Raw genomic sequence first — 72,089 nt, 5'->3', positions numbered from 1 at the left:
TCAGCAGTGCATGTTTTATTGTGCATTACAGTTTAAAAAAAGACAACATATTTACAAAATAACGTCTGTCAAGTTGGATTGCAGTGGGCGGATGTAAGAGGAGGAAATTTGGTTTGGGGTTGGAACATAAACTGCACCAAAGAGATGAAAGCAGTCAAAGTCAGCCAAGTTTTGAGTGAATGGGTTGTAGTGTGGGTGGTTCCTCCTTCCTCCTTCTGTCATAAGACTGCTGCATTCATTTCCACTTATCTTCATCAGGTGACTGTCAAGTCATGTGCTGTGAAATGTGCACGCAGCACACAGCGCAGGCTCTCAGCTTTACCAAAGGAGGCCAGGGAGAGGGACTATAAACAGCTTGCAGAGTTTGATGTGAAAGGGGAATTGCTACAGATTCTGTATGCTAATGTATTTTTTCCCACTTCTTTTTCCCATAATGAACTGTTACTATGACTGAACTTTGTTAGACATAAACTAGATTTCAAAAACCATATATTGTTAAATATTAGAACATTTTATTATTTCTACTACCTCTTTAATTGTTTTTTATTAGTCTCGTGCTCTTAATGGTTTATGAATTATTTAAAAACATATAGTAAAACAGCTAGTTTTTTATGAACAGATTTTTTTTTCATTTAAAACTTAAAACTAATATTGTTTAGGGATAAACACAAACAAAATTGTACATGTGACTAATTTTTCTTACTAGAAACTTCGACTTTAAAATGTATGCATGATACAGTTGAGTGACCAATTTAAAATGAGTGTGTGAAATAGTTGCTTTAATATACTTTGGGGCGAGTAACTGTAGTTCACTGTGTACAGTTTTTTAGTTGCCAACTATTTAATTAATTGACAACTGACTTGATAATTGATTGATTTCAAAATTCTGTGGTTACAGATTCTCAGATGTGAATATTGTCTGTTTTTTTAGTCCTCTGTGACAGTAATAATAATAATAGTAATTATAATTATAATGATAATGATGTCTGGTTTCTTTAGTCCTCCATGACGGTAAACTGAATATATTTGTGTTGTAGATTAAACAAGACATTTGTGGACGATGTCATCTTGTGCTTTTGGAAACAACCAATGGACATTGTTCACTATTTTCTCATATTTTATGAGCAAAACAACTAATGGATTAATTAAGAAAATATAAAAATCGGATTAATTGATAATAAAATAATTGTTAGTTGTAGCCCGAATGTGTACACATGCATAACTATCCTACTTAACACATGCTCTACATTAAATTGTGATATTTTCAGCCATCACAAGTCACAGAATTTTCTAAGAAATGACTTTAAAAGTGTGCTTATGTTTTTCCTTTCAGTCTGGGCATTTCAGTGAAGACATGATCCCTACAGTTGGGTTCAATATGAGGAAGGTCACCAAAGGAAACGTCACCATCAAGGTAGATATTTGAGTCTTCCTGTTCACTTTTTTCAAAACATAACTGCAATTAGTCTGGACAGTTAGTGAAATGTTGACAGCGCACTGGTTTTTATAAGGAGGTAGTACTGTAAATGAAATGTTAATGACATTTGAAACCAGAATATCATGTGATAATGTGCCCTTCATTCTGTAGATCTGGGATATAGGAGGGCAGCCAAGGTTCAGGAGCATGTGGGAGCGGTACTGTCGGGGAGTTAATGCAATCGTGTGAGTGAGCAAGTTCTGGCGTTTTAAGCTTGCCAGATAAATAAATGAAACTATCACTTGCTGCTGGTGTTGGACTGGACATACTGTAAATGTATTTTAAATGCATCCTACTAACTGTTTCAGTTTTACTCATTTTCAGGTACATGGTTGATGCAGCAGATCGAGAAAAGGTGGAGGCGTCTAGAAATGAGCTTCATAATTTATTAGACAAACCACAGTTGCAAGGAATTCCTGTAAGTGTTCTCCCGAAACTAGATTTAACATTGGACAGAGTTTTGTACCAGACATGCAAAATTATGCGTGGTTTTGTGTCAGTGACTACTTGTTGCACTTCCATATAAGAGTCACTGCTTTGTCACATTTCATGTATTGTTTGTATCGTATCTTTTTTTTAGATTTTGGTACTCGGTAACAAAAGGGATCTCCCCAGTGCTTTAGATGAAAAGCAGCTCATTGAGAAAATGTAAGTATGAGAAGAAGAATACATACAGCATGAAGATTATGAAATCAAAGTCATGAAAATGGTCTGATTCATTCTTGCATAGAGTTGTACTGGAGGAATAATTTGGGATTTAATAATTTGAATATTATTATTATTGTTCCTCAACTTTATTACTTTTTAATTCTACTTTTACCTGATGTAGTTTTTTTTTATTCTACATCAGTTGAACCACTTTTATGCTAATGACATGTTCAGAAAATTGGGACCATTTCTCCTTCATTTCCTATTTTTGTGAAAACTGGAGCTGTGTTAAGTTGTAGCATATTGTGAAGAACTGGCTCCCCCTGCTGTCAAGTGGATAAATGTGCTGAGAGTGACAGTCATCCTCTAAACTGTATCCCACTCTTTCACACCAGCAGGATGCTTTTTTTTGTATTTATTTGTTCATTATTAATCTTTTCCTTCGCAGGAATCTGGCAGCTATTCAGGACAGAGAGATATGCTGCTACTCCATTTCTTGCAAAGAGAAAGACAACATTGGTGAGTTGCAGTTAATGACTGCGATATAGTTTTTGTGTTAACTCAAGGGTGTAATTTCCAGTTTTTCAATTTTTAAAATCTTTCCACAACCAACCACACTCATACTATTATTGCTTGAGTGGAGATTTACTCAGATGAGAGAAGAGATGATCTGATAAAAATGTTGATTTGTTCCTCTGAATTTCCGAGTGACCCCTGAGCTTTGCTTCTCAAGCTACATACAGCTGGATTGGTGTGTGCCCTGACAACAAGACTGCAGGAAATAGCTGAAGCTGAAAAAGAACTTCCGTTTCTATTGCATATTTTTTAAATGTATTCATATTTTAATTTACTACTTTTAGGAAAGCACAATAACTTTTTTAATCTTTTTTTTGTTGAACACCTTCTGAAACCAAACCTGCACCATTGTGTGAACCTTCTGTATAAGTGAAGGGAATAATTATGGTATTTTATTGGGTTTTATGTAGCTAAATCTTATCCAACATTGTGTGCCATCATGTTGCTGTGTTGCTACTGAGTTTAAAAAAATGCCTCAGTGATTAACCAATTGTCTAACTGATCCCGGGTTTTTCGTGATTCCAGATATTACACTTCAGTGGCTCATCCAGCACTCAAAATCACGGAGGAGCTGAAAATGCAGAAGTTGTTTCTCAGCTGTGTTTGCCATGTTACCGTCATGCCACACCCTCATCGCTCTGCGATGATGTACAGTCATATCGTCAACTCACATGCTGCACTGTTCTGCTCGTCTCACACTATTTTCTCTCCCCTCCTTTTTTTCTACTATGTGATAGTTTCACAAATCCTTTGAATGCACTACCAAAAACTTCTGATACCAAATTTAAGGAATGTAATTGGCATTATTCTTGATGTAAAGTTGTACTTCAAAATGGAGTTAGAACCTAATTTGGGTTCTACCTTTTTACCCTCAAGGCATTACTCAGTTGAACATACCCAGTGATTTATAACACTAATCTCGGGTATTCAGCAACATCCTGTGGAAGGAAGCTTTATTCGGTCAAACAGGCCTCACATTACAACAGATGTTCTCCACACAGTCAGATATGATGCCAGGAGATGGCTGATGTGGACATACAGGTTTTCCTATTTCTGTCAAGCTCTACTCTGATTGTTTTTTGAGGACTGTCACCTTTTGCTTGATCAGGTTTTCCTCTTTCAAAGACATGTCTGTTGTTTTAGAAAATTGTATTGTAATGCATTTAAGCAAGTCAGTTAAAGCAGGTCTGTACAAATATCAAGCTAGTATGATTTTTACTGATGTGAGATATGAGTGTATGAATATAAGATTCTATTTAAAGTCTGAATGTACTTAAAGTAAAGCTGTACAGGGTTGTGTCGTGCATATTGGCCTCTGTTTGTAAGTCGCCTCAGTGGAATGATGTCCTTTGTGCTGCCTTGAAGCTGAGAGAGTGGCAGAATTTAAAGTGCCTTGTGCAATGTCTCATCTCTTGAAGCAAAGCGGCATGCAAGGTGTGCCTACCTGGGTAGAGGAAATACCACCACTTCAATATATTCAAGAAATAAAAAGGCATGCTTTTTAATTTAGACATTGTCCTGTTATGTTTTTTATTTTATTTCGCAGAACTTTTGAGATGTGATGACTACTGGTTGAATCTTTGTAGGACTAAAATTAATTTAGAGCTGGTTAACACAAAGTGAAGAGTTTGTAGTAAGGGTAAAGATTTGGTTTAAATACTCTTGTCCGGAAGTAAGACAACCCGGTCTCCTAAAGAGTTCTTCACTTTGGGTTAACCAGCTCATTAATTCCTTGACAGTAAGAGTCAACAATGGGAAAAAACATTAAAATACCACAGTGTAAAGTTTTACTTGCCTTGCTGATCAGGTTGATGTTGGGTATAGCTATCCTGGGAATTAGGTCACCAAAGTCCATGTACAAACAGGTGCAACAAAACCTACGGGACAGTCAGTGTGTACACATCCACACACTCCTGAGAAGAGGGATAATCACGCAAAGTGACAACACCTGAGTGGGTGTAACATGGCTCTTTTTTAATGCACTTTAAAAACAAACAAAAGCTCAGTTTCTAAGTGTTCTTTATAGCAATATTTCGATTTTGCAGGTGATTCAAAGGCATCACTCATTTAGGTTTTGCATTTGAAATCGTAATCTTCAAAATAATTAGTAACACACAAGTTAGAAATTATCACTATAAATTCCTGAGTTTACACCATGAGATTCTTTATGGAGGTGCGAACACACCCACATGACATGTTGTCTTGTGGTCGACCAAAACAATAATCATGGAATTTGCTGTGAAACAGCACCTCTTGTCTCAGAGGTTACTGTCCATGAAAGTGTTTGAAATTCTGTGCTGTGGTGCCCCTTCTTTGCTGTAAATCTCTGGGAAAACCTGAATTCTGTCAAAACTCTTAGAAAATGTACACGTGTAAATGAAGTGTTTTACTTTTCAGCTCAGTGTGCGGCCACACTGAGCTGACACTAAAATGTCAGTTATGTTCTAATGAGGGCAGCCTGTCATAGTTAAGTGGTAGTGGCTTCAGTAATTACCCTGAGAACAGTTAAATATACTTTATAGATTATTAATAAGAACAAATGTTGGGTAGCTATGTTGTGAAAAATCCCTTTGGCTCATGTTTATCTTGTAGTTTGCGATAATGCAGTGATATTTCTGTTTATAAAAATGTTAATCTAGTATTATTTTACTGTCCAACCACAATCAAGCCTCAATTCATAAATGTTATTGAGAAAATAATAAAGGTGTTTTTTGTTTACATAATCAGGTCTGCCAGTATACAATTGAATTATAATAGATAATAGTCTATATTCCTTTATTAGTCCCACAGTGGGGAAACTTACATTATTGCAGGAGCAAGTGGATAGCACAATTTTAAGAGCATCAGTAGAAAGAATAAACAACAATAAAGAAATAAGGAAGTGCACGAACAATAAAACAAACAAACAATAGTAGTGAAACAAACCATTGCACCATGCACGGAGTTGTGGAAGTTGTGGATTTTGGTCCAGATCCTCTGCAGCCGTACTCCAGATGTTAAGTGCAACCAGTCAGTTTTGTTATTAATGACTTTTAGAGGATATACAAAGCTTTAGTATAGACTATGATTTATTAACTATCACCAAATCAGGCATTAAAAACCTTGGAGTCTTATTAGAAAGTGGCACCAATATTTATAATAATGCCGAGTAAATATATTCTGAGTCACTCCATTTTTCTTGACATTTGTCTTTAGAGATTTCTCTAACTTTTTTATGCAATGTAAATTATGAAGGTTTCACTCTTGTGGCTGTTTTCTATTGGCGCACAAGTTCATCTAAGACACGTCAGGGATGCCACGAGACGCAGCCGGGAGATTGACAGCTTTTCGACCAATCGCTGCAGGAGCCCGCTCCACTGTTCGATGACGAAAAAGCGGGGGAACCAATCACACGTCAGGATCTGGGAGGGGCCGGTTTGTTGACAGGAAGCGTGTGAGGCGAAATCGCTACAACCCTTCTCTCCCTCTCTCTCTCCCTGTGTTTGTAGTTAGCCTGACAGACAGAAATTCACATTCGTTCAATCATTTTGGAGGTGTGAGTACTTCAAAATTATGCGCTTTAAGATCGAGCCGGGGCAAAGATGCAATGGAGGTCACTAGTAGTTGGTCTGGTAGTACTGAGACTGTCGCTCGGCTGTGTGCTGTGGCTAGCCTTCGGACTGGGACCTAGCTGGGGGTTCAACTTCCCCCTCGGTTTCAATTTGCACAAACTAGACTTATTATTCAGGGAGGAGAAAGTTGAAGAGTCCGGGGGTAACTCGTGGTCTCGGCGTATACACAACCACAAATATGAAGAGGCGGCGACGACCTGTGAAAAGGCTGGAGAGGAGTCACCTACCAGGTCCTACCTGAACCTGTACGATGGCAACAAGGACGAGTACGTGAGGAGGTACAGATCCTTCCCAGACACGCTGAAGGCGAAGATGAAGGGCATGGCCAAAGAAATGTTCTACTTCGGATATGACAATTATATGAAACATGCTTTTCCCGAGGACGAGCTGAACCCCATTGACTGTGAAGGGAGGGGACCAGACGTACTTAACCCGTGAGTCATTCAAAGCTGTCCTGTCTATCAGAGCTGACATACACCTGCTGGCAGCCAGCTACAATTCAGCGGTCCTCTGCAGACCGAGCTATTTGCATGCAGTTTGTAATCAAATTAACTATCAGTTAAGTAAACATGCTGCTCTCACTGCTGCCCGGGTCAGTGACGAATAAGGGTTGGCAAGATGAGCAATACAAAAATATCTTAAACAATTGTCTTAAAAGCATGCATAAGGTTTGTTTTTGTTTTTAACCAAAAGTACCTGAAAATGTCAAATGGTGTAACCACCAAAAAAGATAAATATTTGATTCACCTACAGTGTATTTAAGTGCAATGATACAAACAATTTCTTCATTTAAAAAAATGAAATGGTTCCGGATTTACGATTGCCTAGATTAAATTTAATATTTAGATCAATTGTATTCTATTATCTTCTTCTATTGTCTCACCCATTAACCTACATAAGGGGGGCAAACTTTTGGGAACACTTTTCAATATAATGCACTCCAGTACACCACCAGCACCCACTATAACCTCAATAATGAACATTAAATAGAATCATCACCTTTTCTAATACTGTTAACGTAAGCTGAAAATGTATAAATTTATTTAATGGCAGAGCTTTTGCATGGGATTGAATTAAGTTGCACAGGTGTTCCTAATTAGTTGGCCAGGTAGTGTATATGATTAATATATAATGATTTTATCACTTAATTTGTTTGGAATTAGGACATAAAGGAAACATGTAATCAAATGAAGGTAGGAAAATACATTAGGGCAGTATTGCCAATGAATCTTATTATTTAATCAATTAACTATTCGATCTATTAAAATGACAGACAGTGGGGAAAATGCCCATCATATTTTCCAAACCCTGAAGTGACATCTTCATATAACAGGTTGTCTTAAGATCAATAGTCATTCACATTTTTTGTTTTCAGAGCATACTTAAAAAATCAACAAAATATTATTAAATACAAGCTGGAAGTGGCGTTAAACTACTAAAAAAATGACCTGAATAAGGCCTCGACATAGTAGTCTTTTCATTTTCACTTATTCCGTCGATTATTTTCTCAATTAATCGATTAGTTGTTCGGTCTATAAAATGTCAGAAAATGGTGAAAAATGTCAAATCACTGTTTCTGAAAGGCAAAGCTGATGTCTAAAAGTGTTTTATTTTGTCTTCCAACAGTCCACAACTATATTGTGATGATAAAGAAAACTAAGAAATGAGAAAAAATCCACATGTTCAGAGGCTACAATCAGATAATTTGGATTTAAGAAAATATAAAAATCAAATGACTCCAAACGATTAATTGATTATCAAAATAGTTGGCGATTAATTTAACAATTGACAACTAATTGATTAGTCAACACATTGTTGCAGCTCTACTTTAAAATGCCAGAAAATGGTGAAAAATGTCCATCACCATTTCACAAAGCTTAAGATGCAACCTAAAATGTCCCGACGACAGTCCACGACCCAAAAATGTTGAGTCTACTATCAAAAAAGACTAAAGAAACCAGAAAATTTAAGAAGCTGTAACCAGAGAAATTTAGAATATTCTTTCTTTTAAAAGTTGCTCAAATGATTAATTGATTTAGAAAACAGTTGCCAGTTGATTTTCTGTGCAATTGATAGATCAACTAATTTTAGCATCTCTAGACTTGATTGATTCATTTAACAACCAACATTTTCTGCTGATCAACCAATTGATGAATTGACTAATTGTTTCAGATTAAACAAACCAACAAACACTCAACCAAAGAAAAAACAGAGAGGAGATGTGAGAAATGATACTTGAAAATTATACAAGAAGAGATCAAACACACAAACAGTAAATAAAATGATCAGACTGCATTTCAGCTTTGCTTTTTTCAGTGTGCAGTGATATAGTTAAAGTGTCGGTGCAGTTTTATTCCTCCTCAAACTGTTTTTTAATTGATTTGAACACATTACACTTTGAAAACAACTTTCAGGGTCAATTGTTGTCAATTTTTTGCAAAGTCATACTATTAATAATGCAGTCATTGTATGAAAAGACACCTGATATTGATATGTCAAATATTAGATTCATAACGGAAACAAATTTGCCATGTCATCTAAAAACAGGTCTTTGTGTTTTAAGAGGTCAGTTCACTCAAATTACAGGAGGCTATGTCTTTTACTCTGCCATGGCGGTATCTATTCATGCAGGTAGTTTTTTTTTATGTGACAGGTTTTGAAATCTCTGCTGCTACACAAATATAATGGGAGAGATTGGATTTCTTTTGTGGTGCTAAAAGCATTGAAAAATAACACTGAACATACTTTTTAATGAAGAAAGAGGCACCATAAAATCACATTTTATTTTCAGGCAGGTTATTCTAAAGCTTTGGTGGTCTGGTGGCAAATACCCTGTCATCAGTCATGTCTTACAACCAAACTGCTTTTAGATGCAACACAGAAAGAGGTTTGGGTTTCCCAGGCAAACATTTCAATTAAATGTGTCTGTTGTCCAATGTCTGACAAATATCTTTCTTCTACACCTGCAGCTGTTGAGTCAACAGAGCTATCCATCAACATTCCTTTCAATCACACAGTGGAAATAGCACTTTTGAAATGTGTAACAGGTTTTTGTCTTCGCTTTAAAAAATGTTTTCCCTACATAAACACTTGGAGTTATGTAAATGTATGAATGTGCTTTCTGATGTGCTGTATGTTTCTGCCACAAGTGAATTAGTGAGCACATTCTGAGTTTGTTTCACTTCTTGTATTTCAGGTCAAACATCAACATAAATGATGTTTTGGGGAATTACTCCCTAACACTCATTGACACATTAGATACCCTACTGGTAAGTTGTTTCATACTCTGTTTCTATGCTCTTTTTATATCACATTGATTCTTGTCTCGCAGATCTTATAGACACAAAATTGCAAATACAAAAGCAGAATTGACTGTGCACAGGTGTTTTACCTACTTATTAGTTTTGCACCTAACTGTATGAGAGCATGAGAACATGAGATTGGTATCACCCGCTTTGCTGAAAGCAGTGTTGTACAATACATTCAGTGGCACAGTTTTTGCCACTTCCTGTGAGTTGTGGGTTCCCTCCAACTCACCAAGTATCTTCTGGCATGGTGTCAGGTGGAGCAGAGTTTCTATATTTCCCTTCAGTATGAATGTGAGTGTTATGTTGACAGTCAAGGGTATCTCCTTAGAAAGGTCAAAGGTAATCTGTAAATTAGATGCCTTCTTGGAGATGGTTTCCTTTTTGTTGTTTGTAATTTATGTCGTACTTGTTGCAGGGTATTTTTTGCTCTTTTATGTTTGGTCTTGAGACAAAATCTGCATTTGAACCTGATAAGTCAACAAAATAATTTTTGTGCACAAACAAATGACAGTTATTTATTTCACCAGAATCTTTTATTTAGGACATGTAAGTGGATGGCTCAGATTATTAAACAGAGCTTATTTACAGTAGCCGTCTTATACTTTATAAAGATCAAACAGCATTTTACAGGAAGCCATACTGTAGTTATTACATAATGTGGTGTTTCTCTGCAGGTGCTTGGCAATGTGACAGAGTTCAAGAGAGCTGTCAAGCTGGTTATAGATACAGTATCTTTTGACAAGGACTCAACTGTGCAAGTTTTTGAAGCAAACATCAGGTACCAATGTTGTTACTTATTTTTAGAGTCGTGCTCAAGTTGAAACTGAAGTTAATATTGAGATGGATACCAGCTGCCGTTAAAGATTCATAGTTTGATGGAGTGATGCTTCATAGGTAATACATTTCAGTAAACAAAATTCTTTGTACTTTGACCATTTTAAATGACAGATGATCACATTCATAAACTTCTACAATAAATGCACACACACCACACATATTTATATTGGGTGTGCGAGGCAAGTGGGGCACCATCAATTTTGCGCCTGATCAAATTTAATTGTGAAAGCCAAATCTTGACTGTGATCATTATTCATCTGTAGCTCTAATTATGACACACTCTTTTGTTTCTGAATTAGCAAATATGTTGTAAAGTCAGATTTAAAATGATTTTTGAATTAATTGAGCATGCCTTCCATAAATGTTTAAAGTCGAAAAAATTAAAAACTATTTGAGCCATGATATTCCATACATACAGATATGATATTAAAATCATGATCCGTGTCTGGTTTGAACCTCAGTTTTATGCTTTTCTTTTCTCCAAAGGATCTTGGGAAGCCTTATCTCAGCTCACATTCTGCTGACGGACCCAAAACACCCATTTGGAAAGGTGGGCTATGAAGGTTACGATAATGAGTTGCTTCACTTGGCTCATGACTTGGCAGTCCGCTTACTGCCGGCCTTTGAGAACACCAGCACAGGCATTCCCTACCCCAGGGTGAGTGAGACTGTGTCCACAGATTAGAGGTTAATTATTTGCGCACATTGTATTCAAGCAGCCTTTGCACTAACTAGTTATCATGCCAATGAAATTGTATGCCTTCCAACAAGCTATACTTTGTTTATTTCTTAAATGCAGGTGAACCTGAAGACAGGAGTCCCTCCTGACAGCATCAATGAGACTTGTACTGCAGGAGCTGGCTCCCTGCTGGTGGAGTTTGGGATTTTGAGCCGCTTGATTGGAGATTCCACTTTTGAGTGGGTAGCAAGACGAGCTGTCAGAGCTTTGTGGAATCTGAGGAGCAACGAAACTGGTTTGTTAGGTAAGTACACTTGTGTAGTGACGTGAAAAGACTTTTCTCTTTCTTCCTTGATTTATTTTTTGTTTTGATTCTGTTGTTACCAACATGGTAAAGTCTACAACAAGTTAATATGATGCCAGTGGTCTCAAAAAATATGAAGAAACATTCTGTATTTTCTGTGTTTAGGGAATGTAGTTAATATCCAAACAGGCCAGTGGGTTAGCAAGCAGAGTGGTCTTGGAGCTGGTATGGACTCCTTCTATGAGTATTTGCTCAAATCATACATCCTTTTTGGTGAGAAAGAGGACTACAGGATGTTCCAAGCTGCTTATGAGAGCATACAGAGCCACCTGAGGAGAGGGTGAGTCCCGCACGGACAGAGTGTGATATAAAAGATTGTGTGCAATTTGGGTACAAACAACTGGGTGTGTTGGCTGCATGAGGCCGGTTCACATGAGCTTGTGCCCCACCTGAAACTATCGCAGCTATGTAAAGGAATCTCTGTCGAACAAAGATGAATTGTCAGTGTTACTTTTTGTGCTGAAGAATGTGAAATAGAAAGCAGAATTTAGAGGCTTGCAGCTGTCTTGAGATGTCTGATGGGCCACCTACATTAAGTCAGACACAGAGAAGTTTCTTTTCCATCAGCAACCACTGATATGTTGCCTCTGAGCAAAGCACACAACCTCCCAACTATTCAAGCAAATGTGTAATTAAGATAGGAAGTTAGTGGAAAAAAAACAAGCATATTTGATTTTACCTGCTACAACAAAATTGTTTGTATACACACCAAATCGTATGACATATTGTAAAGCCCGTCCTGCCTGTGTTTGTTTTTCAGGAGGGAGTCCTGTAATGAAGGAGAGGGTGACCCACCTCTCTATGTTAATGTGAACATGTTCAGTGGTGAGATAATGAACACTTGGATAGACTCGCTTCAGGCCTTCTTTCCTGGGCTGCAGGTTAGATTATGTCCTTTCAGCTATATGAAAGTGTAAAAATATGCTGTTATCTTATAATAAAGTTTGCCTCTATGACTAGGTGCTAAATGGCGATGTAGACAATGCCATTTGCCTGCATGCCTTCTACTATGCCATCTGGAAGCGTTTTGGGGCTTTGCCAGAGAGATACAACTGGCAACTACAGGCTCCTGATGTGCTCTTCTACCCCTTGAGACCAGAGCTGGTGGAGTCAACCTATCTGCTGTACCAGGTAACAATACTCATCTGTTGTAACACAAAGATGGTGGTGGTGGTGGTTTTTGGTGACTGTTACCTTTTACGCCATTTTTCTTCTCCTTCACTTTCAACAGGCGACCAAAAATCCTTTCTATTTGCATGTTGGAATGGATATTCTTCAGAGCCTTGAGAAAAATGCCAAAGTCAGGTAGGCATCAATGTCATGAGCACTTTTTGGGGAATTTTACAGTGCTTTAATGTGTCTACTGTGAGCTGAGCCCAGCTGTGTTATTTGCAGATGTGGGTACGCCACTCTCCACCACGTTGTGGACAAATCCAAAGAAGATCGCATGGAGAGCTTCTTCCTCAGTGAGACCTGCAAATACCTGTACCTGGTATGTCACAGCCGAAGCTTGTGTTTACTATACATGTAATATAGATATGAGATTATAATATTTAATTATAGCTCAAATATTAAAGACCCCATTTCATATATTTTTGTTAAAATGATTGCTGTCTGTCTATAAAATGTTAGACAATAGTGAAAAATGTACATCACACTTTCCCAGAGCTCAAGGAAGCATCCTCATACAGCTTGTTTTGTGTGAATTAAGAGTTGCAAACCCATAAATAAAATTTACAATGACATAAAAAAAGGGTAACTAGCAAATCCCAATATTTGACAGCTTGTAAACAACCAATATTTGGCATTTTTGCTTGTTTAATAACTTGAACAATTAACTGAGTACTATGTTTTAGAGGCCCTGTCAGTAATTGCAATCTACATGTTGTCACAATTTCAGTTTCAATGTATTTATCATCCTAATTGATTTTTGCTAAAACTTTGCTTCTTTGTTTTCTCCATACGGTCTTATAACATTAATATTTTGTTTTTTGTATTTCAGCTATTTGATGAGGACAACCCACTACACAAATCTGATAACAAGTACATCTTCACTACAGAGGGCCATGTTGTGCCTACAGATAAGCGCTTCAGGGAGAAACAGTGGACCGACCTGTTTCCTTGTGAAGAGGGAGCGCTGGCAGAAAGAGATCTGAAAGAGAACCAACATACTAGCAACATCAGCAATGTAAGGCCACCCCAACTCATCAGTTTGATCCAAGGAGCATATGTAACATTTTATAATATGACAAAATTACTCAAAAAAGAACATTTTACAGGTTTTGATATTTTGGTTACTGAGCCATTTTCCTTCCTAAAATGACATTCTTCCTTTCCATTATCTCATTCTGCAGTGCAACAGGATCCCAGAGGAGCGACGCTATGCTCTGCCATTAAAGAGTGTTTACATGAGGCAGATTGATCACATGGTGGGACTCTTCTGAACGATAGGATGCATGTGGTGACATTGGCATGAACAGGTCTTCAATACACTCCCATCAGGTGAAGAGGCAGTGAGGATCCACTGTCAAATCAAATTTCTCGTCCCATCTGCTCAGGATCCAGGCAGGAAATTCAGATACTGAGAAAGCAGTTTGATTACTTACTGTATTAATTAAAAAGTGTGTGTGGGTATTTTTGTTCTCAGTTGGTGAGCATGTAGTCAACAAAGGTGAACAACTTTTCTGCTGGACAATGAGGAGTCATGCTTATTACTTTTTGGCTGTAAGTGATTTTAGAATAAGTGGTGTGTTTGTATGGAGGAAAAAATGTCTGTTCAGGTATGTGTGCGCATGTTTTTGTTTCCTCAGTGTGACTTTCTTCAGTATAAACACCAACCTTGTCGGGTCCAGTAGTCCTCACAGGGACCTTAACCGGTCCTAATGAGGCAAAACGTCATGTTTGAGGTCCTGGTTAAGGTTAGTGTCCTAAAAAGGATCCGTGCACAAACGTGTTTGTGTTTGTGTGTGTGTGTGTGTGTGTGTGTGTGTGTGTGTGTGTGTGTGTGTGTGTGTGTGTGTGTGTGTGTGTGTGTGTGTGTGTGTGTGTGTGTGTGTGTGTGTGTGTGTGTGTGTGTGTGTGTGTGTGTGTGTGTGTGTGTGTGTGTGTGTGTGTGTGTATGCATTTTGAAATTACAGCTGAGCTGTGAATCATAATATTGTGTTTATGGGAACAGTGCCATCTAGCCACACATATGTAAAGTGTATAGCCTATAAAAACACTCACCTCTTCAAGAAACTGTCACTAAATATGATTAGTGCCTCTTTGTATTTGATTCACATGACTAGATCAGTGCTTTTACGCAAGGGCTGCACATTAACAGATAATGACAGGTGATGACTTATGCACATACTGTAAAAACCCTGCTTGCTGTGAGGTTGTACCATGTTTTAGATTGTGCCTGAAGTATTTTCTTGGTCTTATGTAGGTCTGAGGATGGTTTTCCAAAATGTTGAAACTGTTACACTATACATAATTTTCTTTATAAATAGGATTAACTATGTTGGGACAATTTTAAAGTGGCTTGTTTTGCTTTTGTATTGCACATTTGTCAAGTAAACCTTCAGCCAAGGCTAGATATTTGCTATCCAGGGAGAAACAGAAAAACAAACACAAACTGCTTCCTGCCTGTTAGCTGTTCAACCTTTCGGATAAACTAGACGAAAGCCGAAACATTCATCTCTCAGGCTTCTAGCTACTCAATGTCTTACAAAGGTCGAACAGATGAGCTGTGACTGTGTGAGAGAGAGGTTCATTGTTTTAAGTGCCTTAAATCTTTCTTGGACTTTTGGATGCTGTACAGTGCATATTAGTTGTGGATAACATTGTCAAGTATTTTTTTAAAGGTCACTGTTGATATGTCACAATAGGTTTCATTCCATGTTTATGTACAGTTTTACAATAATTATTTAGACATGATGAAACAAGCCATAAAATGTAATTTTAAATGTTAATGAATGAAAACACATTTGTCTTCCATAATTTTTTGTCAGATGTTTAGTACACAGATTCTCATTCATATTGATTAACTATTTTGTAAAGTATATGGAGTCAGTCTGCATGGAAGTCTCATTTGCTGTTTTTGTCTTTTACATAATTGCACATTAACATGTCTGTTAATTGTCTTGTGGCCAGAACTCAGGGTTTAAAGGAAAAACAAAACTCAATGAATGCTTTCATATAAAAATAAAACTTGTCATGTTGTTGCCTACAATGCCTTGGGACAGGTATTTATATTGCAAATGTTACTTGTTTATCTGAGCTAAAAGAATAGCTACATTGAACATGAGTACAGTTGCACTGAGAATGTTCATTATTGTTCCTCACAGACACAAAAGTGTATGAAACTGTGATGTTTGATTCATGAATGGCTCTACCGAGACACATTTTCTAACTGCTTTATCCTTTACCAAACATTGTAAGTGTCCATAAAACTCAGCAGAGCTTTATGCTACATGGCTCAATGATATCACCACATACAGTATAAAGGCTGCTTCTTTGGCTTTGTGAGACAGCAGTTTTGTTGATAATATGAACAGTTATATTATCAGGTGTTCTCAAAAACTGCTCCGGGCCATTTAAATTACATCAATTTTCAAGTTTGCTGACATTCCCCCAGCCATTTTGTCTCAGGTTACCATTAAAGAAATCATTTGACATTTTTGGAAAAATTCATTATATGCTTACCTGCCTAGTGTTAGATGAATAGATACTGCTTGACACCAATCATGTTAGCTTGCCTCTGTGCAAACGTTACAAACTCTACCTACCGTAATTAGTGAGCTTTAGATGTGGTTGTAATCCGATTTTGTTACCTTTGGACAGAACCAGCCTAACTGTTTCCCCGTTACTATAACCAGCTACTTGTGCAGCTTCATATTTACCTTATTTAACTTCAGGTATAGGTATCTATCCCATCTAACTCTCTGCAAGAATATTTCTCAAAATGTCTTCCTTTAATCAGTTGAAGGTGAAGGCAGTTCAATCCACTGGTCTCATAATACTAGAAAAGCAACCTAAAATATTCTGTGATATCAATAAATGACAGATTATGAACAAGACACTGCTGTGTTGCTTTTTATTTGTGAAAAATGGAAAAGTACTCAGTTCTCTACAGAAGCTTTAATAGGTTAGTCAAGGTTTACAATTATTGGTTTCTGTACAGGATTGTTGGCTCAGGGACCCAATAACTTTTAGACAAGGTTTTTATAAATTGAAGTACATTACATCTACCACTCAACAGTATTACAGATCAACATGGTATCGCCACACTTCACAAACTGTCCAATAGAAATCAGTTTAATTATATACACTGGACCTTTTTAACTATTGCAAAAAGTTACATCTTCTAACAATGACACTTTCCTTAAAAATTCACTTTTATTTAACTACGTCTCGAACTTTTATGTGGTGTTCTTCATTTCTGTACATGAAAGCCATTTCTAATGACAAGTTCTCATTAAATCTCTAACAGAAGTTGAAGTGCTTTTGCAGGTGGTGAGGCCATCTTGTTTACTTTTGGGCTGTACTGACTGGTTACTGGAGCATACAGACAGCGCATTAGCCTTGACATCTATTCATGAGTACATGTGAGAAGAAATCACTTTATGCTGACAGAAGCTTTTGATGTCTTAACTACAGATTGCATAGCCCTCCAAAGACGAGTTCAAAGAGGCTCACGAGAAAAGTTAGCTTGACTAAAATTCAACTCATCTGAAATCTGTACAGGATCTTCTGACATAGGAGCTGTCTTATAGTCTTAGTTGACCCATAGTCTTTGGTCAGAGCTACAACTTAGTTTTGAACACAACAAATAGATTTTTTTCTTTTATGCGTTCGCCTATTTGAGAACGGCTGTTTGAGGGGACAGTTTCTCATCTTGGATCCTCAGTGGATGTCACGGTTTGAATAGAAGGGGGATTTGTGGATTGTGACAGGGGTACAGTATCACCCTGTAAAAATACACAGAAATAATTCATACTGATTAGTTTGCACAAAAGTTATTAGTATTCATCATTACAGTTCTTTGTAACTTGACTCACCTTCTTTGGGTTTCTCAGTGTGGCTCTTAGAAGAGACCACAATCTTTCAGGTTTTCTTTGATGATGATGTCGGTTACAGCATCAAACACAAACTTGACGTTCTCTGTGTCTGTGGCACAGGTCATGTGAGAGTAGATTTCTTTGATATCTCGGCGCAGGTTCAGGTCCAAGAACTGCATTTTGATGTAGTTACCGGCATCCTCATAAGTGTTGGGGCCTTAATGAAAAGATATCAAGATGAAGGAGCAAATATAATTTGTGTGTCACTTTAAGTCTTTAGAAGTCTTTAAACCTGCTGCAATGTATGTGCTGTGAGACCCTCACCATCATATTCAGGGAAGCACATGCTGAGATGAGCTTTCTTGATCTTCTCAGTGAACACATCTTTCTTGTTGAGGAAGAGTACAATGGAGGTGGCTGCAAAGTAGCGGTGGTTGCAGATACTGTTGAACAAGTGCAGACTCTCATGCATTCGATTCTAAAAGAAAAAAGGGTGAGCACAAATGAAAAGGTTACAAAGACACAAATAGTACAAAATATTAAGTGTAAAGCAGTTAACTTGTAATTTAAGTTTCATACCACTTCATCATCCTCCACCAGCACCATGTCGTAGGCGCTCAAAGCAGCAATGAAAATGATACAGGTCACACCTTCAAAACAATGAATCCACTTCTTCCTCTCTGACCTCTGGCCACCCACATCAAACATTCTGCATTGAAACAGAAGTAGGATTTTCTGTATTATTTTCATTGGCAATGAAATAGGAGCATTGTCAATGCTGTTGAGTTATTGGTGCTATGGCAATGAGTCATGTTCTGTCACCTGAAATGGAGATCTTTGAAGGAAAACGTGGTCTCGATGATACCAGTGGTCTTCACTCTTGATCGCAGCACATCCTGCTCAGTGGGCACAAAGCCTGGCTGGACCAGTCGCTCCAAGTCATTCAGGTAGCTGACAGAGAATAGAATTAATTAATTAACAATTACAACTATGAGGCCTTATAACAATTTGATTGGTGGTTCCAGAAAGGGATTTCTTACTATCCAGCAGAGTCATTGAGTTGGTACTCTGAGGCTCTGTCAAAGCACGCCTGAATGCCAGAGTCTTTCCACAGGCGCAAAATGATGTCTGCCAGTTCTTTGGGCATTGAACCTTCCTCAATGGTGTCTGCAAGATGCATGAGCTTCCTGGCATCATCCTGCAGGTAGGATGACACAGACGGACACATAGGAGTCAAGTTTGGTTGTATATAGGAACCTAATAACAAAGTGTGTGGAAGTCTGTCTCAGCTGTCATTACCGCCTGATCTTGATGGCCATAGTTGATATTGAGTGTGCCCATAGACTTCACAATGGCCATGATGGACTGCAGGGTATTGCTGTAGATGATGGTAATGAACTCCAAACACTCTTCAAGTGAGTAACCATCTTTGTGGATAATTCTGTTAAGAAACAAATACTAATGCTTTGATTTACACTCATGCATGAAAATAAATGAAATACAGCTCGTGAAAAGTAAAAGTTCTTACTTCATCTGTTTGACAATAGTGCTTTTGCCTGATTCTCCAGCGCCTATACGAAAGAAGATAAACACATTTAATGTAGTTACTTAGATAAAATAGAGAAAGCTTTATTCCGAGGTTGATTTATCTCTTTTTTTGAAGGATTTGGGAGAGCTCGTAACTATTGTTTTTATGCTTCTGTTTTTGGTTTCAATAACATGTATAAGAAAGTAATTATGTCTTTGTGGCATTCATCGCATAGATGACCCAATAGGTCATAATGCTTCTTACTTCAAATCTAATCTTGTTCAAAGCTGATGTCAGGTGGAACTTTCCTATCCCTGACCTACATTGTCATGCGGCTCAAGCTGAATCGGATAAAATATCTGTAATAACCTGACAGTTATTTAAAACAATAAATGCCCAATTATAACAGTATAGTCTTGTACTTGGCAGAAAATTCACCATTGTTGTATTAGAACAGACACATTTGGTGTACAGAATTTGATGGTCCTTAAATAGAAAGATACACCTTAATTCATAAATCCAATATTTTTCATTTAACTCAGATAATAATATACTATCTGTAATGCATTTAGATTTTGGTGTTTGAATGCTGCAGCCACTAGCCCCTTTACATTTGGGCTGGAGAGTATCTGTGTCCTTCAGCACTAAGCCCTTTGTGCTGGAGTACCCGTTGTTTCAGGATTAACAAGGGATTGGCCCTAGTGATTATTATTGTGTCTTAGAAATTCAATGACACAGGTAATTACCTTCACTCAGAAATGTTGCTTGTTTTCATTGCAGTTAACATAATTGCACTGGTTCTATGCAATTTGGTAAATATATTAAGGTTATTCAGATAAATTAGGGTGAAGTGTATGGAAGATTAAAAGAGAGACAAAATAACTATAACAACAAGGGCTACACATTAGCATGAATGTATCGTCTTCTCATCTCCAAACTTTTTACAAGAGACAGATTAATATTAACACTTACAGATATATCCACATAGACAGCTGGGTTAACTATCTGTCATATTTGACCTACGAAGCCTCATCACCTCTATTGGGCCTTATGGGGCCCTTAAATATGTGTAACCGTGATGAGGAACTAGATGATGAGGTTCCCAGTTAATGAGCCAGCTTGACCGACTTTACCTAGCAGCAGCAACTTGACGGTTCTTGCATCCATGTCGGCATCCTCCTTCAGCTTCTTCTCCAGCTCCCTGGAGTGCTTGTCCTCGGCGCTCGCTCCAGCCCCCATCCTACTTTTCCCGGCTTGGGCCCCTCTGCTAAGCCAAGTGTCAGGAAAAATTGGAAGTAGGTCCTAGCTGATCACCTACTGTCTGACCAGTGCCGTCAATTACGCAGCTGATGCGTCAACTGCCTGCAGCAAACACTGAAGAATGCTTGAGTATTTTCCTGTCTTAGGAAAGGATTTTGGGCATCCTCTGCCCACCTGACTGTGGATGGCCAATGGAGGACAAGGACAGGAGTCTTTTAGGGCAGAGGGGAAGGTGTGAGGAGAGGCAGACATACATCAGTGTAGGAGTGATCTAACCTTTAGGGGGACTTTGCTGTGCTCAGCGGAAGATGAACATCGGCTCAAGTGCTTATCTCTCTATGCCGTTATTAGGTGCCTTAAAAGAGAAGCATGTAAAGCAAAATAGCTTGTTGGTTACCTAGATTTCACATTAAGACCAAAATTTAAGTTAAATCTGATGTTGGAAAGAGTGTAGTCTGGGATTTAACGTTAATTGCAGAGAAGTCCATTATAAGGACATCAGCTTTCCAGTCTTCATTAAAACCAAATAACTAGTACCTACTCCACACAGTACAACAACAGCTAATTGGGGTCACTGAAATGCATAACCAAACCATCAACTCCCAGTCCAAATATACAGTAAGACACTCATATTTCTTATAGGATACTGCAGACTGAAGGGTGAGCTCTGAAGTTCTTAAAGAGCTTTGCAGTTTCACCTGACAGATCTGATTGACCTCAATCTGAAGACGGTTAAGGATCCTAATCTTCTCACTTTCAATTATGTATGCATGCATGTACATTATGTGTGTGTTCATGACCATTGAGCTTCATTTACCTGCACAGACAGTATTGCAGTATGGCTTTATCTGTTTTTAAAAAATGTAAAACACACAAATGCTCTGTGAATAATGCACTTTAACTTTATCATGCTGTTTTGGAGGAGACAAAGTTGACAACTTTGTGTGTCTCAAAACACTCAAACAGGGGTTTCTTTCTGTAATCACTCCTGCTGTTCATACTGACCATTAGAAGATCCCTTCATAATGCACTTAAAATGAAAGTGATGTGGGAGAAAATCTAGTCCTCCTGAATAACAAATGTATTTGCTAAAGCTAATATGAATCTTGAGCGGTCCAAATGACCTCTTTTTGTTATGATACTACCACTGTAGCTGAATGGTAAAACATTCTCTGTCAAGGCACAAAGAAGGAATTTTTTACTAAGATGCCCATATCCGCTCTTTTTTTGACTTGCTCAGATGGCTGAGGTGTCATTAGCTTCAGATACATTTTTATATACATTTTTGCTCGAGGGCTTGTGGATTTTGTCCTATTGTTTAAATTGTAAGCACACATGAAGGGGATCTTCTATTGGTCAGTATGAACAGGAGGAATGATTACAGCAAGTAAAACGTGTCAGGGCCCCATCTTGCGGTTGACGTACAGCGGATGGCGGGCGTGGCACATGTGTCTTTGTTAGTTTCCCCCGGCACAGTTGTCATTTTCTCGCCCTGCGCCCACGTTGTCTAAATAGAAAATGCACTTGCACCAGTCTGTGCGCCTATGGGCGTGTTGGTCTCAAAATGAGGTGTGGTCAGGCTCATTGGTGGCGCGTTGCTATTTTGAGGCAGAGGAAAGCGATTGCGCTACTGACCAAAAAAAAACCACCAGCCGGGCCTGTTGTCCCGGGCCCAGGGAAGGGGGGGCGGACTGGGCCCACATTAAATTATGGAATCATTTTTCAAAATAGGCCTACTTATGGAAACAATTTGTAATATTTGAGTTACATAAAAGCTTTTAATTGTTTTCTTCCTGATTGCTCTTGAAATAGTGGTCAAGAACCCCCCCCCCCAACACAAAAATGGTTTGGCCACTGATCAGCACAAGTCCGGTGCTCAGAAAAGTAAAGAAAAGAGAAGAAGAAAATAGAGGCCTTAGAGATTTTCTCAGAACCACGTCTGCTTCTGGTGGAAAGATACTCCGCTTCCACTTAGTGATTTTATCAACAAGAAAATCATCTGAACATCTGTGGTTAAAACATCTGTATTAATCTGTTAATGAACGTGGGTGATTCTTACAGTGTCTATTATCCACAGCTGTTTATACTATAGGACTGATATGTTAATAAGTCTGCAGCCTCTAAGATGCTGCACAGAGCTCACTGGTTATTAAATCAGTTGATGACACCAGGCTGCTGCAGTATAACCACACACACTTCTACACTCATCAGATTTGTTGGTTATATCTCCATATTCTTCCTTTATATGAATTAAATGTCAGGTTAGCAGCTCATCAGCCAACTTTCTTTTCAGCAAAAGTAACTCATGTTTTATTATTGAAACTCATTGCTGGGTAAATGCGCCGTTATAATAGCAATCTGCCAAAGTGACAGCGCTCGTGGATATTAAAGGGAATGGGAGATGACACTCTGATTGGTTTACCACGTGTTACGCCCAAAACACACCTATGATTAATGAGGGGACTTAAGTCCAACCCTTTTAGACCATGCGCTTGACGCACCAAAGGCACTTGCGCCACGCGCTTCACGCCATGCGCTATAGATGTTAAAATAGGGCCCTCAGTGTGCATATAGCTACGTTATAAGACAACTGTGAACCTATCCTTTAAGCGTCTGAGTCACAACTCTGTTTGAAAACGCTGCTGCAGGTCAGTCAAACAATAAGCACTGAAATCAGTGAGCATGTGTGTGTGCCCACCAATGGCAAACAGAATAGACCCTCTGTTATTATAAAATATAGAGCTTTAATTTATTAGTCAGCAACATTGATGGGGAAGAAAAGATAGTAATTTTTTACAAGTCATTACAATAACATCAACTGTGCATTATATCATACATTACCTCAACGACCCAGAGCAAAGTCTGCCAGACAGAGAAAATAAAACATGTTCATGTTTGAAATATATGCAAATTTGTTTTGCAAAGGTTTTGAGAGAGAGAGAGAGAGAGAGAGAGAGAGAGAGAGAGAGAGAGAGAGAGAGAGAGAGAGAGAGAGAGAGATCAAAATTACAATCCAACCTTTTTGTACTTTCAGCATTTCCCATCCTAAAAAAAGTGGGAGCAATTCCTTTCTTGCACTGATAGTATTTCCATAGTCCCACAACGAGAAAGACATTCACTGACATCCACAGCAACGTAGCATTTTAGACAAATACCATATACATACACTGTACATGCCATGCACAACGAGAAGCCACCTTCTGAAGATTTTGGTACAGGTTTCTCCTCAGGTTTGGTGGTGATCAGCTTGTTAGTGATTGTACTTGTGGCATTTTCTATTGTATGGAAGTTGCTCAGTACAAACAGTTTTATATGAAGTCTGTGGCACGTACTGTGTGAAAGTAGAGTGGCTCTGAACTAAACTTGTTGTTAGTTATTAACTGTCAGCCCATTTGTTGCTGTAGTCTAATCAAAGGGTCTGATTACATGGCCAAACACAATATTCACTAAGAGAAACCATTATTTAGCATGAAACTGGCAGGAATGCAAACTTTTGATCTGTACTCCAAGATGAGTTTGAGAGCAAAAAAAATATTGTATGCTCTCCCTTAGATGATACTGCATATGCCACAGATACATGTTAAGTATTTACTGTTTATCAAGATCATCAATTTGGCAACAAAAGGTGCTTTGTCTCTAGTATATATATTTTTAATCACTAACTGTCACAAACTCACATATAGCTGCCTGCTGGAATTTCTTATCTCTAATGAGAGAAAAGAGTAGGCAATGTTATTTTCAGCTTTTGTGTTCTTAAAAGACACCCCCCCCCCCAAAAGAGAAAAAAGAAGCTTATCACAAGGTTCACGTTTGTTAAGGATACAACATTGAGATGTGACATTCACATAGAAACAAAACAAACACTTGGCAAATGGTTTTGGAAGAATTTGGGCGGGTAATGTAACATCTTTACTCGAGGCCAGGCTGGACCGCAATCATGAAAGGAGACTTCTTACTTGCTGCAAAAGGCCTTTCGTTTGTTCACGTAATGACCGTGACGTGTTGTCACAGCTGCAGTCTGTGGGCATTTCTATCATCCTTGCATGTCCCGTGAAATGCCATTTTGTCATCTTTCAACAGCTTATAATTTGCAGTAAAAAACTGTCTGATATACAGTAGAGTGTTCTAGTTAGGAAGTTTAGGGAAGTTCAAGAAATTCACTGGACCAGTGACCCAACTTCTGGCTTAGAGACTGAATACTGCCAGCAGTCTAGAGATCCAACATGGTCTGAATACCGTCAGTCCTTGTCCATGTGTAGATACTCTATGTCCCCTCTGGGTTATTTTTGCTGTTTCTTAAAAACACCAAACATAAAGATATTTTCAACATAATAACACATTGTAATAAACAATAACACTAACAATAATATTATAATAACAACAATATTTGCACAGATTTACCTATTCACAAAAAACATGTTTTCTAGATAGGTACAAAGAATTACTTTTTACAACCTACAATAAATATTGTGTTTTTTTCCCAACAGTTACATAGAAACTGTTTGACGCTGTTGCTTTTGGTTGCAGTATCAGTCTTGTCCTTTATGATAATTTTTCTATGATTTGACTGGAGTCATTCCTCAAAATGGAGGGTTGCAGTGTTTAGGAGGTGGTGTGAAAAGGTAGACTGGGGGTGTTTGATAGGATGTCTGTCCAGCTCCTCATGTCTCAGCAGGAGTTGTTTGCTCATCATGATGCCGACGGTTGCGGGGCTTCTTCTGTTCTTTCAACTCCTTTAAGCTTTTAGCTTTGTTGTCCCCGACGCTGCCGTCTGCAAGCTGCCAGTAATCCTGGCAATACTGGTTGATCAGGCCCATCTCTGGCTGGCTCAGGATCGTCAGCAGGTCCTTATACTGGCCGGCACTCGGAGTCCAGGCGCTGGATTGCAGTGGAGGGAGGGCTGGGCTGCCGGTCTCCACCAACACGTTGTTAACTGTACGACTGGATAGGACCACAAGCTGCAGTTTGACAAGTGTGTGTTTGAAGTTCTTCTCTGTGGACGTGCACTGGTAGATGCCACTGTCAGAGGACTGCAAGGAACGGATCAAAAGACCTTGGTCTGTTTTCAGGATGCGTCCCTCTGAGCGAATCTGGAAGGAACAGGAGGACAGTAAAGAGGACAATTTTATTAACTTCTTATAACTTCATTATTGTTAAAGGATAGGTTTGTGATTTTCAAAACTTTTTGAAACAACAGTCAGGTGCCTATAAACAATGAAAGAGGTCTTGTGATAGTTGCCCCCACTAATACTGGCCATTAAAAGATCCCTTTCAAATATGCTTACAATGCAAGGGATGGGAAACAAAACCCATGGTCTTCATTTTGTTAAAAAAATGTTCTTAAAAGTTCATCTTAAGCTAATGTGATGCTTCAGCAGTCCAAATCAGTTCAAGCAAGTGGGTATAGTTTTTTCTTTCTAGAATAAAATTCCTTCATTTAGTTTTCCCAGGACAGTGTTTCCCTGTTGAGCTGCAGAGGAAGAATAGTAACAAAATCTGGGCATTTGGCACAAAAAAACAGCAGTAGCTTTGAAAGATATCCACTTTATTTGATACATTTGGATGACTGAAACCTCAAATTAGTTTTGGATTAACTCATTTTTGCATTGAAGAGCATTTTCTCTCCCATCACTTACATTGGAAGCACATTAGGAAAGGATCTTTAATGGCCAGTATGAACAAAATGAATGAGTAACAGCAAGTTTCAATGTTCATTTTGGGCACCTGTAAATTGTTAAAACAGGAATTGAAAATTATTTTTTAAAAGTTTATATGGATAACTTGTTTGTATGCATTTGGTTTGTAGAAAACAGCTGCCTGCTGCTGCTGGAAACAATGAGAGTGGTGAGACTTTAAATAAACGCTAAAGTTGGGGGCAGTAAAACCAAAGCAATGGCTGGAAAGTCGCTATAAAGGAGTTAAGGGTAGCTGCAGATTCACATGATTGATCTCTTTGACGGATTAACTTGTCACATACAACTACTACTTTACATGTAAAATGTATTTCTTCATTAATCGAAAGACACTCACAGGATGTATAAATATAAATTCACAGATCGCTTCTTGTTCCATGGAAGTGATTATAAAGCAAGATAAGAATATTGAGGGGAAACAACTGCTTTACAGTAAAAGCTTTGCTCACCTCTTTCCTCCGGTCGCTGTTTTCTCTCTGAAGGTGCCATTTGAGAGACACATGAGGAGACCTGGCCTGGCACTCCAGGAATGTTGTGCTACCCTCCACCCCATATTGAACTGTCTCCAGCGTATTCTTATTGGCTTTAAAACAATAAGTAAAATACAAATGAAATGTGACTGCAGAATATTTGATTTGGGAATTGTGGGTTCGGGTGTACTGCAAGTGTTGATGCTCACCATTAGAGTTATAACCTCTGCACTGGCGGATTGGGTTGCCGTACTTTACATCCTGCCGACGGCTACGTCTAGAGGGGTCAGATCAACAGACGGGAATAAAGAGCTTAACTTCAACAAAAAAAACATCACATGAGTGCATGGAAGAATACCTCATTTACATATTTGTGTACGCACATACTGATACTAAGCCTGTATCCATGCATGTCCTATACTATCGTGATACTCACCTCTTCTGTGAGGCTGAGTATCTAGAGCAGGATTTGCCATCCCAGGCGCAGTACGGGTCCCTTGCCAGACAGCAGTCAGCGCAGGCCTCCCCATACACATCACAGCGATGAATAGCCAGGTTGGTCACACCCAGGACTGATCCTACATACAGTTGTTGCTATATAGAAAAAAAGTAGGTAAAGATTAGTTCATAAAAATAGATATGAAATAGTAATATTGTAAATATTTCTTATAATTATTATGAGATATCATACTATCTAAAGATTTGTTTTTTTGGTATAATATACTCTATTAGTCTTAGTTATTCCAGACTAATTTACCCGTTTGGATGAAATCTTCATGGTGGTAATTGGGGTGGGAACCTGCAGTGAAACAACAGCTTTCCTTTTAATCTCATATCACAAATATAATCCACATAAAGTTTGAATGGGATAGATAGAGAGGATGAGTGAACAGACTACTGTATGGTGAAGCAACTGACCTTAAAGACCTCCACTTCCTCCAAAACCAGCTCCTCAGTCTGCAAGTCATCTCGAGGCAAGACAATCACTTTTTGAACTGTCCCCCGATCTGAGAGACACAGGAGAGAAGAAAATGTAACCCGTTTACCTTTTGAGTTATTGACCTTTGACCCTAAACTCCCAGACTGGTGGCACTTATTTCTTCCTCCCTTCAAAATATCTTAGAAAGAGAACTGATCTGAGGACTCATTCAATCTGATTGATTTATGACAGACCCATTACTTGTGTGTGAACAATCTCTTATACTTGACAATACAATTCAAACTGTATATTGATATGACAATTATATTAGCAGGCAATCATCACGTAATGTGAGTTAAGGCCTTGGAGTACTGACCTGTGCCCAGGAAGAGCACCTCATAGCTCCCATCAGCAGCTGTCACTCGGTCCACTGCAATTGTGGTGAACTCATATTCCACGTTGGTTCTGACCACTAGGGGGTGCTTGTGCACTGGGTATACAGCATTGTACATGGTGGGATGGTTTCTCATGAAGTTGATAACCTCATCAGGGTAATCCTTTGTGGATTTCATGTTGGGGGTGAAAGTGCCTCCAGGACACTGTTAACAAATAAGAGATTTGACTGTCAATCTTTCTCTTTTGCAATTTACCAAATTCCTCGGCAGTAAAAATGATTTTGTTTTATTTTTTTATGTTTATAACTCACAGTGCCAGGTCGGGGGTAGGGGATCTTCCCAGTGTAAGCCACCCACTGGTAGTTGGGCCCTTCCTTGTGGGCAAAAGGGCCATTGAAGACCATACGGATGTCAGCCATGGAGTAGACGCACACTGCCGAGCCTTTAAACACGGATCTTGAGGAGGCCAGGACAGAGAGCGTGAATACAGAGAAAGACGCTAGAGGATACAGATTAACTCACTCCCTGAGATAATTACTGCGGGTGCTCTCTGTGACTGGTAGGATCTACTTCCTTCCCACGTACTCAGCCTGCCTCTTACAGGAACGCAATGAAACATTATGACGCACAAACACACTCTAAAACCAACTCAACTACAGTCAAGCTGTCTGACACACTGACATACAAACACCCACGTACTGCAGAGAATCGCCAGAGCACAGGCTCTCACTGCTGTGTGGTGGGTGTACTATGTTTGTAACTCCTGTCATGGGCCTCTATCATTAGCACTGCAAGTGTTTTTATCAGCTGGGTTTAAACGTGCCTGATGCCTAAGGAGAAGACGGAAACAATAACAGTATTTGTTTCTAAAGTACATTAATCTAGACATGTTTATTATGACTCAGTGCGCACTTCTCCTTGCTTGTGTGCAGCCAGAATCTCAATTTACATGTCTGGTTGGTCGTGTTTTCCCTTGAATTTTAATGCTGTGTTTTGAGATGACAACTTGCTATCAAACCTGACCTTTGTGGAACTATAGGCTCAGTCAGTCTCTCAGAGGAGCATGACTCCCTCTGGGCTTCAGATTCGCTGCCTAGTTTTATCTTTGTAGCGTGAAACTGACAGGCCATACTCAACACAGCATTTCAATATCAGAGAGAGCTGACACCTTCAGGCTGAGGGGAAAGGAAGAAAAACTGCAGGGGTAAACCAAAATACACCTTTCCCTCCCGTCTGCATAAAAGTTGTCAAGTTTGAGAAAGCTGTCAGACACTTACCCTGAAACTGAGAAGACTCCATAGATGACAGGATTCTTTGTGTCTTGAGTTGGCTGGATATACACATCTCCTAATAGGGAAAGAAATAATTCAAAGTGATTAGTCACAGTAACAAACCACAAAAATGCAGTCTTTCTACAGAAGCACAATAACTGCCAAATGATGAATTGTCAGACGAAGAAAACATGGTATATTAAGTAAATATTAGTGTGTCTCTCGTATCAAACTATCTAAAGGCTTAATTACTTCCCATATTCCACTTGGCTCCAACCTAAAGTTGTTGTAATTGTGACATATGGAGACTTTTAGGAGGGGGAACTATAGGAGAATTCCTCTTGCACTAGAGAGCCAGTGGTTATCAAAGCCTCTACGAGATCCTGAATCCAAACTCTTCCAATGTTGAAACTACAGTTCCTGAGTCTCAGCAGGGAATAGGAGTGAAATAGAGATCTCTGGTGAAACATGGCTTTAATAGGAGCCATATGCATCCAAAGTCTCTGGGGTTGAGGCAATTTAGGAACCCTGCATATCCTCTGATGGCTTAATGAGAAAAAAGTGCAAGGAAAAACAATAAGGATGAAAACTGAAATAAATTTAGTGGACAGGTTGAGTAGAAAAACACTGCATCCACAGACGAAAACAAAGGTCCATTTAATCTTTTTCATCAATGGGGAACTAGTTTTCTTTTAATGGCCTTGAACAGAGAGGAACAATTGGAAAATATCAATAACAATGAAAAAGCAGGACATCCTATCCTCTCCTTTATAATGCCTGTTAAGATCTTTTTCATAGTTATCTGTAAAATAAGAGGCAAGGCATTAAACTGACACATCACAGGAAGACTGTGGAGCCGCCATCACAGATATATCACTCAAATCTCACCTTAGCAACATGAGAAGCAGCATGTAAAATAACCAAATGCTAAGCCACAATTATGCATGTGGAATTGAGATTGACGTCTAATAACACATTGTTTGATCCTCATGCCCTTGGCGTTTTCTAGCACGCAGAAAGTAAACAGAAGGAAGCTTAAATCAACATGGCTAGAACAGAGACATAATTTCTGACTCTGCAAATATGCAAAATCAACAAACTTAACTGTGATAATGAGTTTGAAATCTTTTCAGAAAATAAATCACCTCACATGCCAAGGTATGAAAATGACAGGTAATGGCTGCACGCTAAAGCAAAAATTAACTTTTGGCAAACAAAGTAGAAATTCATAACCCATCTGACGCCAGTTTGACAGACCTCCTGGCTACAGAATAAGCGCAGTGCAAGAGAAAAGAAATAAATTAGCAGAGAACTGGAACAAGTTGCGTCACTCTAACTTTTGTTTCTGATGTGTCAGATCAGACTGAGTCTTTGAGACACTCGTCTTCACATTAGCAGAGAAACATCAATGACTGCTGTGAGCGAAAAAAGAACACAAGTGAGTGGGGATAAATAAGATGTTTTAAAAAGTAAAAACAAAAGAGAAAGTGGATGTTACAAGGAGGACTGTCAAATGACTACAGATAGTATATCCTTATCTGCTTTATACTCATTTCAAGGGACCTACATCTTAAAAGATGAAGAAAAAATACAGTCAGAATACAAACAGAAAAGCAAAAGCAAAAATAAACAGTTTCTCCATTTACAGAATAGTAACATACAGAGGGGGAGGTTGGGGGTTGGACTACAGTGACAAGAAGAATAATTCAATGGAATAACAATGTTTCACTCCATAATTACAATTCAGTAAAGGCAATAAAACTTTATTGCCCACACAGTCATTCTCAATATTGTCTGGCAGACATTTTCATCTTTCTTGCATATGTGCGTCTCTTTCCCTCTGTCTTTATATTCCTCCTCTCCCTTGGTAAAACACTGAATGCTTTCTCCTCTGTTCGCCTCGGCATCGCCTCACCATCTGAATGTACTCCATACTCTCCCCTGAGTCCTCATACAACCACTCTGATGCCTCGGCTGGGCTCCATCAGGACCAGCGGGGCTGGAGACAGAATACATTTCTACCAGACGCCCTGTGGTTGTGGAAAGGCTGACCACAGAGCTGTGGGATGTTCCACTGTGCCTCGGGGCTAACAATGACCTCACTTTGAGTGCTCATCTGCACTGAGACTACAACTGACCTGCTGCGGTGTGGATAGATGACTAAAAGTGCTGCAACAGTGACAGAGGAGTGCTCTTCTGTCACTGACACTGAGTGCCTTTAATGCAGAACATACATTTGCAATTTGCAAAGATTCATTACAGCAGGATTAAGATCCTACCACACATTCAGTTCATAGCGGTGTTTGGATTATTAAATATGGTCACACTGCATGTGCATGTTGTTCGCCATCATCTGCAGACAATGCAATCATTTGAGTTCAACTTTTAACAGAAAATGAAAGGTTTTTTCTATCTATGTCAGCCCTTGCTTTGTCAGAACAGCTTTGTGTTTCAGGACCATGTAGATTGCATGCCATGCTTCATTATGATGATTTGTCTTCATTTTGGGATAATTATATATATCATAGCTACACTTTGAATGAAATGCATTTTTGTGAATAAAATATGAAACTTAATTTTATGCAATTAGTACCATTTCATCAAAAAGCTCCCACACAGAAGACTGAAAAACGTGATACAACAGTATTAATTTGAGTATAGCTTGAGTCCAGTCTATTTAGCTGCACTAGTTAGATGGCTTAAGGTAATGTGAGTTTTATCTTGCAGCTGAAATCAGTACACACTTTCTTTCTATAGTGAAATTTCACGAGCTTCATTCGTAGCGTGAAAACATTTTTCTCCTAAAATTTAGCAAGAAAACAGTGAAAAGTAGTGAAAGATTTGCTGCTCATACTACAAGTCATTACAATTTCAAGGATACTATAAATCCCTACATAATCCTGTCAGTCATGTGAATAACGGACAGGCTGGGGATGATCCACAGGGGGTCGGACTGATCCCAGCTGCTCATTATTTTGATTACTCTGTATGTGTGTGTGTATTTGATTTTTCTATTTCTTGCTTTTTTCAATGACAATACAAATTCTTTGCTGATCCTGCTGATGTGCTTGAAAGCAGAATGATCACAGTAAGGACAGTGCCTACAGGAGCCATATTGATGTTCAAAGGAAGATACATGTCAAGCTTAACATGTATGAGTCTGTGACACCTTAATCTTCCCAGTATTGCTGTACATATGCAGAGACGTGCTAAGTGCCTGGTGTGCGTCCCTACAGTAAGCCGTTGGCTCCACACACTGGAGCAAAATCTGAGTACATGTGGATTAACACTGTAGGCCTTGAAATTGTAACATCATTGTGAAAGTATGCAAAGCAAATGGAGGGCAAAATGTGAGGAGAACTCTACAAATGGGAGAGTTGTTACTGAATCTGTCAACAAGAAGTCCATCTGGAGGCCTTTGTTTTGCATTGTCGTGGTTACACTGTCACGTAAGAATTCTCACTTTTCTCTGCCAGTTTTTCTGTCAGGACATATTTATTATATGCCTAACACTAACTCTAAGCAGATGGGTTATATCTTTCCTGAGTGAGGGGAAACAATCTGTAAAAACACATTGTAAGTATTTAAGACAAATTGGTGCCGTTTGTCTTTGTGAGAAAAAGAAGTGTCATCTCTCTTACAGCTTTAAATGTGCAAACTTTTAGTGCGCGTGCAACGCTGAGTGGAGTGTAAATGCTCAACAGGTGGTGGACACAGGACACACTTGGCAAGGGGACGGACTGCATGTTGTCCAAAGATGATAGAAAGAGCTGTAGATGCTATAAAAAAGGTCATAAATAGAGAATCTTAAAGAGGGAAATAATAATTCAAACTCACTTAGTTCATCAAAGTGCGTCTCAATGCCGTCTGCTCCGGCCACTGAACAGATAAGACGAGCCTTCAGGAACGTGCTCCACTTGTTGACCAGGCAGCAGTGTCCACCATCGTCATTCTGCAAGTCAGAGACACACAGTAGTCATGAATCTACCTCAACGGGCTGAGTCCAAGCAACGTCTCACTGAGAGTGTTTCAGAAAAGAGTCCAAACTAACTGTACCGGGTCTGTTGTTATTGGGCCCGTATGAATAAAGATCAGCTCTGTGTTTCAACTTGGCCCATCTACGCAGGAGGTCAGCCAACTTCTGACTACTGCTGAGGTAAAGAATCAAGCCCCAGGACAATGATTCATAGGTTGGAACCTAGCACATTTCACAGAGTCCAAATGATTTGCAACATTGGAAGAAAAATACATTTTGTGTCTATCTTTATCTCCTGTAACATGGAGTGTGGAAGAATTCGGTGAAAGGGCAACATGTTTTAATATCCTACAGACAATGATAGAAATGTTTTTTCTGTTTACTGCATTGTATAACACATTCTGTTCAGATCATAGTTTAGTGAAGTGTTCAGCAAACACAGTATAGTTTTGAGGGACAGTTTGTCCATGTAGAGATGTTTTGAAAGTTTTGGAAACAGAATCATCATTTGACTGTTTTTGGTGAAAAACAATGCTCCGGGCCGCACCACTACATCCCTGAGTAAACACATTTCTGGCTTTGTACAGATGTCTATGCATGTATACAGATGTGGACTAAAGTAAACTCTGCTGCTCAAACACTTCATCCAGAAGAACAAAAATAACAGAATTCTTTCCAAACTTAGCTGTTAAGGCAAACAGCAAGGATTTTGTTTTCTGACGAGTAATTGGTGTGTTACAGTGGAGCAATTACTGATGATCACGGGGCACTTCCTTTCTGGGCCTTTGAGAGACTAAGAAACAGGCAATGGGCTATAACTAACCATTATGGAGACATATAAACCTTTCAGTTGTGATGATCAACATGAGGTTTTGCTGACTGGTGTGATAACTCACCAGGCAGATCCGCCCTATCCTAGACTGGGTCATGGGACTCTGTCCCATCTCAGAGGCTTTCTCGCGGAAGAAGAAGTAGAGCTTGTCATCATTCTTCTCAGCGCTGTCGGGGATGAGGTGTGCGTGGATGAATGTGGGATCTGTAGAGGAGTTAAAAAGACAGAGTAAGTATCACTAGCTTTGCAGTACATGTTGCTCTACATATAGGCTACATCCATATGTTCAGACTTTACTACATTTCATAGGCGCATATACCGGGAAATGTGTGAGTGCCCAGGGCTGTTCAAATCCTCAATTCATCAAGTCTGCAAGGGGCTTCAAGCTGACTTTCTGCAGAATTTCAGAGAGTCTGCTTCTTGGGATGTAGACTTTACTAGACTTCGCTAAAAAATAATTATTATAATTAATATCAATAAGGCTCTGACCATGTGAAAGAAATCAATAACATTATCCATCCAACTTAGAAAAAACAACCATTCAAGCGGTGAGGATTCAGCTGAGATATGATAATGCTCAAATAATCAAAGTAAATGGAAAGTTTCATAGCTACATATAAACCTTTATCTTACTTTATTGATTTCAAGTCTTGTCTCATGTTGAATTTTGACTCCTTGTGAATCAGATCCATCACAGACATGATGTGAAGGGAGTGCATTAAGATTTGGCACCAGAAATTATTTAAACTCTGACACAGAATCTGAATGAGAGACTATTGAAAATGAATACAGCTATAACAATAATAGCCGCCTGGAGCCTAAAACAGCACTTAACGCTCCTAAAACCAGCCCTTTATTTCTTCCTAGTGACAATGCTGAATATGACATCACAGTGCGCTCCCACTGGCTGACTTACTGGGTCACCACTGGACGCGCAACACAGGGTGCCCCTCCCTGCTGTGCCCAACCAGTGTCCCAAATGGGGACAAACCAAAACCAGAATGAGGGGGGTAACCAGGAGCCATGTAATGGTGGAGGGGAAATATCCGAGGGATTCCACATGGCTGATTAGCAGGACTCAGGTGTCCCGATTCAGTGTACCACCATCAGGGGACTGTTGTCAGGGCAACAGGGTCAGAGGAAAATCTGGGAGCCAGGAACGCTGGGGGAGGCCGTGATTGATTTGGCAACATCAACCGAGAGCATCCAACCAGCATTTATAATGCTGTGACAATCATGGTTAATTAGAGAGTGGAGGCTACTATGAGTCAGTATTGACATTCAGTAATTTCCTCCACTACTGACCTCGCTTTCAGACTATGCAGGCATGCAGTCAACAATTAGTGTTGAGCATTTTATGCTTTGAGTTGAATGATCACTGGGTCATGCGGAGCAGGCTGGAAAGATCAACAATCTAATTCCTAGAAGAGTCTAGCAGTGGACGATTTGCATGGCGTCAAAGCTACATATGGAGACTTTACAGCAAGGAACATCAGAAGATGTGGAATAAATTAAAATTGGCCTGGAGAGAAATAAGTAAAACAAATAGTGGTGGCTGCAGAACAAGCCGTGAGTTTAGACATTACCATTTAACCATCTGGAGTTGTACTGATCAGTCCTCATGGCTGTCTGCTTCCCCAGTGTACGGAAGATAGCAGAGTCTGTTCCCATGAAGTCAATGTAGACTCCTGAATACAGCTCTCCATCTGTCAGTCACACAGAAAGAGAGAAGGAAGGGTGTTGCGGAGGTGAAGTCATGATGGATGAAAAAAATGTTCAGCATAAAGTAAGGAACACGTCGTCTGCTAGTCTGATCCAAATACTTCTTTAGCTAGTCATTAAAAAGTTGCATTATCATCCCTCCAAATCTCATCTTAATCATACGGATAGCATGCAGAGCAGCTGTGGTCACTTTCCATGATGATTATAATTTCTTACAAACAAACGCAGTGCCAAAATACATCATACTCAATCACTCGCATCAGTTCAGAGGTGTTTGAAATGTCATGTTTAGGTTAAAAATGTTGACCTCACAATTACATTGCAATTACACCTCATACTCATCATACTCATTAGGCCAATCATTGTAATTTGAAAGGACAGCAGGATTTACACAGTCAATTTTGTTTCAGCGGAATCCATATTGCAAAGGTTAGTGGTCAACCAAAGGTTAATATTAGGTATTTGGTATAGTGCCCCCATCAGGCCTATTAGTGCAATTATCCATTACATTTTTAAAATAAAAATGTGTTGGGTAAAACCATGACATCACATCTGACATCAGATACTTCCTGATGCAATGTCTATATGTGATGTATGAAAAAGTTCAAAATGAATCTGCACTGGCTCTTCTACTATAGAAGTACTATGTATTCTACTGTGGTGACATTTTTAAAGCAGTAAGTGAGAGATGGCATTTTTAAGTAGTAAGTTTAAGGAAAAGGGGAATTACAGCTTTTTCTGTGTCAGTGCGGTATTTCTCAGCATAGCAAGTTATGTAAGAAAACCTGGAGCTGATTTTCTTGGTGTTACAGTTTTGCTCGGGTCAGCTGGTATTGAGCTGACATGGCGTAGCAAAAGAAGTCTCTGTCTCTTTCTCAAAAACACACACGCACGCTCGCACACACGCTCGCACACACGCTCACACACACGCTCACACACACGCTCACACACACGCTCACACACACACACACACACAGATACAGACACACACACACGCACACACACACACACACACACACAGGGCATGAGGTCACTGATCAACAACTATCTCTGACCACCTGTAAGCTGCTGACAACAAAAGACCACCCACTGACAAGAAAGTACACAGCAGACAGATCAAAGAAGTGGATGCATTGATAAAATTACATCTATACAGTACAGCGGTGTGACCTTGTACATGATGAGGAGTTAAAGTTTAAATTGAACAAGATTATCTTTAAATGAAAAACTTTACATTTGTATAAAAGGATATATCTGAAATTAATATTTTGCAGCTTTAGAGAGAATACTGTATGTGGTATAAAAATAATCCTTGGGGGTATGCAGACTGGAAACTAAAGACACACTGTATAATAGAACTTTGTTTTTCCACACACAGCTATCCACAAGCTGTCCACACATGTCATATGAAGAAAAAAAAAAAGCAGGTACTTACTGATCAAAGCAGAGACGCTGTTAAGTTTTGGGTCATAAGGACATTTTCCTTTCCCAGAATCCACTTTACCAGGTTCAAGACGGAAAATGTACTCCTGTAACGGTAAAGATTTAGGAAAACATAACTAATAACATTTTCTTACTTTTCTTTCTTATTTGGTAACAGATTTATGTGTGGATATATGTGTGTGTGTGTGCACGTGTGTGTTGGAGGGAGGTTATTCCTTGAATGCAGCACGTACAAGGCACTTTGAGTATACTTAGTTGTTAAAGGCAGCTTTAAATGCGACACTGAATCACACTAATAATGTGATCAGTTTTGAGACAGGGTAACAATGACGAGGTGTGAGGCGACCAACACGCACTTCACAGCACTACTGGATCTGCTGAGGGGAACAAAATGCTCACAAAGCCAGTTATCAGTGAGATGGAGAGGTGGAGGAAAATGCTGAGAGCAATCCAAAATTCATCCACCATGCCTGTGATGTTAGTGGCTCGTACAAGAATTCATTATTCCACAGTGCAAGAGGACATCTTGAACATCTGTGTCAACACTGGATATGTGTCTACATGGAGTTTTGTCAGGTACTTCAAAGCTGGTTGATGTAGGAAATATGTACGAGAAAGCAGAATAATGTAAAAGCTGCATATGTAACCTGCCTGTGAATATTTTTATAGTAGATAAGATACAGTATAACTAAAAAATATGTTGATTTGGTGGTGATTTGTAAAAAAACCCAAAAAAAACCACAATATAAAACCCCATAAATCAACCTAAAAGTGATATGCTGCTATGGTCAACAACTTTTGACTGAAAGACTTTCATATTGTATTCTTAAAGAAAAAAAGGAAACGGGCATTCAACTCTCCACTGACATGAGAATAGTACTTTTACAAAGAACTCTTTTGTGCTGGGTCTTACTAGAGGGAAGCATGTTTTCCACATTCATGGTGAACATTTTGGCAGTAGAGCTGTTTGAAGACTCTGCAGTTCAGTTAGCCACCTTAATAACCCAAGATATATATTTTTAAAGTCATGTTACCCCTACATCAACTGAGACTAGAAATATTCTTCAGGTGGGCATCAAACTTAAGAGCCTTTTACAAAACTCCCTTCAGCCCACCTTCGCCTCCAAAGGCTCTGATGTAGTACTGTAGTCTGCTGCCCGACTTGTTCTCCCTCCAGATTGGGGTGCCTGTAGGTAGTGGGACCCCTAAAACAGAGACATGGCACATTGGGCCATCTCGTTACTGACATTCGACAGCCCAGAACAAAGAAAATTAAGCTGACGATGACCATGACATAAAGAGATATGTAGAAAAAAAAAGGAAAGTGCAAAAAGAATGACCACAGGCATACAGTAGACTCAGCGAAAACAAAGAATTCTAAAAAACGAAAAAAAAGAAAATGGAGGAAGCAAATGGAGGTAGATAAAAGTGACGGTCAAAGTAGACCGAAGACACCCTGGTGGCTGACATCCATCATTTAGTAACCATGTTGGATTAGACATTAGACTCAGTGTCATGCAAACTCCATGCATTAAACATGCAGTGCCAGGAAACAGAAGAGGAAATGCAATAAAATGAATCAACCAACATGTGAAAAATTCATTACAGTAAATTCAGTAATAATAAAGTGAATTAAAAAAAATATTATAATACTAGTATTTCACAGAGCAAGATTGTTATTATCTTCAATCTACATGAACAAAGAATACTCCTAAACTAAGTAGTCCTTTTCGCCAAATCTGAAAAAATTTGAAACTGCAAAGGAAGCATTTGAAACAGCAGTAAAAAAAAGCACATAGAGTGATGTAGTTATAAAGGAAAAAGTTCACAGTTAAGAGGAAAGGTTGAGAGTTTATTGAGGACTAAAAGTGTGTGAAGCCCTTCATGTAACAAGCAGAAGAATTTCTGAACAAACGGTTTCTATTTACATCTACTCTTACTGAGGAAAATCTTTATAGCGTGAAGTAACATAGCTTTTGGGCCTTAGGGGAGAAGCTGAATGACAAGAGGCGGACTGACCTTTACATTGAAATCTGAACCCTCCCATTTGAACAGTGAGACTAAACAGGCAGCAAAGTGAATGTAAGTGCATGGACCAGCCCGGCCAGCAGCTGCTGTAGCTCCGCGTGGCCGTCGTGCTGGAGCAAAGGAGGGATGAAGGAAGGGACTGAGGAAGGGAGGGTTGAGCTACAAGGCTGATGATGGATGAGAGGCTCCATCAGTAATGATGGCCTTTCAGAGGCTCTCACAGCTAGACAGAAAGACAGACCACAGGCTCTGCTGTGTATAAACAGGTGAGGTGGGAGGGAGGACTACAAGGAGGAAACACACTGGTATTCACTGTAGATATACTGTCAACGTGCTATTCCCAGTGGTGAGAGAAGATTGGTGCCTCAATGGTCTGTTAGCAGTGGCAGTTAGGTACCTCACCAACAGCAATTTTGCAATAATAATGGAGATCTAGACAGCACTGGCCATGAGCTTTTTTTCCCTTCTTTGAGTCCTCCAGACCGTGAAACAGCACAAATCGATGAAAACTAAGAGGCGGAAAATGATGGAAGAAAAGCAGAGCCCATGAAACTGAAGAGCAAGAGCAGAAGGAGGTTCTCTGACCTGAGACTGATTGACAGATATGGTTCTTAAAAGAGGTGCAGAGTAAAAGGTCAAAATGTCTCCACGGGTGCCCGGCTGTGTCTTTGGTTACCTGTGACCTGCGTCCTCGGTCCACATAGGTGCAGATGGGGTTGTACGCTCCTGTTCCACACACATACAGGTGGGTCCGGTTCCATGGCTCAATCAGACGGATGAAGTTTCCACATTCTCCCTGTGGTAGAGCACAACAAAACTCTGCTTTACCTTTAGTTCCATTTAGGTTCCTCAAATGAAAATAAACATCTGATCATGAAAATGCAATGGGAAAAAATGGTTACATAATACATAATGCCCCACTGATGGTTAATAACCCCTCTGTCTGGCTTAAATCCATCACATCTATCATTTCCGCTGTTGGCTGGCTTGTGTTTGGCAGCTCTGTTCTCTGGCTCTGTGTGTCAGCCTGGCCCAGGCTTCAGATCAGACCACACTGTCAGAGGGAAAATGTTTCCAAACACCATAACTGTACAGCAGACACCAAGAAAAGCAGTGCATCTGAGCTGTGAAGAGTGTTTTCTATGGGACTGATGGTAAACCAGATTCAATGTTCTGTCATACTTAACAACTTGAAAACATTTTGGTTAGACCAAACTTGAGTGTTAAATCAAAATTTTGGTTTTTAGAGAGTAGATTTTAAAATCCAATTAGGGTTTTTCTTGTGAAGAACTAAAGACATGCTTGTTACTGCCAGCTTTTTAAAGGTGCACTGTGTATAATTTAGTGGCATCTTGTGGAACGGCCTTGTCAGAAATGGAATATAATATTACTAAGTATGTTTTTATTAGTTTATAATCACCTCAAAATAAAAATGGTTGTGTTTTTGTTACCTTAGAATGAGCCCTTTTATACCTACATGGGCCCTCTTACATGGAACACACAGAGTGTGTGTGTGTGTGTGTGTGTGTGTGTGTGTGTGTGTGTGTGGGGGGGGGGGGGGGGGGGGTGTATTCAGTTGACATATGACAGTTGTTGAAATGCAACTGAATTCTACACAATGGTCCTTTAAATATCAACACTGGTTTATTAAAAATTTAAATTATTCAAGTGGCGGTACAATGATAGTGCCACCAACATTTCCTTTTTTTGCACACAAAGAGGTTCTGCTGGTGAAAGCAGCTCTGTGCTTTCGAGGTCTGCGGCTTCCTAATCTCTATTTGTCTGACCAGCTGTCCGCCTTCCTGGTCTCAATCCACCCAAACCAAATTTCGAAATACAGAAATGTACAGGCCAATGATATCTGTTCAGATTTGTCCATCATGTCGGCTGCTAGTGACAGCTGGCGAAAAAGAAAGGATGTACCAAGCGTAGAAAAAGATTGTATGCAGGATGGGGGGATGAACCATTTTGGCAGATCTTAGCAACACGACAGATGCACAAGTCAGAGGTTTCAGAGGATGTGTTTTTGTGTGTGTGTGTGTGTGTGTGTTTACGCGTGTGGGCCTGCGTGCATTATTCAGCGCACAGTTGTGCTCCCCCACTGGGAGCACAGTGGGTATGATTGCCTTTGACCTCCTGCCTGAAGCGACATCCCCTCTGAATTGCTTTTGAATTGTCATCATCTGTCATTCCCTAAAGAGCGGCCAGTATTGCCAAGTTGTCTCCCAGTAGCCAATTTTATTTCTTATTTTAGACATGAAATTTTAAACCCACCTCTGACACACAGAGAGGCTCACACATGAACATACAGAGGCCGATCTGATGTAGCCAGAGGCGGTGAGATGTGCGGGTCACCAAACACGCATAAATGAACATTCCAGTTGGATAAACAGCAGCCTGCGCTCTCTACCAATATGGTTATTAGCAGGAGCCTCATCACTCCTTCAGTCTTCACCACTCCTGCCAGCAGTCAGATGGGTGAGATGAGTGTGTGTGTGTGTGTGTGTGTGTGTGGGGTGGGGGGTGGGGTGTGTGTGTGTGTGTGTGTGTGTGTGTGTGTGTGTGTGGGGGGGGGGGTCTGCATGTGTGAAAAAAATCAAAAGGATCTGGTTTTTACATGAATTTCAATCACGAGTTTCTATCACATCCAAGTGTTTGAATGTCTGAATCGTATTAACACTTCAGACAGGCTTCCAGTGGCCAATGCATTTTGTATGCCTGTCTGGACAACAAAGAGTAAATAATTACTGTGGAAAAAGTTAATTAGATTATGCTAAAAAAAATAGAAAAGAGATGTGTGTAAAATGCATATGTTTGTGCATGGAATACATTTCCAGCACTCAATGAAGACTATTTGCATGTTGCACGCTCCAAGTTCCTGCTTGAGCTTAATTGGTGGCAGCTGTATGCAATCAGCAATCAGGGATGTACAGACGATAAATAAGAGCTTCACAGCTAGTGGCACATTGGAAGAAGCTTGAAAATGTCCTCCATTGACCCCAGTGCCACATTGAAATCTTAAGTGTTGCCAAAAAGACAGACTGCAACATGCACTCGTGATTTTGCACCAGGATCTCACCAGATAAAATGATGTTTAAAATGTGTAGCAGGTCAGTTGTGTTTTTAACAAATTATGGGAATATTCGGACAGTCAATGAACTAGTATGAAAAGCACCTATAACAATGTCTCTGTTGTTTTATTCGTGTGTCCCAAGTGGGCGCTGACAAGTAATTTTCTGTTGATTGATTAGTTTATCTTATTTCATCTCTACTCCAAATTTTATCATTATCATCTTTAAATACTTACATTGGTGTCTTTTCCTGACAAGACACATTCAGTCTTCCTCTGTGGGGCAACAGGCCAGTGGATCTGATAGGAAGAGATCAACAAGCTGGTGAGATGCAGAACTTTTGTTGATCTCATCCAGCTCAATGTTTGCGCATAACATTTCTTACTATCAGTGGCTCCTTGTTGATGTCGTGCAGATCCAGAGACAGGATGTAATCTTTGCTGCCCACATACATGCGGTCGTGGTCCTCATCCATGCGAAGGATCCGATAGTCGGTCGAGTTCAGCAAAAAGGAGAAGTGGTGAGCAGTGCCGGTAGACTTTAACTCTGTAAAGAACCAAAAAGAAAGGAAAATTAATGGTTTTGTTCAAGCTGTGTGGATACTACTGTAGTAGAAAAACACACAATGAAATTGGGAAACACAAACCACAGACATGGTCACAGGAGATGTGTGTAGGCTGCTCTTTTTTGGCACAGAGATGCCCTTTGGTTTGCCAAGGTTGTTCTCATTCTTTCTTGTCTAGAGTTGATCTATTCTCCATTTACTTTACAAATCTATACCACCCCCATGCATGTGTGCACACATACACAAACACATACACACACAGATGATGCTAATGATGATGACATGATTGTATGCTAATGATGCACCAAACCTACCCTCTGACTCTCCTAAATTAATTTACAAAAGCTGTTCATTTTCTTCCTCTAAAGCAATGCAATTATGTGCTGCCCGTTATTAAAACTTAATTCATAGATTTATTAAGACACAATACAACATGCTTCACATAAAAATGAAAATACACACAAGACAGGTACAATAAATAGAAACCTTTAAAACAAAGTAGAAAGGATTTTTCTTTAACAGTAAGTAAATGACAGTACTGTGTTTGATAAATGTAGGCAGCGAACAAGCATAAAAACATTCAAAGAGGTAGGAACACTTTGACGGTTATGCAACATAGACTTTATTCCATAAGCTGACGTTTCGGCACAAGTGTGCCTTCTTCAGAGCTTAAAGACTAAACCAAATCACATCATACATGTAAAGCTTCCCAAGATGTGCAAACCAGTTCAGTGCAAAAACAACAATTACAATGAATAAAATCTTAGATTTCTGTGAACAATATGGCAATCACAGCTCATATATTCCTCAGCCCTAAACAATATAATCTAGGGCCGACCTCTTAATGAGAAACCAGCACAGCAATGAAAATATTTTTTTATGTAAGGAGCTTTCCTCCACCTCTTTTCAATTCTGTCAGCTATGATAGGGATGACAGCCTTAACTATAATATGAATTATCCACTCCCATAGCAGCAGAGACTACTTCGACCACTCCCTGGCTTAGTCTCTCATCATATCACACATCACTGCAACACCCATCCATATCACTGTTAAAACTATTCTGGAATAAAACTGTCCTCAAATGGTTCACATACTGCTGTGGGCAAACCCTGTGGTGTGTGAGTGTGAGTATAAGTTACACCCGGGGTGTGAGGGGAGATAAGTGGAGATCTGGTGTACGGAAAACAGCTTTTTCTCCCGGTCCTCCCATTACCTCCCGAGCTGTTAGTGAATCTGATAGGACGTCTCTCTCGCTTTCAAACTATACTTGAGAAAGTGGATCTTGAGAAAGTTGAGCCTGCACTTGTGCTGTTCTATTTGCAGAGAAAACCAGAGGACCAGATAGAGGACTTGTTCATGTTCCACTTCAATGGGACCAGACAAACTCCCCCACTGTTCTCTGTAGCAAAGTCTGAGACTCATTGATCATGAATAAGATTCCCTACAACAGCTACAACTTCTTTTCTTGACCGGGAGGAAGCAGACAGCTTGTTACTTTACTTAGAATAAAGACAGCACGACATCCTCCACCTGCAAAGAACATGTTGAAATACTGACATGAATCCTCAGCCAGGAGGCTTTTCAGCCGCTGGTGTGCTGAGATTCTTCAGGAACTGTGAAATGCTGCCGTCACGGTGCAGCATCACAGCATGCAGCGGGCTGGATAAGGTAGTAAATAGGAAGAGACATGGCTGTCACCCAAGTAATTCTCATAAGTTGCCTCCAAACACATTTGCTTTAATACATGGTCTCACCCTTATGAACAGCGATTTATAGACCTGCACATTTGACTTTCAGTGGAATCGTATCGTGATAATATGAACATATGTTGTTATTGCTATTAACAAAATGCTGTTCTGTTCTATCAAAAGTATTAATTCCAAACAAATGTTTAATTACTAAGAAAATTTGTTTTTTTCTTCCATTTTCCGTCTACTTAACTGCATTGAACAATCAATTTGAATTTATATTTAAAGTAATGATACATTTATTTCCCTCTTCATAGTAGTTTACAATTGTTAGTAATGAAGTCCATCATTAAAATTGCCTTCACGCAAAAGGTAATGAAGTGATAAATGGAAGAAGAAGCGGCAGCCACAGTGAGCAAGTGTTAGATAAAGAGCTGCAGGTGCAGGCTGCGCACCTCCAACTCCTCAGCAGCTTTACTGTGCTCTGCTATAGAAAACTTCTCAAACACTGCACAGAATTTAATCAAACTGCAGAACTCATGACATGACGGAGAAAGGCCAACTACTGACTGACTTCTTTAACAAAAGATGGGTTTGTTTGGCTGCATTGTAAACAGATACCCTAGTTGCTCAAGGAGTTTTTGCCACCCACAAATATCTGGGGGTGGCACCAGTAACCACAGGTGTCATGAAATCAACCAAGACTAAAATCTCACGGATTGTAACTTTGTAACAGTTGATATTAATTTCAAGCATATCTCCAAGCCCTAGTGCATGTAGAGTGAGGACATAGGTGCAGGTGGTGACAGCAACCCAATGATGAATCACCGGCCCATTTGACACCCAATGTTAAGCATCTACTTACACACATCTCTAAACAGTACATCTTCACTGTTCCTCCATAAACATCACGGCTTGTTTTCCATCCTTGTCTGGTTGTCAACCACACATTCAGCCAGCTCGCTGCTTCGACAGGCCCAGCAGTTGAAAGATCCTAAAGCTTCAGGGACACCAGACGTCACCAGCTGACATCCCACATTTATCACCTCTGCACTCAGATTCACACTCAGGGGCATCTGAACGGGAGCCTCATGGTGCTGACTGGCTGTCACAAGTCTGACAGCGGTTAGGTCACCGCAAAGTTCAACAAAAGTGGAAAGACAGACGCGACAGACGAGACAGGCAGACAGACAGATAACCTACTACATTACAAATAAACATTCATCAAAACACATTATCGGCTGACTTCAAGTGTCTGACAGCCAGTAGTTTTTCTGCCTCTCTTCTAGCGATGCATCAGTGTTACATTCTGGATCACTTATATTATCCTGATCTCACTGACGCCACATGGATCATGAAAACCTTAAACCAGCAGGACATGAATATCAACCGACTGCCATCTCTCTATCAAAAACTGAATGCTAACAAACACACGATCAAGTTATTATGTTGGAACAAATTCTGTGAGTAGCTTTCAAAACAGAGCAATCGTGTTTCTCCAAATTTGCAAGCTGGGAATTATATACAATTGTGGTTTGGACATCTTTTAATAATTAAACAGCCATTTTAAAAGCACGCTGTTCTCTTTCCTTATTTTTCCAAAGCTAACTGAGACACCACTGACACAAACGACTTTTGGTTGTGTTTAATATACAATTGAAATACAATATGAAGTTAATATATAATTTCACAATATGAAAAGGGAGAAAAGAAACCATCTACTCATCAGTCAGTCTGCATATTTCTTATAACTAATTGTATTGTACTGATAATCACAGGAACAAGGACTGCCCAAAGCGTAAAAACAGTCACAGGGCGATGCGTGTATGGACATGCAGCTTTGAACTCAAACTACATAAAACTGCATTGTAAAAGGTCAATATATGGGAGATAATGGGGGAAACATGAGTCAACACATGGCTTACAAGTACCAACCAGGACAGGATGTCACATAAGACTCATTCTAGAGCATATTTAAAGCCTACATAAAAAAAAGATACTAAAATAGGTTTACATCACATTAACTCCACTCATCTCACTGTTTGAATCTGTGAAAATGAAGTGCAGATCTTACAGTCAGGAGAAATATTACATCTTTGCGAGAGGAGACATGCTAAAACATATTTTCTTTGAAATAATGCCTGTAGCGTGGTGAGATAAGGACTAAGGTATGATAACAGTCCACCTCAAAGCATTCATACACTCTATTGTCAGCACAAATTCATCTTCTCAGAAACATTCCTGTGTGTTTCAGCTCAGCCTTAATAGGCTATGCCTCTGAGCCAAGAAAAATGTTACCAAACAATACACAGCCTTGACATCGTGTTAAGCTGTTGAATTTACAACCAACTAGTAAATTCGGCAATGATAGGGCACAAGTGTGTGTCTATAAAGACCGCAGGATCTGGCGTGTATCACAGAGTTTCCCAGCAAGGCCTTTGTAATCACTACCAGACACACAGGCAGACAGAAATAAATTGTCTTTTTCTTTCTAGTGTGTGTATGTGAGATAATCTTTAGTTTGGTGCCCTTGATGAAGATCCTCTTTGTCCGAGAAAACCCAATCTGTTCCCATTTCTCTCACACAATGTAAATGACATCTGCTGGTAAACTGAGCCTGTAGTCTGTCCACCTGCTGATGTGATCCCTCTGCACTGTGGTCACTCTCTGCTCTGTTCTGTATCCAAGATATGTAGCTCATTGGCCAGGTTTTGTCACATGGTGTGGTTTATCTGGGTCACCCTCAAAGCCACATAAGTGACCCCTATTTTCTGTGTATGGAGACGATGGAAGACGCAGGTCCCAGACATATCTAGCACTTTGTTTCATGCCACAATCTGCCTAGCAAATCTCCCCCTTCTTTCCCTTGTCCTGTGATAGCCCGCCAGACTGTGTACTGTGTGTGTGTGTGTTTGGTTGAAAGACAAACGGGTGGTTCGAGGGAAACTGGGAGCAAAAAATCCAACATACCTGCCCAGGCATCCCTGGCATGTTGTCTGAATTCCCCGATCTACTCATGTTCACATTCTCATAAAGTAAAGGTGTGGCCCCACCCTGCTGCAGCTTGTCTGCAGTCGTGCGTGCATGGATGTTACCCTAAATGGATTTTCTTTATCAAGTGAAGAGCACACATTGTGTTTATATTGACATTGTCTTCACTAGAAAAAGGACACTCAGGCACTCAATACTGACCTTTGTTTTCCTGACAAGTTTCCCCATGGCTTTGCAATAAACAATGTTTCTCAGTAGCAGAAGTAATGTAATGTTGTTATACTATCACAAAACCACTTATGAAGGAGGTTAGGGTGAATGGTTGGGTCAATAAAACATAAAACTTTGAAACTGGAGACTGTGATTATGGTCTGTCTCCTAACAACAATCCACACTGATTTCTGTGAGTTGGAGTTAGATGAGAATAAGGAGAGCACTCTCATGTCTGCACTGTAAATTTGAAGCTCCTGTGAACAACTGTTTAGCTTATTTTAGCATTAAGACAGGAAACAATGGGAAACAGCTATTCAGGCTCTAACAAAGTACTATCTCCAAAGCTCACAAATTAAAAATGTATACAAAAAAAACTGTGAAAAGTGTGAACTTTGTACGTACAGATTCTTACATTTAGACACAGCCAGCCTGCATTTTCCCCCATTTCTAGTCAAAGAAAACTTGCTGCAGATAAAATCTTCATACTCACAAACATGGGAGAGGTATTGATCTTTTAATCTACTGTAACTCAAGAAAGAAAGAAAGCAAATATGCAAATTTCCCAAAATGTCACACTATTGCCGTAACTTTAACAAAATCTTTACACATAGAGGTGGCAGATCAGAAAATGCTCATGAGTCATCTCTGAAATGGTCACATGGGTCGTTACGGGAGGCATTTTTAACATTTTTTGTTGTAAGAAAAATATTATAAGTATGTGTGTGATCAGTGCAAATGCCAAGTATGTATTGAATGTGTGAGGCCAGTGTATCTTTGTAAGTGTTAGTGCACAGGAAGGAGAGGTCATCGTGGGTATCAGAGGGGTTGAAAAGCAGTGGGAAGCCTTTATCAGCCAGCCTGTCGCAGATTTGTGTTTGCCTCTGTTCAGCACCTCATAATCAGGCTCTCACTACCCACTGGGGCCAGGACTATTGACTCACAACACATGTCACTGGAGCTGATTGCTGCTTACCTGTGCCTGTCAAGAAGAAATAATTGGCAACAGATTATGTCTTATCTCTGAGCTTCCGGATGCTGTCACTCAGATGCTCTTCACACTTATCTGCCACTGATACACTGTGTCTATGTGTGTGTGTGTGTGTCTGTGTCTGTGTACATAGAAAGAGAAGTAGAGCTCTCTGATCCTCACATCAAATCAGGGACACCTGTCTTCCACCGCACAAATCAAGAGCAGAGAAAGATTGATTTAAGTAGTGAGTTCACTTCCTGAGTGGAAACGAAGAGCTTATAACAAATCTATTTCTGCTGTTTCGGATGACAGGAAAGGTTAATTAAAGCACGAGGGAGCTGAGGAGGATCTCTGGTTCAACTGACAGGGAAGGTCATTTAGTTTCCTTATTCATTTGTTTCTGGTCTGCAAACCTAACCTTCATTAAGTTCCTGTTATACTGTACATATAGCTATCAGAATAGGATACAAGGGGATTAAGTGCAGCGAGCACAAGACTTTTCATTTGTTTTTCAAATGTAATAACCTGCTTTCCATCCTTTACACAAAATGATTAATAACAATGTCTTATTATTCTTCATTTTCAAGAAAAATAGTTACAAAACATAGATAACTTTTAGTAACAATGAACTTTTCTTAATCTTTGTGCATGCTGCTTTGGATAAATATTCAAATTGAGACCACATACACCAATGCAGTGTGACTACTAAAAGCTTGAGGTACCAAGGCGTTCATGCTTTTCTTTTAACACACACTGCCACGGACAGCTGCCCTCATTGGCATTGCAGGACGCAGGTGAAAGGTTAGAGGTCACGAGGGGTCCGAGGGTGAAAGCTCATCCTGGCCCCTTTACACACTTCAGCATAATCAGGATTATCTCTGGGGGGGTCAGGCAGGGAGCCTGCTCCGAGCTGGGTCAGGAGACAGAAGGGTGGTCATGATGATACTGGGGAAGGATGTTTGAGGAGAGCAAGGAGAAAAGAGAAAAATGCACCTCCTAAGAAAGGATGATATTGTTGACTCTTCATAATCCTTTTTTTCTAGTGTTACACATTAAGAAGTACAATGGGATATGTTCAAACTGCATAAAACATATACAATTTCTCTAATCATACCGTACTTGAAAAATTGGATTTGCCAAGATACATAAGAACAATGTGGCCCTGCCTCTCAAGATATCAGCATGGTCCTCTGCCTGACTCTTTTTCTCTTTTGCACTAATCTTTGGATTTTGGAGAATATGAAAAACACTGGTTGGTACTTTACGTTGTTTACAAAATGCTCTATGGCAAGGCGCTGTCTGGGCCCGTGTCTGGCTGTTGTAAACCCAAGTGTTTATGTGTGTGTGGGACTGGGGTCACGCAGATGCTGCAAGCAGCTGTAATGATGATGAAACTGTGTTTGTTGATGTAGCTGTGCTGTCGCTTGTATTGGGCTGGTCAGGGCGGCGGCGGTGGTCAGTAGTGACAACGCAGTTTAGAGGGATTATGGGAAGGGCTGAATAATGAGATGGAGCTAGTGTGAATGAGTGAAAAATCCTCCTCTCCCTAGCTGACCTCTGACCTGGCACTTAGAACAAACAATCTCCTTCTCTGTCAGCTGCACCAACACACACCCAGATGCGCAATGGTTTCTCAGCGGAATCTGTTAATTTTTCATGGATTTCTCCTAATCCTCTCTTTGGACTGGGATCGTTAAAGTTAGTTAGTCCCAAACAGAGCCAAATTGTCAATAAATCAGTTATTCCCCGCTGATTCTATCCAAAACTGAACAAAGCTCAATTTTAAGCGTGCCCTCGTTTGCTCCTGTATCAAGGTCATGGTCAGTGTGTTGCTAGCTGGGGGCAATGAGAGTGGGGTAATTAGGAGGTAAATTTAGAGAGACCATTAGCAGCAAGTGTAGACTCAAAGTCCACTGGGGACAACAGCCACCTCTACCCTCTCTGGGTGTTCCACTCTCCCATCCAGCACTGAGAATCTACTAAATTCCCCGTGGTCATTTTTCACCCACAACAGCAAATGGTGTGGTAGAGGAGGGAGATTGGGGGGAGGAGTCCCGAGGGGAGAGGAGCCTGACAGCGAACCTAAGAACTTCCATTTATCAAAGCATGCATGAGAGAGCCATGGAAACTCTGAGAGAGCTCTTCTATACGGCCAACACCGAGAGGCTGAGATCCCCTTTACAGCTGCTGGAGGGGCAAAAAACACAGCTCACAAAGGGCTCTCCAACTTGTATTCTAATCATGAATTGGACGGAGGACAAAATACCCTTATTGTGTGTCCACACACACACACACACACACACACACACACACACCACTGATTAAGACCTTGGCTGCCAGCTTAGGTAAAGAGCAAGGGTGGAAAAAGAGACTAGTGGAAAAGGGTAATGAGTAAGCAAGATTAAGTGGTCAAGTGCTAATGTACATACAGATAGCACATAAATATTCCTCTGTTACAAATGACCCAATTCACAAGTTTGACAGCACAGCACATACCATAGAGTTTTTACTGTATCACTACATCATCACCAACAACTAAAACAAAAGACTGTTCTTTTGGCGAGTTTCCCTTGCAGCTTTTGATGAGTCAACTACCAGATTCTTATGAACCAGACACATGCCACTTCATGCATAGAGTGCATGAAGTGGCATGCGTTAGTCGGTAAGAAGAAGCAATCCAGATTACGTCTGTTAAATTCAAGCAATAATGGAGAGGAGTTTGGAGGAGTCTACTGGCCTTGGGGATGAAAGTGTAACCTGATGGTACTGATTTAGATGCTCTGTGAGTCTTCTGAGATGGAATGGGGGCAAACTTTCCACAGGATGGATGGATGGATGGGACTGTTAGTTATGCTGGTGCAGTGCTGATGCAGCATTTATGGTATGTACCCTGGACAGACTGTCCTCACAACTAAAATGACAGAATCAGTAGTTTTAGCAAATGCACAAAGCCCTTTAGCTGCTGTAGGAATTAGGACTCTTTTCGTCAGGAGTAAAGGAGGAAGTATTGTGACATTGAAATAAATCCACAAAGTCTGCAGAAAGACTAAATCTGGGTGGATGGGTGGAACAACAGTATGAACAGTGTTCCAAGTGTTGAACGGCATGGGAGAGTGCTATTCACTCCCCGTTTCCTACAGACAGTCATGACTGTTTCTTTTCACCATGACCATGGCTTATGTTTCAAGAACTCAATCCACCGATTATTACTCATCCAGATAATGTTAAACAACATCTGACATTGTGGTGTGTCTGCAGATAAAAAGCTCTCCCATATTCAACAGGCCAAAACATTTTCTTCCATTTAGTTATTTCAATCAACCATTAATTTGGATGACAAAATTAAACATACTTATCTCTCAGTGAAGAGTGATGAGGAAACAAATATCTCAATATCAGTTATCATTTTCCTGTCCTGCATCAACCTCCTCAGACTTTTCCGCCAGCCTTGCACACCATCCAGAACATTGAGCAGATTCTTTAAAAAGGTGTTGTCATGGAAGTTTGGCCAAAATATTACACCATCCTCATTTATCTTAAATCTCCCTCTCAACGCCCAGTTAATGCTGTTTTGATTTATCACCATCAGCTTCCTATAACACCTTTCTCCTTTTCTTTGGCTTGTCTGATCTTGCCAGCATCCTCTTGCCCTGTCTACATACCAAACCACTGAGATAACACATGCTTTTTTTCTGTTAATTCCCTCGCTCCTTTCTTTAGCACCCAGCATACCACAGGTGGATAAAGCAGGGTGATGGGGGAAATGCATGCATGATATGTGCAGTGATGATGTATTAAGCTATGACTGTCAGGCTCACACAAGTATTTCACTCCACTGTGAAGAGAAAGGATTGAGAACTAGTATTGAAATACTAGTGCAAGTTTTAAGCACTTTTCTGAAAATTCAGAACCAGTAACTGATGAATCATGGTGTTTCATTGCTGTTTCCCAGCTAAGGTGGCATTTAACGTATGTTATTTTAATAAATTACTCTTGTGTCCAGTATGTGCTGCTTTTGTCACCCATCACAGATACACAGACAGGGATGTTATGTGTCCTAAGTTAACAGGACACCTGCAGAGACCAGAATGACTTTTTTTTGCCTTATCTTTTGGGATTAATGGCATTTTCACATCACTTTGTAAATGCAGATATTAGAAATGTGCATTAAAACAGCTGTATGGAAATGCACTTTGTGAGCTCAGCTGGAAGTCATTGTTGAATGCACTGCACTACTACAGACATTTCTTATCCTAGATTGGGCGTGAAATGAGATGGTCAATTACAGGTCTTTAATGTGAATATAAACCTGCCCTTGGTCCCAAATGGCCAGTCAGGGCAGTCAGTCGGGCTCTAGGGTCACCGACATCTGTGAAGTTATCATACTACAAGCCACTAATGGGCGAGTGCCAGAAACCCATCTGCCTCTGAACGGTCCACATAATACCGCACGCCCTACTGCTGCATACACCCACTTGACCCCACGTCGCTGCAAGACAAAGGCAGGGTCACCCCCGACCAGGTACGTGTCAGCACAGACCCCGGGTTGAGCCTCGTGCACTAATGCCACATGACAGGCAGTGGACAACCGGATAATGCTTAACAATCAGGCGGCTGGTTGTTGAGCAGTGTAGCGTGGTCCTCAGATGGGGTGGCAGAGTCAGGTCTGCAGTGAGGACCTGCTCATTTGTCTGACAGGCTTTGTGCTCAGTTAACTGTGGCTGGAAGCTTTGCTACAAAGACTGAGACAAGCATGCAATCCCATAAGACACCAATGTCCTTTTCAAACCAGCTCAATTTACCTCCTTAAGGAATATCCTTCCAACTTTTTCCTACAGTGTCTGCTGCTTCTTGAGAATTTGGAATTTTTGTCTCAATAAATTATTTTCTACTCTGGCAAGTTCTAATATCAAACAAAATATAAATATTTGTTCCAGTAGCTGCCACTATAAATCATGGTTGATTGACACATGAATATACTGTAGAGGTTCAAGATTCTTCAAAACATGCTCTATAAGAGAATTTCTTTGCAAATAGATAGAGAAACATAAGTAATCCAGTAATCTAGTAATCCATTCCATTAGTGGGCGACTGTGCAGCAGTGAACCAACAAATCAATATGGCATTGACCTTAGCAGATGATTCTTAAGGTAATTACACTGGGAGCACAAACTCTGCCTTTCTCGTCTTTTAAGCTCTGTAACCACAAGCTTACAGAAAACAAATTAACCAGCAGTATCCCCGGACAGTTCCTGAGTACATTCTCAAACAAAACACACAGATATTCCCTAACAAGTTATTACAGGTAACTCCTGAACTGTTATTACTTGGGAGAAGCCCAGGAACAATATTATGTTTACTTCTTATGGCCTGGGTGAGAGAACCCCACAAATGTTTAGTTTCTTGGATTTGAGCCCGACACTGGCGCTGCTTACACTAAGTATCCCCTATCACTGAATGCTTCCCAGAACAGGCAAAAATGAAGTAGCAGCTTTGCGATTTACTGTTCTTTGTGTCTGTGATCCAGTAGTCCTCTCTTTAGTGATTCTTTGGAGGCTAGAATCCCACTGCTTCTTTTCATGACAACCATCTTTCTTTGTCTCCCTTTCAACAGTAACCGTTTTTATTTTGATACATTTGCAAGCACAGGAGGGGCATTTAATACATCCTCAAACTAATATCCACATAAAAAACCGACACAAACACATTCACACACAGAGAGATTTGATCAGCATTCAATGAACACAGCAGGAAAGTTTGATGAGTGCTGTGGGAGGAAAAGGAAGTAGGGAGATCAACTGGTGAGAATTAGCTGACTGGATGCTGTGAGCTACAGAGCATCCATGTTAACGTGTCCATTTACTGTCTGTGTGTCTGCTTTGCTTTGGCATAAATGGTAGGAGAGGAGCAGAGAAACAAAGTGGGGGATGATGACCGTCAGTCAAGGGCATTCATCTTAGTGAAGAGTGGCTGTCTGATGGATATGATCATAGCAGGAAGGGAGGGAGTTGAAGCGAAAGGGAAAAGGGGCAGAAATGGGGGAAGGGTGACAGAAAGGAATGTGGGAATGCTATAGAACATTGTTATGGAAATAGTTGGGTTTGGGAACATATTTACAAACTGTAATGACAGTAAAAAAAGAGAGCACATGGAGTCATATCCTAGTTCCAGTGGTGAACAAATCTTTGGGCTTTTGCAAGATGCCAAAATATTTCATAGCTTATTTTTTATTTTACTTTTGCAATTCTCCTATCACATGCCACCTGTCTTGTTTCTATGTCAGAGGGTCTCTCTGTGAAGATGATAATTTGACAAGGTGAAAGCTGAGCTTATCAGAGGTGTGAAGGAAGAGATGCATCACAAGCTGCAGAAAAAAAGCAAACAGGTGGCGTGTTGAAGTGTAATCTCACATGGCAGCAGTCAACTTAAACCAACATAGTGCCATCAGCTGCAGAGTAGGAAGTATGAAGTTCAGTGTGACCAGAGGAATGTTGCATGTGATGATATTTCCCAGCATGAGACTGAATTACTCATTATTATGAATTACTTAAAGTTACCACAAAGAACTTTTAACTGGTAATGAAATAGTCTCATGATGCCTCTGATACCTCTATATGACATACATAAGCAAACAAGACCACCAGTGAGACAATTGGCTATTTCCATATAGTTATACCAGTCAGCCACCAATCAGATGACGCCATTTAAGGCACACAGACTAAAAAGACCAATGTTTACATTATATTACAAGAGGACAGTTCTCTTTTCTGATGACGTTAAAGGTAAAGCTGAGAGTAAAAGAGAGATAGAGAGCGAGACAGGAGCAGTGATTAAGTGATCTAGAGAGAGAATGAGAGCCGTGAATCTAAGAAATAATACATTTTTTCTGATTGTTTCACATCAGTTACATTATAAAGCACAAAAAACATGACCACACCTCCGTACTACCCTGTGGGAAGGTGCCGCATTGCCAGATTTGGTGTGAATGTAGCTTGCAAACATGCTTCCAACACAAAAGCATTAACTCGATAAGATTTTAAAACACGAGGCAGTGGTGCTCATGGGAACTGCAGTCTTCTTCAAACCACTTTTGTCCACAGGGGCCACTAAAATCAACACAAAAGTTCCTTGTAGTAACTTTAAAAATGAGGGGACTTCACAGAAAATAATTATAGGCTAAAAACAACCATTTACATTCCAATAAGTTAAGTATGTGCTTTGAAAGCACAAAAAAAGTAATTCAAGATGAAACATGTTGGCAGCCATTACAAGTTTAATGGATAATGTGAATTGTCTGCAAAAGGCTCTCTCATCTCAGCCTACAATTAAAGCAAAGCTAACCAAGGTCAGGCTGACTGACAGGCTGACAAACCTATAGATTACTGTCTGTCTGTGTAATCCACAGCCTTTTTACTCCCCTTGCTGACTGACATACTCACCACTCCCATTTAAAACACCAGGGCCTGTTGATTTGGAGGCTTTCATGTTTGATGGACAGATGGGACATCCTACCCTGGGGCCTTTTTCTCACCCGTGACCATAAGGGTCAGTGTATGGCTCCTTAGGGGCAACGCGGAGAGGCTTTTGAATGGTTCTAGTTTGTGTCAAATTCATATTAATACGTTTCCAAAATACAATCATTTCAAATTATTACAATTTTTACAAAAATGATTACAATTAGGATGTTAAGGTTTTATACTCACTGGTGAAAAATTGAGAAGAGAGTAACAGATGGACAAATTCATACAAGTTGGCATGTCTGCCCTGTACAAACCACATCAAGGCCTCTGGTTCTCATAAATGCTTGATGTCAATACTGCACAGCAATTACTGCACACCAGACATGACATGGGCAAACCTGCTCTTCAGATTACAGGCTTTATCAATGACATGCAGCAAATGGAGCAAAACTTTATGCGCCCAAATACCAACGGCAGATCAGAAAATGGTTGCCATTGCTCTGGCATGTTATTGTTGGCAGTTCTGCTCAGTGCGATTTAGTATGCACACAAATGGAGATAGATAAGCAGTGTTGAAATGACCTTTCCAACAGGTAAACAGTCATGATGCAACACAATCATAGCGGTACCGTCTCATAACTCGCCTATTATTTTGTACAGTAAGACTCAGCAAACCATAGCCATTTACCTTTAGGCTCACACGCACTGAATGCAGCACATCTGTTCTCAAACCCCCAGGTGGGAGATGCTCAGACAGGCTTGACAAAAGAAAGTATTAGCTGGAAGTACCTGTTTTGATTGGAGAATGAGTGAGAGATAGCAAGATATAAAGAGAAAGAGAGAGGAAGGCAAGAGTCTTATCACTTGTGAGGAAGGCAACATGCGTGACAGTGGGAAATCTTGGTCACAGTTCCTCCATCCGTGTGCACATGGGGTGTTGAAGAAGACCGGTGATTGCACAGACACATGGAGGCTAAAAACCTTCTTATCTTACACTGTCATACCTCTTCATAAATCAGCGCTTAGCCATCCGTTCTGCACTGATAAGGCAACCAAACACAGACTGATCTAGACCAGGAATGGAGAGGGAGAGAGAGTTTTCCTCTTTTATGAGTGGCCTTCTCACTCTCTCTCACACTCTCTTCGTTATCTGTTTTTCATTCATCAGATCTGAACAGCAGACAAGTTATTTTTTTCCCCTGCTTGGAGCTTGTTTGTTTGCAGCCTGCCATATTTTTTTCTCTTGTAGCTTTTCCAGCAGTCTGGTTATGATCATCAGAAGAACTTGTGAATCATTTGTAATAGTCAAACAAGAATGAGTTGGGAGTGCTGAGGAATGTGGTTTTGAAGTCCTGCTAAAATAAAAAAAAAGAAAGAAAAAAGCTTCAACTACAGTGCCTACTGTACCAAATGATGTTTTCTTTGTAGGAAAACCCAGAATTTATCTCCACAGCTGCGTCTTTATCTTAATAGATTTTATGCTGTTTTATGGATTGATGATGAATATAATCTCTGTGTTTACCACAAATGTATGATACTTCGCTTTGAGATAACCTTCACAAATCACTTTTTTTAATACCTTAAAAGGAATGTTTTCAGGCATTTGCTATCTTCCTAGATTGGGCTATAAACTAATGTGATTCACATTTGGCAGTTTGGGGCTATGTGCAAGCAGCTCACATTTCTCCATCAAAAATGAAAAAATACACTTTCACTGTATTATTCACATACACATTTTTGTGTATTGCATATCAATTTTAAGATCAGTTACATGTTCGGAGGTACAGTGTTTAACTAAATCATCAACAAAATCCTGAGTAACCTGATGTAGCTGGACATGAATAAACAGAAACAAGAAGTAACTCCAACAGGGTAACTGTCAATATTAGTACAAATCCATAAAAAGCTCATGCTAGACTAATCTGCAAAACTACAGCAAGCATTACTAACAATACTAACAATACTAACTAAAAATATTTGCTACTACAAAATTAATTTAAGTGACAATTCAGTGAAACATTGAAGCATGCAGTGCAGTGTCACAATTAAAATAACCGTACGTTTCTGTTGTCGTTATAGTCTAATTTGCTCGTAATGCATTGCAATGCTTTGTGACCAATTAATCATGCATAGATGGTTTAATAGGACAGTGTAATCTGGTCACAGTAATGAAAAGGTGCATTTCATGCTGTGCACCAATGAGTGATATAGCAAAAGCCATCAGCTAATGAATTCAAAGCTTTTCATACTAAATGTGATTACACTTAAACAAGGCATTGTTTAGTTAGATCTTCCCTGTGTCAAAAGGCATTTTTTTGTCTCCTCTGTCTGATTCTCAGCTGAGACGACCACATTTAAACTACATCTGTCAACCATGGAAAGAGGTTCGTGCCTCTGTGTTTGTGCCAGGATGTGCTGCTTCCTATAAGGGGCTGCCTGTGGACTTCCATCATTGTCGTGCAGTGAAGCACATGGTCCAGAGGAGCACATCAATTCATCTAACATGAAATCCTACAGAACATGAAAGCCCAGGATCACAGCCAAACTTTGAGTGATGACTGTTTCAGCATTTGTGCCAAGAGGAGGAAAAGTTAGAGATGAGAATGATGAGACACAGAGAGAGAGAGCGAGTAGAGGGAGGTAAGGGACGGACAGAGATGCTTTGAGTGTTAATGCCATGCCAGTGTTGTATGCTACTACCCCTCCGCTTCCGTAGGGACATGAATGAAGTAAATGAATGATCGACCCAGCCCACACAAATGCCCCTCTTCTATTGAGACCAAGCAGTCCATTCATGGGGATGAGTGAGGCGTCGACACCAACAACAACAATAACAACAGCAACATAGGAGGCCCTTACTCCAATTTCTCATTCATACATATGTATGCAGTCACAGACACACACATATGGCACAGATACTATAGACAACGCTGCCAACATACCATTAGGGACACCTAGAGAGGGTTCCTGAGAACAGGGCTGACTAACAAAGCTCGGAGGCAAAGGGGCGTGAACAGGGCATGCATAGAGAAAATCTTGGCATCACGTCAATGCAACCACCACAATGATTGGGGATGAGAGGCCATCTCCTCCCCTCCACAATCAGCACATTATCAGCCACGCAGGAAGCCCATCAGTGCATCAACCCAGAAAACAGGGCCTGGATACCTCATGTTCCACCACATTCTGTCCTTCCTCCTGCACTCGTCTGCTCTCTGTTGTCCTTCCAGGACGAGATGGGTTCAGGGGGTTCTTGCCCACACAGGGGTGATCTCACTCAGAGGTCCGACCTTCAAACGCAGGCATTACTTGCCTGAAGCCACAGCAGCTAATGGAACATGGGGAATACAAATCCGATTGAAGCAAGATCAATCTGACAAGGAAGGCTTTGCTATTTACCAAGCATTTAGATCTAAAACCTTGAAGGTGGGCTTAGTAATGATGTTAGCATCTGACTGGGGCTCAGTTTTCACCAATTAAGCATCCAGCAAAGAGACTGTATGCAGAGCGTATGAAGTAAGAGAGGGCTGCAGCTAAAACATGAAATACAGCTCTGACAGGAGCAGGAAGACAAGAAGGAATGTTCCGGCTTTTTTAATCCAATAGTGAGACACAAATACTGCAACCTCCCACAGGATCATGGTCAGGCTCAACCACAGGCCTCATTTCTCCTATAATCACATAGACAGCAACTTGGTGCACATCCAACGTATACACACCGAGGCTTGGTAGACTACACTCTGAATCTCCCACACCTGAGAAATTTCATGAGGCTGTGGGTGTTTGAGGTTACCCAGCTTCTGACTCAACGTAAAAACAACTCTGACATTTCATTTAGCAGTGAAAAAAAGAGAGGGAAACGTTTCCCATAAAACTTTGCCAAACTGACACAGTGCGAGTGACTTTGATTGCTTTAAACACTCAGCAAAAAGAAATATTTGTACTAGTTTGTACTTTGGCTTCACATCTTTTTGTATCGTCAGTGAATAGATGTATAGTTCAGAACGCCCTTTGGGCTTTCCTCCATATGTTCCATCTTGCCAAATCATTTACAACACTTTCTCTAAGACAATTTGTATGACAATATGTAAGTGTGAAGAAAGTCGACAGTTTTCATTGCCTCCAACATCGGACTTTGCAGTGTGAGGTTATGGTCAGGACACTGACAAGCAGCTGAACTGTGGAGGCAGTTCGAACAGTCACCAGCTGAGGTAAACCATCTCAACCAACACTCATACATAGCTAATGGGAAACAGACACACAATTTGTCCTGAGTATGCCTTTGTGCACCCACACTCCTCTCCTCCTTCTCATTCTCAAATCCCTCCATCTATCCATGCTCTGGCTGAGATAGCAAACCTGACACTGATGCCCTGTAGTCCATTAGCACTCTCAGAGCTCTGTCTGAATCTGCTCTATTGCTCCCTTCACATTTTACTCCACTCACCCTATCTCTCTGCCAGTCCTCGCTTCTCCTCTCTCGCCCCTTATCTGACTCTCTACTCTGTCTTTCTGTCTCTCTGTCTCCTTCACCTCCTGCATATTGTCTGAGCTGGAACAAGAAGAGCTCCTTGAGTTCAACACATCAGTCTCTGACCATAGGGAGGACTACAGATCTGATGGGGCTGCAGAGAATATCCTTAGATACTAGGGGTGGGACAAAAACATTGATATTGCAATATTTCGCAATATATCCACTTGCTACATTTTTAAACACAAAAAACATAGTATTGTTCAGAATAGACTCTGGTTTAGCACAACCAAAGCGCAACTACCCTCCGCCTTATGGAGGTGCTGAACAGACTGGTGACGGTCAGATAGATGGCAATTACCGTTGACAACTGATCCCTTTTTAAATTGTTGTCTGTGAAGGTTCATCTCAAATCACAGGAGAGGAGTTTCAAAAGAAGATATTTTGCAGTTCCTTTTAATGGCTTGAACAGAAAGAATTTAAATTGCTGTTGATTCATTTTCTTTCATTCATGTTAAGTACTGTTTAAAACACACTTACACACATGCATATATTCAAAAGTAGATTTCTAAAATGGCCACCATGTGAGCGAGGTCAATGGCACCGCAGTAACAAGATCCCAGCACTGACAGACAAATGATAATGAATGATAGCTGTCTGAGTAAACAAGTGAAGAGGTGCCCTTGACCCGGTGTCTCCTTAATTTCAGTCCAGGTGGCAAAGCCCCTGAGGACTCCTGAGCCTCAGCCACATCTGGAGAGCACATCCAGTCTGGTGGAGAAACTAATGCTTCACTTTCTCACTCACAACACTGTCCAACCCTCCATAACAACTTCACAACACCTCACCTCTGTCTTGTCAAAGCCAATTGTTTTAGTAAATTTAGTTTCTCATTTGTCTTAACTAAGCCTTGAAGCCTTAACGCCGCTTTACTTCAGGATTTCCTGTGAGCACACAAGACAGCAGACGCCAGGGGAAATAAGCACAATGCTGTGATTACACTCCACCTCTCTGTGGAGAAAATCATTTGAACCCGATTCAGTTTGAGAGGAGTGACAGGTAGATGCTGCTATGGCAACCAAACCAAAGCAGTGTCATATATAGCTCTTTACAGAAGCTCTGCAAGCATGTGTGCTCTCTCTCCTTCACACACACACACACACACACACACACACACACACACACACACACACACACACACACACACACACACACACACACACACACACACACACACACACACACACACACACACACACACACACACACACACACACACACACACACACAGAGACAACCACATGGACTTGACATGAATATTAAAAGACTCCCTCCCATTCCTCTCTGTCACTTTGAATCTGAAGAAAACCACCTCTTGTAAAAGCCATTACCATCTAGCTCTCTAACTCTCTCTCTCACTGTCTCTAACCACAACAACTGTCTTCAACTCCGTTTCCCTCCTGCTCTTCTTCTGCAGGTGGTTAGGGTTGATCACAGCCTTGCATGTTAATCTGCATTTAATAATGATTAAAATCACCATCTCAAGAATGATGGGCCTCTGTAAAGTGCTCGCAGGCCCAAAAGATAACAATTACAAATGCTACACTAACCACTTAAACTGTACAAGCCAATCCAATTAAGTTCCTAAAACATAAAAAAACAAACATTGAGCCTGATGTACCACTGTGACTCACGCCTATTTTTATCCTGTCTGCGACATTTCAAGCTACAAAAATTGGCTGTATTCGGGACCAAGAGACACAAACACACACCGGGATGTACACATGCACGAACTGTCTAGCGCGTACTCACTCACCCACACACACACACCCACATTCATCATAGTGTGGCTGTCTTTCACCCCCCACTGAGTGTTGCCCCCCTTTACACAGCAGACAGAGAAATGGAAGGGCTATTCATCAAACCTGCCAAAGCATCCCCTGCACGCACAAAACTATCATTTACACACAGAAGATCTGAATAAAGACAATTAACAAGAAAACTCAGAGATGCATAATGGGATGAGCTACCTCAAATATTCAGGGTTCTTGAAGTAAAATTCCCAATCGTTTTTTTTTGCAAGTTAGGGAATTGACCATTGGAGTACTTGGCTTGACTTGGATGGGCATTCAACTACAATTACCGCAAAAGATGAGCAGGTCCGATAAAAAATGTGTGGTTCTGTGATACAGAGTCAAAAGGTACAACCCTGTATAGCACGAAATCCATTGAGCATTTCAGTCCAATCACAGAACTTTAAATTCAGTAGCGTGCAACTCTAATGGTGAGTGGAAGTTAATGGTTTGAAGACATTCAGCAGTTTAAATTAGTCATGTTTCAGATTCTGCATCAGTGTTAGATATATACTCCGCAACTTTGGCACAGTGTTTTGTTTCCCAGCTGCAATGACAAAGCAGCTTCTTCTCCATAGCAATGCTGATGGATGATTACTGAAGTATTTAGAGCTATTTGCCGTATCAAATTTATGACAAAAATCGTGATCTCTCAGGGAAAAAAAATCATCATTAGACTTGACGGCTAGATATTAAACTTGCCATTATCAAGGAGATCACTATATTATTATAGTATTTCAAGTATTTCATGTACCAGGAACCATACACAAAAAAATGTAAATTACTTAAGTACAAGATTTCATCATCTTATGCCATCACTATCAGTGACTCTGGGAGTTACAAGGTAATTGCGATAAAAAATAAAATGTGAACAAAACACAGAGGGCAGGAGTTAAAACAGATTGACTACTGTATATTACATTAATTATGTGTGTATACTATAGTAACAAGGCAGTTTTGCACCAACAGCAAACCTCATCTATTCTGTTTACAGCATCATAATATTGCATTACAGTACGTCTCCCTCTTGACCACACTCTCGTGATTCAGAGTTCCAATTTTCAGCTCTGGTTCTGAACCAACCTTGCACACTGTTGTCAAGCTATCTTCATCATTACTCAACACAAATATATACAGGCATTGAGCTTCAACTGTGCATGTTTGTTTGGAGCTTCACCGAATACGGCTGGACGAATAGAACTGCTCTTCCCCAGTACAAATATTTAAATCCATAATTAAAATGCCTAACAGCTAAAGACTGGAATAATAAATAGCGGAGTGATCATGGTTTCATTTGGATGTTGTGCATTTATATCACCACAGGGGGAGATCCCAGCATTTTTAAGTGCTTCAGCATGGGCTCTGCTTGCACAGCTCAGACGACATGTTCAATAAAGTGCCTTTCACTAGAGGCAGTGACTTGTATTCCTCTCTGTGACATCATTAAAGGATGGGGAGATAGCAAATTAAAGAGTGAAAGGTAATAAAAATAAATGCTGAATATGCATAAGAGGCATTATTTCCTTTCAGCTAGATGTTAGCTGCTATGCAAAACCTTTCTGTACTCTTAGATACATGTGTCCACCCACACCTCCCTTATACATTCTCCTGCTCCGGTGCCGTTGTGCCCTATATGCACCCTCTCACCCTTGTCTCAAGGAAACTCTGAGCACTTTAGAGACCCCCCTCTTCTCTTTCGCCTTTGAGTGTACTAAAACAGCATGCCCCTGCTGTGGGCGGCATACTGGGTTCTCTCCTCCCTCAGCTTGCACTGCCAACCTCTTATCAACAAGCAAATAGAGAGGGTATGAGTGTAGAGTTACGGGAGAGGAGGAGGAGGACGACGAGGCAGAGGAGGACAGGGAGATAAAAAGAGAAAGAAACAGACAGGAAGGACACTATATTTAGCACTGGAGCTGTCGCCTTCTGTTTCTCTCTCCTGAATAATCATAGTTTGACAGCATGTATCCTGCAGAGCAGAGGTTGCTGGGATGCGGTACCCCCCCCCCCCCCCCCCCCCCCCCTCCTCTACCAGCAGCTTTTCTGGAGAGAAAGTAGCAAAGTATTGTAATAATTGCTGTGAGCTTGCGTGCCACAGCCACCAAACATTACTCTCTGTGGAAACATTTTTTGTGGCCTGACATTCTCTAATGGAGATAATAGGGAAGGTAGGCTGTTTTGGACAACTGACTGTAGCCAACAGATACGATGTTGCATGCATGATGCATACCAGGAGACCAAACTGCATCCAAGTACTGTATGTACAAGCAGCAACGTGACTAAAAGACACTCATGAAAGCCTTCTGTCCTCCTCAATTTCTCAGAATTTGAATGCATCTGCAGGACAGGGAAAGTAAAAGGCTGTGACAAACTTGTTACCCTCATGTACCAATGATGTTTATCTGCTGGGAAAGAAAGTACACAAGCACAGCTGGTAGGTGAAAGGGTACAGAGGATTGTGAATTAGATGAATGTTGCACCATGTGAGGCGTTTAAATTGTGTACGATGGACGCAGTCGGTGCAAGTTTGTCTTGTGGAAGAGTTGCAGCAGACCAGTTTTTGCTTCTTTCTCAAAAATAACCACATCACTCATTATTTATTATAGAGGTACTGTTGCAACTTTTGTCTGTCTTTTACTCTCTTTTCTTCTCTAGCGTTTTTTGTCATTATTCTCTCTTATCACTGAAAATTCTGCTCCTCTAGCTGATGACAGAAAACAAATAGATTCCCAATACACTTTGATCCTGGTTCAAAGACATCAGAGTAGTAAGAATATGTTGATCCAGACAGTGCTTGCTTAACATTTATTTCATTTCTCATCTACGCTTGTTTCAAATGACAGTAACTGATTCTGACATAATGATGAAGAGGATGTGGATGTTGCAGTTAAAGAATTATAAAAAGTGAAACTTATTATGCAACTCTTCATTAGGCAACGCAATAACATTAGCACCTCACAAAAAATATGATCATTATCATTATTAACTATTACAAATGTATTCATTTATTACTACTTTCCTAATTGCACTGTGGCAGCCTACTAAGTATGTTCCACTGTGCAATGCATGTATCATTATGTTGAACATCTGTCGGGGCATGTAATACAGTGCGATGCATATAATATAATACACTGTAATGAGAAATGAAGTGTGATGATGTGGCTAATTAATGACATTTTTTATAGCTAAGCAGCGGGAAGGTTTCTGGGTTATGAGAACAACGTACTCCCAGACTGACTGCATTTGCTGTCTCCCAAGTGATTAGACAATCACAGTATCTGGTTTTATTGAGTCTGTTCACCTTTGTTTGAAGGAAACGGATCAAGACAATTGAAGCCGCTAGTAGATATGTGGGTGCGTTGAAGTAGAAGAAGTGAGTAGGCTGGGAGAAGTGCAAGGAGATAAACTTTGCTTTGGTATCCTTCTAACAATCAAAAAGGTGTAACACCTCATGGCAAGACAAAAATGATTACTACAACTTTCTCTTTCACCAGAGAAGTCGAAAGGACACCAAAGGAAAAGGACCACCTACATAGAGGGATGTCAGACTGATACAACTTGACAAGGACAAAAGGCTCTTCTCATGTATTCTATATACATAAATCTGCCTTATTGAGCATAATCTGTGGAGGATGAGGTCTATTGTTGTAGAGTCAGAAATAGAACAAGTTCAAACTCAGTAGCAGCTTCTAATTATTCAAAGAATAAAGCAGTGTAGGACATCTTGCACTTCTGATCTTAACCCTGAAAAATGTCAGGAGAGATGAGGCGATAGTAAAGTCTTTGTTCAGGCGACAATCATCGACCCGTTACATGGGACAAAAAGAGTGCAAAGGCGGAGGTAACCCTTCAGATTGTCCCTGAGAATTAGTCCAATTACAAGACTGCCCAGCTTTGTCTTTTTCTCTCCAGGCTTTCTTCCCAGACCTAACCTTGCACCCAGGTGTTCCCCCGTGGATTTAAGAGGCAGAAGGAAAAACAAAGTTAAACACTTTCAAATGGGCCTGAGGATTAGAGTAACAAGCTATTACTTGTTAATATGGTGCCATTCTCCCATAGTTTGAGGGCAGTTAACCTCGGGTGTGACTGGCTTCTGTTTGAAGGGTCACAACCTCACAGAGCTCCTCACACTAAAATAGCATGTGATTACAGACCCTGTTTAAAAGTAAATATAGGAGTTCTCAGCAGCTGATCTAAGCCAGGCTCGTCCAGTCTTTCTGTGAGAGAATACAACTACATAACTGTGAACATGTGACATTTGTTATTGTTCTGCATTGTGAAAGCTTTTAATAATTGACAATCTCATTTGAAAAAGTTATTTCCATAACCTAACCTATAACTCTGATTTAATGTACTAATTAAAAAAGGTTAGAGTAGGATACACTGTGTATACGCTGTGTGTGCTTTATTCGACTTTTTATTTGAACACAAAATCCTTATTTGCAGAGATGGATTGCTGCCTGGTGTCTTGTTTTTAAGTGTGTGTATATGTGTATGTGTGCTATTTTTCAGCTTGTTTGAAGTCTGGGTTGATGATCTCCCACTTGCTTTGAATGGACATTCCTTTGGTCTTAGCCGCTGTTTGCTTTCATGGTCCTTATCACAGTTAATAACTCAGCCTGAACTAACATACTCAGTAGCTACTTCAGGAACCACAAAAGCCAAATTTATCAGCTTAGGTTTCAAATGGTGGTTTACGTTGTAAACATGGTAGTAAAAACTTTTGTTTGTTTGTTTGTTTTAAGTGGAACTAAATGTTGAACAAGAATATACATAATAAGTGCAGAAATGTTATTTTAATGCGAAAATGTGATTATGGTGTAAGAGAACAATTAATCAACACATATTAATACAAATATACCAGAAAATACAAAAACTAGAGTGCTGGCCTGCCTTATGTTCTCAAAAATTCAACTTGAGCTGTTGTCACAATGATGTTACATGTGATCAACATTTGATCAGCGTGCAAACACTTTAGCTTTCAGACATGTTGAGTTTCAGGAAAATTGACATATGATATAAAACCCATCAAACAAAATAGACACCACTATTTAAAAAAAGAGAGATTAATACATTGCAGAGTGAGGAGGTCAGAATTATTTTGGGATGTTAATGTAAGCATTTCTGAGAATATGGAAATGAATCCCAGTACTGTATACAGCAGGGTCCAAAAGTCTGAGACCACTTTCACATTCAGACTTTTGAACTCTACTGTATATACTGTATATACAAGATATGATCTGTTTTCTTTGGATTATATATTTTCTCTTATCCACTCTTTCTCTTGTGTGTGTGTGTGCCTGTGTATATGTTTATAACTGTGTTGTTTGTTGCTTTGACAGAGGGCAACGGTTCGAAAAGCAAAGACAGAATTTTGTGTCTACATTTTGGATCGCAGCCAGGAGCAGCTAAATCTCCTCTACCAGCTTCATAATATGCAAATAATCAGTGGAAAGTAATTAGACTGGGTCACAGACAGAAGCAAACTCAACAGCACAGTAAAAAAAAAACTAAATTTGTAGCTTGTCTTCTTTTTTTCATCAAAATTGAAATGCTTATTAAAAATTAGCTGGATTATGTTGTCATGAGACATTGTATGCCAGTTCTAGACAGCTATTATGAAAGAGAAAATCAATTACTTGGTTTAGTATACTTTGAACACAATTAATAAAAAAAACACATTGAAAGAGCTATTCCCAGCAGTGCAGTGCAAAACCAATATAATCAGGTAATGCACAGCTTATGTGGATTCCAGGTCTCCAGCTATCTAAAGTTGCTCCTTGAGGCATAAAGAAACCTCCAAATCTAATTAAAAACAAAACGGAACTCGATTAAAAGAAATAGAAAAATAAATGAACTATTTTCTACAAAGTAAATGTGAAACCAGTGGAGTGTTAAATCCAACTTGATTAGAGACAGAGAGAAAGAGATAGGATTCAAGGGAGAAAGACAGGGAAAATAAACAAGTAAGCAAAAACGTCTGAGGAGGAGGGAGAGAATGATAAGGAACAAAACTTAATTGAGAAAGCCCTTCGATTTAAAGGGTTTATCAGCTTAACAGAAGACGAAGAAGTGAGGTAAAAAACAAACAAATGAAAGCAAATAAGTCATTTCTGCTGTTCTAAGATTGAATAGATGTCGGGTTATTCTGACAAAAACTGAAATTCTTGACAAATCATCATTAGAAAAGCAAATTTTTTTCATTATTCATAAGTGGTATCAATGCTATGAATTGCAGAGATACCTGTAGTTCCCACTTAATAGTCCTACTTTTGACATAGATTTGAGATCTTAAGTGTGGTGGTCTCATGAAAAGACAGAGATCTGAACTTTTCAGAGGTAGGTACTATAAACCCAAAGCGCTTTACATGGACACAGTGGCTACACCGGCACTGGAATGACAGAGTACCACAGACTGCACCACTGAGACCTATTTTAACAGGACAGTTCAACACACAGAGGGTCTCATGTGGCACTGGCAAACATTCATAACGTGCTGGATCAGAGCCTGAGTGTGTGCCCAGCCAAGTGTTAAATCTGACTTGATTTCAGAAGGGACCTGAGGTCACACAAAGGCCTGTTTGGAGAACTAATAGCAGCCAGGCGATTAAATGAAGACATATTCTCTGGACCTGAATGGTCAGGACAATCAGTAGCATCTCCTCATCCCTCTCATCACGCCTCTCACTCCGACACACAATCAAACTCTCTGTTAAGCACTGAGGGGACAAATGCCAGGCTTGCCAAGCCTTGAATTCAGCTGGTGCCAATAGTTTACCCATTCCAGTTATCGGACAAGACCAAAAAATCAAAGACTGATGACACAAATAAGTGTTACACCGGCAATCAAATCTACGTGTCTGTAGAGAAACACAAACTGGGTCACAGACACGGTAGTATTTCAAGCCAACAGTGTGAGAGTGCCTTACCTTTGAAGGAGAGGAAGATCCTGGGAGCAGAGAGGGGCTCGATGGAGGTGGGCAGCGTCCCTGATGATAAGGCCAACAGGACCAGCAGCCAGCACAGTTTGTCCCACAACATTGTCCCTCTATTTGTTAACAGAGGAGAAGGAGAATCCAGAAGCTGAGGGACAGAGAGGGACGAACGTTAAACAATGAGCAAACACTTCCACCTCACACAGCAACTGCAACAACCAAGTCTCAGACACTGAACTGCAGTAATGAACTAGTTTTCTATAATACAGACGGTGCTACATATAGAACAGTCTTAGTATACAGTAGCTTCTAGTACTAAAACATTAATCACAATGACAAGACAGAAGATCAACCAGGGACAGAGACACAAAGCTAAAAACTGGATCTTTCTATGATAGACTTCTATGTCTGTTGTGCATATTGTGTGGATATGTTTTTATGGGGGAATGAAAATGCTTAAAATCCTGAACAGTTCAATTCACTAGGTTGTACATTATAGACATTGTGTCTGCTAATGAACTTAACCTGAACCAATCTGGAGTCTGGAAAAAAATCCTGATGGTTCAGAATTTAGTTTTAATTATTGCCACTGCTGGATTTTCTGATGGGCCTCTTATTGTAACATTGTAATATATTTCCTAACCATCCACATTATTATTGCTGTGGTTTGTCTGTGTTTGCTACAGGGCAGCAGTCTGAATGGACGGACTCCTATTCCAGCTGGGAGAGCCAGAAGGAGCCTGCGCTGCTGCCAGCACCACCGCGCCACTCTCTACAGATCGGATCCTCATTTTCCACACCATTATACAACTGAAACAAGTGTTTGATAAAGCAGCAAACATATTGATTAATACGTATCAAGAGTTAAAGGATTATTATTACTCCTTACGGCAAAAATTTAACCAGAAGCACACGGAGTTGCTCGTTCAGCCTGGCACGCGCTGAGTGCTCGTAGATTTAATCACAAAGCGCATCATCCGCCGTTAGCTGTTATCCGCCACAAAGGGAGCTGGAGATAATAATACTCCCATAAAAGGATCTGAGGACTCTCCAAGTTATCAGTGTGCGGCCGAGGTGGCACGATTGTGCTTATTGCCAGCACAACTCTGCCTTGAAGAAAATAAATAACTGTGCCAGAGGATTTGGAGACAATAAGTTCAGCGCGCGGTGCTTTGCTGTAATTATCCATGCATGGCACTGATCTACTTGTAAACGTGGATCTGAGGCTGAGGTCAAACTGTCAGTCCGGGTTTAAGATCAAGTTCCGTATTGAGTCCCGAAGGCAAAACTCCAAAGTAGGCCGTTAACCAAAATAAAGCGTGACAGGACTCTGAGTTATGAGGACAAGCATGAACCACGTGTCATTTATAGGCTGAAAATACCTGTAATTTAAAATTATGAAAAATAGTACTGAGGACTAGTGACACCCACATCTTCACTGTGATGAAGATATAGATGGCAGAATTTTCAAGTAGGGCCTACAGCATCAATATACAGCAAACACTTTAAGTACCCCAAAACCACACACACACACACACACACACACACACACACACACACACACACACACACACACACACACACACACACACACACACACACACACACACACTGTTCTTACAGTATTTATAAATCTGTATTTGGGAGTATAGCTCATTTCAAAACTACCTGCCAGAGAAGACAGACCTACTCGTAAATATAAATACCGAAGCCTGTTGCTTACAATAAGCCATTCTAAATATTCAGAAATATCATTAATATCAATATATCACATACCAATATCATTTTACTGAACTTTAAAAGATATATAATTCATTAGAGCATTCTATCCTGCACATGCAGCGCAGGCATTATTTCTTCAGCTCGACTCACGTCTCATGTGGCTTCCTATACTGATGTATGAACACATCTGTCTCAACAGAAATCAATACATTGACTTGTCCTGTATAAATAACGACACTTGCATGATGACCTACCTTCTAGTTATGTCCTGTGAAGATTGTGATAAAGCTGGTCAACATTTAAAACCATCCATCCAGATCCTTTGAGCTCCTCTGTCCGCACGCAGGAGTGCCAGTGAATCCGATGCAGATCCTGCACGATTATCCCAGAGCCAAACAAAGCTTGGATTTAAATTAACTTGACGCAGCCGCCTTAACTTGAAGTGCTCTCTAAATCGCATCAACAGATTCTGTACTTTCCACTGGAGGAGATCGGAAACAAAGACTTTTTCCTGGAGATGAATAGCGGAGGAGGTTCAGCCGTGCGCTGTGGCGCTTAAGTGTTGAGTGCAGAGAGAGGGTTTCTGCAGGTGGATAGACTGAGGTCTCCTGGCAGTGGACACACCCATGGGGGAGGGAACCTACCTTAGCATCCCTGCGCTCAGACCCCGCCCAAAATTAAGGATAAAACAAATCTGAACTGCATCTTCTTGCACTTCAGGCGGGCTATAGAGGTAAACTCGCTTAAAACAGTGGGGAACAAACTGTTCAAGTGGTGTAAAGGGCGGCAGCAAGAGTAGATGTGAATGTAATTCCCTTGAAGGGGAGGAGGCGGAGTTAAGAGGAGTTGTCCAAAATGTTTGCTAAAATCTAAACATATATATAATTTACCTTAAAAATGCAACTTATAGTTGTTTAAATCACATTCAACATGTCTTTAAAAGCCCTTTTTGCATATTTGTGCAAACACTTACATCTCTGAGATCAGTAATTATCATCCCACATCTCCCATTCAGACTTTTTCTGGAATTTGGGGTTTTCATGTTTTCCAATGAGGCGTGGGAACAGTTG

General features: G+C 40.1%; 4 protein-coding genes across 5 annotated transcripts in view; 2 read left to right on the top strand and 2 right to left on the bottom strand.

The window, feature by feature from the left end:
- The window catches only part of arl8ba (ADP-ribosylation factor-like 8Ba), a 6,176-nt gene extending 1,966 nt beyond the window's left edge, over positions 1-4,210 (top strand). Inside the window, exons 2-7 of the mRNA XM_062443469.1 lie at positions 1,334-1,414; positions 1,589-1,662; positions 1,802-1,895; positions 2,058-2,125; positions 2,574-2,644; positions 3,227-4,210. Of these exons, the coding sequence (XP_062299453.1) occupies positions 1,334-1,414; positions 1,589-1,662; positions 1,802-1,895; positions 2,058-2,125; positions 2,574-2,644; positions 3,227-3,276 (438 nt within the window). The 3' untranslated portion in view covers positions 3,277-4,210. The remainder of the gene's footprint in view (positions 1-1,333; positions 1,415-1,588; positions 1,663-1,801; positions 1,896-2,057; positions 2,126-2,573; positions 2,645-3,226) is intronic.
- A 1,925-nt stretch (positions 4,211-6,135) lies between these two features.
- Positions 6,136-16,560, top strand: edem1 (ER degradation enhancer, mannosidase alpha-like 1). The gene is made up of 12 exons (XM_062443457.1): positions 6,136-6,746; positions 9,509-9,581; positions 10,295-10,398; positions 10,944-11,115; positions 11,257-11,440; positions 11,606-11,780; positions 12,261-12,381; positions 12,461-12,631; positions 12,732-12,805; positions 12,896-12,992; positions 13,503-13,688; positions 13,855-16,560. Exons 1-12 carry the CDS (start codon positions 6,283-6,285, stop codon positions 13,942-13,944), a joined length of 1,911 nt encoding a protein of 636 aa, XP_062299441.1. The 5' UTR covers positions 6,136-6,282; the 3' UTR covers positions 13,945-16,560.
- Positions 16,561-17,567: 1,007 nt separating this feature from the next.
- gnat1 (guanine nucleotide binding protein (G protein), alpha transducing activity polypeptide 1) lies at positions 17,568-20,308 on the bottom strand. Of its 2 annotated transcripts, none has more exons than XM_062416509.1 (8): positions 20,203-20,308; positions 19,070-19,112; positions 18,841-18,982; positions 18,582-18,739; positions 18,364-18,492; positions 18,121-18,250; positions 17,866-18,019; positions 17,568-17,758 (listed from the first exon to the last, which is right to left on the bottom strand). In XM_062416509.1, the coding sequence occupies exons 1-8, from the start codon at positions 20,306-20,308 to the stop codon at positions 17,568-17,570; spliced, it is 1,053 nt and encodes a 350-aa protein (XP_062272493.1). The 2 variants fall into 2 exon arrangements, with proteins under 2 accessions (XP_062272493.1, XP_062272494.1); XM_062416510.1 differs by having other exon boundaries at positions 19,070-19,103; positions 20,194-20,269.
- Positions 20,309-24,892: 4,584 nt separating this feature from the next.
- On the bottom strand, positions 24,893-71,306 carry sema3fa (sema domain, immunoglobulin domain (Ig), short basic domain, secreted, (semaphorin) 3Fa). Its single transcript, XM_062442704.1, has 19 exons — positions 71,274-71,306; positions 69,292-69,445; positions 42,535-42,695; positions 42,386-42,448; positions 39,755-39,874; positions 38,166-38,255; positions 37,043-37,136; positions 35,472-35,591; positions 33,950-34,089; positions 32,915-33,029; positions 29,084-29,153; positions 28,118-28,262; positions 27,788-28,010; positions 27,411-27,499; positions 27,250-27,291; positions 26,929-27,086; positions 26,702-26,769; positions 26,472-26,605; positions 24,893-25,419 (listed from the first exon to the last, which is right to left on the bottom strand). Exons 2-19 carry the CDS (start codon positions 69,401-69,403, stop codon positions 24,991-24,993), a joined length of 2,373 nt encoding a protein of 790 aa, XP_062298688.1. The 5' UTR covers positions 69,404-69,445; positions 71,274-71,306; the 3' UTR covers positions 24,893-24,990.
- Positions 71,307-72,089: the final 783 nt, after the last annotated feature.

The sequence above is a fragment of the Scomber scombrus genome, chromosome 3 (genome assembly GCF_963691925.1).
Source record: "Scomber scombrus chromosome 3, fScoSco1.1, whole genome shotgun sequence".
In the NCBI taxonomy this organism is placed as follows: domain Eukaryota; kingdom Metazoa; phylum Chordata; class Actinopteri; order Scombriformes; family Scombridae; genus Scomber; species Scomber scombrus.
This window is presented reverse-complemented; position numbering and strand designations above follow the sequence as displayed.

What these genes read in the sequence shown, in the direction of transcription:
- gnat1 (XM_062416509.1), bottom strand. Translation starts at nt 20,308, where the DNA reads ATGGGGGCTGGAGCGAGCGCCGAGGACAAGCACTCCAGGGAGCTGGAG. An exon ending in ACTATTGTCAAACAGATGAA is followed by an intron (nt 18,983 to 19,069) that starts GTAAGAACTTTT and finishes GTTTCTTAACAG; the next exon opens with AATTATCCACAAAGATGGTT. An exon ending in TGGTGGAGGATGATGAAGTG is followed by an intron (nt 18,020 to 18,120) that starts GTATGAAACTTA and finishes TTTTTCTTTTAG; the next exon opens with AATCGAATGCATGAGAGTCT.
- edem1 (XM_062443457.1), top strand. Translation starts at nt 6,283, where the DNA reads ATGCAATGGAGGTCACTAGTAGTTGGTCTGGTAGTACTGAGACTGTCG. An exon ending in ACACATTAGATACCCTACTG is followed by an intron (nt 9,582 to 10,294) that starts GTAAGTTGTTTC and finishes GTTTCTCTGCAG; the next exon opens with GTGCTTGGCAATGTGACAGA. An exon ending in ATACTAGCAACATCAGCAAT is followed by an intron (nt 13,689 to 13,854) that starts GTAAGGCCACCC and finishes CTCATTCTGCAG; the next exon opens with TGCAACAGGATCCCAGAGGA.
- sema3fa (XM_062442704.1), bottom strand. Translation starts at nt 69,403, where the DNA reads ATGTTGTGGGACAAACTGTGCTGGCTGCTGGTCCTGTTGGCCTTATCA. An exon ending in CAGAGCCTTTGGAGGCGAAG is followed by an intron (nt 37,137 to 38,165) that starts GTGGGCTGAAGG and finishes TTACCGTTACAG; the next exon opens with GAGTACATTTTCCGTCTTGA. An exon ending in GACGCACTTTGATGAACTAA is followed by an intron (nt 29,154 to 32,914) that starts GTGAGTTTGAAT and finishes TTTCCCTATTAG; the next exon opens with GAGATGTGTATATCCAGCCA.